Source organism: Silene latifolia, chromosome Y (assembly GCF_048544455.1).
Source record: "Silene latifolia isolate original U9 population chromosome Y, ASM4854445v1, whole genome shotgun sequence".
Classification (NCBI taxonomy): domain Eukaryota; kingdom Viridiplantae; phylum Streptophyta; class Magnoliopsida; order Caryophyllales; family Caryophyllaceae; genus Silene; species Silene latifolia.
In genome coordinates this window covers 233,606,447-233,667,081 of record NC_133538.1, presented here as the reverse complement: position 1 = coordinate 233,667,081, position 60,635 = coordinate 233,606,447, and the positions used below count along the sequence as shown (strand labels likewise).

Below are 60,635 nucleotides of genomic sequence, written 5' to 3'. Positions count from 1 at the left end.
ACCTATTTTAACTCCTTATAAATACCACCCCTTCACCATACATTCATTCCTCTAAGTTCTCCATACATCCAAGCATCACATACAAGCTTTAAACCTCAGAAACAAACCCTAAACATCCTTCAAAAACCCTAACCAAAACCGACGCATAAACTGAAACTGTTTGTGTGTCTCCTTCGAAAACCCTTTCGTTCCTCCATCAAAACTCCATAAAAATTCGAGTTTCTTGTTCCTAATTAACCACATAACATCCATCTACATATTAGACAAATAATTACGAGCCAAATTGCCCTTGAGAGTACACGAGATCCCTCGAAAAACAGAGTGAAATAACACTCTGTTTTCGCGGTTTACTCTTGTCTGTCCAGTTCTGTTTGTGCTCGTTTTTCGTGCCTAATAATCCAAAACGAGCCGGGGTTGCTTTAAGATCCTTGTTCTCCTCTCTTTCTAGTTTCCAAAACATCTTTCGGATCGAATTTTCGTCGTGAAACGAGGGAGATATCACTGTTTTAAAATCGCTGTCCAGAAACTTTCCAAAACCCGTGTTTGCTTTGTTCTTCGTCGACGACGGCCTCTCGAGATAAAATCTACCATCGATTACGACCCAAGACGGTGTCAACGATACATGTAGGTTGAGGGTGCATCAAATCCCCTTCTCTTTTCTCTTTTTATTTCGTTTTTTTATGCTTTTTTTATAGTTTGTTTTTTGTTTGTTTTCGTTTTGTTTATCGTTTGTTTTAATTAACTATGAAACTAGTTAGTCCGAGTATGAGTTAAAGTACCACCATGAACACCCGCGTTGACTTGAGATGGGAAAAGAAACCGCTACATCTGTCGGTCGTACACCCCAGTCTCATTTACATATCCTCGTGTTCAAAGTAGGGCATAAATAAAACAATTATCTAACTTTCATCGCTTTCGACCCCTTTATTGTTTCGCCAAATCGATATACCCTAGGACCCGTTGCATGTTAGTTTAACCTCTGGTTGTTAACCTATGACGTATTTAGATGACTTTAATTTAATTTAATAACCTAATTAGACACGATAGGTGGCTTCGACGTAAGTTATAAAATCAATCGACGATTCTCTAAATAATTGAATGCATCTCCCTCTTTCACCTAATTTCTCGCTAGTATAAGAGTGCGTGATTAGCACCTTCTTATTGACACTCGATGAGTTAAATTAATTAGCGAATTTGACCTAATTAGACCCTTTAGGCCGTGTAGAATGCACCCTTGCGCGACAATCAATCGACATCGTTTTTAACTCGTTTTCTAACTTGTTTCCTATCCCTTTTCGCAATCATTCGATCTAACCAATGAATCTAACTTAGGAACTAGGTTGGCCTTGTCTTGGCCGTGAGGTTGCCGTGGGTTTGGGCCGTGAGTTGGCCGTGGGTTTTGTCTTTCCTATTTCGTTTCTCTTTCCTTGTTTGTCATTCGTTCTTTGTTTATTTTGTAGCCTGTAATTTATCGTTGTTTATTGAGTTGTAATTTTCGAGTTTGTTTTACTTCTTTTGAGTCAAAACCTCTTCAAAAACCTTGGTCTTGTTTGGTTAGACGGTTGTTCCCCAATGCTTGTAGGAGCGTAGTAAACCGCATGTTGTTTAAAGCAACATGGCCCGGTTTATGCTAATGCATGCTTTGGTGCGTAGCCTTATGTCTAATTCGATGAGATTAAGCGCGAGCACGCATTACGAGGAGTGACCCAAGGACCGTGGGTCATGTGAGCCGTGGGCCCCCCTCATGTGCACGGTTTTCTAGGCCAAACGACCGTGTGTGTTGTCGTGTATTGCGTCGTATGTAGCAATTGTATTTAGATCGAGTTGTAACTTTAATTTGTTGTTGTGTCGGCATGAAATGCCTGGTTTGTAATAGGTAGATCCCAATGGCTCCCCCATTCCCCCATCAAGCCTTGTTTGTTTCGTTTGAATGTTGTTAGATTAATCAACCCGCATGCTAAATTACAACTTTGACAAAGTTAGTTTAGTTGCATCTAAATCGACATAGAAACTTCACATGATAGGGTTAAAACAACGTTTGCATATCATACATCGTAGTAGCTATGACCTTGTTTGAACTCCGACACTTGACTTAGTAGAGGCCGTTATTGACGGGCGGGGTTGGGTGTCCTTATGGGCTTCCCAACACGTACCCTCACCCCTTACTCAAGATCTATGGTTTGTGGATCCGTCTAAATACCATTGGATTACGAGAGTCATTCAAATCGAGTGATATAGGGTACAAGTCTTTATCTTTAATCACTCGTAGTCGATGGGCTTTATGCTTTTCGATGAAAGGTGTAAAGTTGACTTGAACGGTTCCAAGTTCCCAAAAAAACTTGGTGGCGACTCTAATATGTCTTAATTCGATTCGAAAGAACCTCGAGTCGATTATGCCTGGTGTGGATCCCGCGGACGCAGTTCCCGAGGGCCTTGTCCACACTGTAACACCCCCTTTTTACCCGACCAAGGTAATTGGGAGATGTTACCTTCTCGGTTTCCCGAGGCGGTAAATCAGATATATAATAAAGAAACATTTATTATAAATGACAAGTTTAGTGATTACAAGCCATTAACTAATGAATAAATACAACTCATGACCATTATACTCATCAAAACAACTATACTCGTCTCGTGACTCATCAAGCTCGTCCCATCTCCCGTGTGCTATCCAAACAACCTGTATTTAACCTGCTCCCCATATGATCGGAAAAATATCATATGGATCGACACAGACCACCCCGGAAATAGGTGACAATTACACAGATACAACAAACGCCAGCTTCAATAAACAAATAAAGTGTGACACGACTAAAGTGTGTGAACATGCAACATGACTACTAGTATGAATGAATCACTATCAAACCACTATCACCACGGTATCGGGACACGCCCAGACATACCGACAACTACACTGGTACCGGTACACGCCCAGACATACCGATAGCCACAAACAGGTACCGGGACACACCCAGATGTACCGGGTCCGGAAGCCAACCGGATCTCCTGCCAGACGTCGTGTCTCAACCACACAAGTCCCTCCGTAACTCAAGCCATTACTGTGCACATCCCTCTTGGAGTGAGAAGTTCCAAGAGGCGACTTAAGCGTAAGACGTTCTCCCAACCGTCTTACGTCTCCAAAACAACAACAACAACAACAATTCCTGCAACATATATGATAGTAACCAATACATGAACCACACCCAACATATTATAATCATCCTTTTAATGATGTAATTACCACTAAACATGTTATAATGCAAATACCCTAATTATGTAAGACTATCTACAACATCAACATAAACAACATCACATTATTGAAACTGAGTAGGATTAACCAACCTTTTAGCAATCTCCTCAAGCTATTCGAATCCGGACTGCAACCGTCTCAAGGAACCGTCTCATCCTATATATATATAAATCATATAATAACTATCACAATGCATCCTATAGTTGTTTATACTACAAAACCCCTTATCATTACACCTTAATTACCCATATTACCCATGCTAATTACTAATTAATTATCCATAACGAATTCCCCCAAAAGTTAGGGTTTAAAAGACTAGAAAAGGGTAGATCTTTACTTACTAGGTGAAGGAGATGAAGAGAAAGGTGGGAAATCTTCTAATCCAAACTTGAATCCCAAGTGGTAGGTGTTTGTGAGGGTTTAGAGAGAAGGGAGAGATAAGGAGAGATAAGGAGAAAGGTAGAAATGATTTTAGGGTTAGGAGAGGAAAGGGTTTAATCCCGTGTTCTGAAACAGCGTCACTCGACCGAGTGCCGAGTCCACTCGGTCGAGTGGACTCACTCGGCCGAGTAGTACTCTACTTGGTCGAGTGGACTCACTCGGTCGAGTATACTCTTCACTCGACCAAGTGGACCCACTCGATCCGCTGCAACTCTACTTGGGCTAGTCTAGGTCTAGTGTAAGGATATCCTTCCCTCCCGAGTGATCTCTTATCGGGTCTAATGGTCCTCTTACATGTATCAAGGTCTAAGTACGGGTCCCACAAAGGCCGGGTATTACAATCTTCCCTCCTTAAAAATGAAATTCGTCCTCGAAGTTTACCTCACCCTCACTTTTCCTTAACACTATCTTACGTCTCAGTCGTCTCATGTCTACTTTTAAGTCTCTTACTCACGCATTCACTCGTCTCTCTTGCTAGTACTCACGCATAGTTCTTTACTGTACATGCTCTTATATCCTTTCTTATTCTCAAATGTTACATTCACTCCCCCTAAAAGAGAACTTTGTCCCGAAGTTCACCACTCGATCTCTCGCGAGAAGGATTCTTATATTCACTCGGTTTAGGCTTATGGGTCCGAGTAAAAGTCAAGCTCAACATTTATTCCCATTATCATGGTTACGGTCTGGTCGTATTGTAACACCCCGTAAATTTGGAGACCTTTATTATATTTTAAAAGTAATATTTTAATCTATTTTAATTTAATATTAATTTATTTGAAATAAAATCTATTTGATAAAATATAATCTTATTTTATTTTGAAGAAATGTAATTATTTTTGATAGTTTAGAAATGTTTAAAAGTGATTTAAACTATATTTAAACCTTTTCCTTTGATAAAATAGATTTCGGATAAAAGTCGTAAAATCAGGATTTTTCCATTTCTTACGGTCGTTGGGTAAACAAGTTTGGATATTGGGCATATGAGTACTTAATCTTTTAGTAAAATCGTGTTTAAGAACTTTAATTTTCTCGGAAATCGCGTTCGACGAATATTTCTAATTTTCGTCGAAACGAACCAAAACGTAAACAAATGACCCATCTCCCATGCCTTTGGCTGGCCACCTACCCTCCATTTTTCTCCTCTTCCAATTTTCATTTCCTCCATAACTCAATCTATCTCCTTCTTCTCTCAAACATCAAAAACCCACTAAAAATCCTCCTTACAATCCCTAAATCCACATAACTTCTTCATTTCTCCACCAAAACGCATAAAAATTATATATTCGGAATCCTCTCTTCAATCCTCATCTACTAGTAAGCTTTATTTTCATTTCCCCCAAATTTTGTTTAAGACACTTTTTTTTTGGGTTTCGAATTTAAGCTTAATAATTCTGTTTTTGTTGTTCTTATAGGTGAAGAATTTGAAGATGAGTTAGGTGACTCATATGTTGTTGAAGATGAAGAGTAATTTTGGGTTTTTGAAACTTTCTCAAGTTATTACTTGTCTCTTTGCTAGCTTAAGGTAACTATTCCGAGTTACTCGACGAATTAATGTCACATTAGTAGTTGTATTCGTTGTTTGTTGTTTGTTGTTGTTTGTTGTTGTTGTTGTTGTTGTTTGTTGTTGTTTGAGACGATCTTGTTGATAAATGAATGAATGGAGTAAGATGAGTATGCTTATGTTTAATTTATGTTAACCATTTGTATATTATTGTTTAGAACAAATTTGGATGAGGAATTATGTGTTGTGGCAAATCCGCGTGTTGGCTGGAATGCGTCAGTACCAGACCGAGACGTTTTCCAATGTTTCCAAAAATATGACAGATTGAACGGCATCGAAAAATTAGGTGGTTTAGCCACTTGAATCACTCAATTCGGAGTCCGTATGAGTAAATGGCGTCGTTTTATCGATAAAATTTATAGAAAAGTTTACCCTTGTGTGAGACGGTTATTTATGCTGTTTTATTATGCGAGAATTTTGGGGAATTATTTATTTTGTAAGTTAGAATGTTTTTCTTTATGTTGATAGTGTTCACATGATAGAAATTGGAAATAGCATAAGAATGATATTGTGATTAATTTTGTGATTGGGGCCAAAGTAGGCCAAGACTCTGAGCTGGGCCAGATTGACCGAACGAGTTTGGTCAAACTAGGTTTAAACCGGTCAGCCTCGATTTGACCAATGACCCATCGCGGGACTAGGGTCGAGGGTTTGTCTTTGAGGTTAGTTTGGTTGTTATAGGATGTTTTATGTTTATGCCTTGATATTTGTAATTATCATTTCACATGTTGGTTGTTGGATGCTTTGGATGCCTTATGCTTGAGTCTTATTGCCTCTTTGCCATTTTAGCTTGTTCTCATGGATTATGGTACTGTTGGTTAGTTGGAATTTGGATTAATATTGATATTGGAGATATTGTTGGATTGTCAGCTAAATATGCTCTTGCGTAGCCTTTCATATGCTAGGGTGTGTATGGTCATTTGTGTGTGCAAGTTTGGACTCTTTGCCCCTCTTATGGTTAATTGGGTGTCCTACTTGTCTTGTGTGGAGTGGGCTAAAGTATTCAAGCTGGGACTAGGTCATAGGTGAGTATTTCGGCCTTCGTCATAGATAGGCCCTTATAGTCTCTGACGAGTATATGTTCACCGCTTAATAGCCTTTGGGGCTTAGCTTGGTAGGCTTATATCCAAGTTAGGGCATGACCTCCTGACGTACTCTTAGAAGTATGTGGTCAGCTTAAGTACTAGCCAACCCTTTGGTGGACTCCTTAGGGGTACTCATGTGTGTAATCATGGGTCTTGGATGCGGTATTTTCCGCATGTCGCTAGGTCTGCGCAGGTTTAGGACTAGGGTGTTTACCTTACCTCGTGGTATAGACTCGAGTTCTGAGTGACTATTGATTTGTCCTAAGAAATTATGCCTGTCTCTAGATATATTGTCCTTTCTTGTTTGATGATTCTATGAATCATAGAAGGTGAGATGCAAGCCGGCTATGGTTGATAGAGTTTGGATTCCCGGATGTTATGTGATTCACATGATAGTGTAGTATGAGTCGGTCTAGTATTCACATGCTAGGACTATGTGTTGTTATATTGTTGTTCACATGATAAGCACGATTGTCTAGCATCTATATGCTAAGGCTATGTGTGATTCGTATTCATATTCTTATATTTACATGTTATATTAATTATGACATTTCATGGCTGGGAGAACTCGGAGTTACTCCCCACTGACTGTGGCTTTCGTATTTGTATAAAATGCGATTGACAGGTAGGTGATGCATATATGGGGTACATGGACGAGCTAACGAGCAAAGTAACCTTGGGACCTAGATTGGCTTTATATTATTGTGACCCTTAAACACTTTTATGTCATATACTTTTTAGGGACATATGTCTCCCTTTTTCATATTTGGGTTGTATAACTTTGTTTCGCGACTTTAGCGATGTTTTATGTATGAGATTTATTTTGGACCTTGCATGTTTGACACCTTCCCATTTGGATATTTTTATAACAGGTTTAGGTTTTAAAAATTACAGGTTTTTACCCAAATGAACCTATTACAAACATATCCATGCAGTTTTTATCTAGAATTATGTGTTTACTTTTCCGCAATGATCGAGGGTGTCACAGTTGGTATCAGAGCCTATTTGCTCCCGACGCACGTTTGTGCACCCCAATATAAATAACTTGACCTTAAAATAATAAACTCGAGAGATGGGTAGGATGGGTAGACTTAGGACCTTATGTTGTAGTCTCTTTGTGATTGCTATTTGTTAGGATCTAACTTGTTTGTTAATTGTCATTTAATAGTTGTTATGCCCCTGGATCAATGACTGTAAACTTACTAATGTGGTGATCAAGATTTGGTGCCTATTGCTGAGAATTGAAGATTTGTTCAACCTTGAAGAATGCTTCTACTTCCTCGAAGATGTTTCTCATTCTTTACGTACCTTACCTTATTCTTTATCTCTTGGCGCTTATCCTCCTTCTAAACTCTCTTCTCTTTCCTTGAAAGTTACTCTTGTACCCTCCTAACGTGTCCGTTGTTCCATGCTTATCCTCTCTTAATGCCTTTTGATAGTACTCTTTCTTTTGAGGAACGTTGACCTTGGTTTGGAAAATTCGACTTTTGAGGAGATTGTTTGTGGTTAACCCATAACCCTGGTTTTAAGAGGTTGTGATGTTGGGAAGACTTAGGTGGAATTGAGTGGTGGAATCGAAAGTGTAATATTGAGAGAGTAAGTAAGTTAAATTTACGATTGGCTTTCGTAATCGCTTTGGATATGAGGGTTTTATAAGGTATATGTTACCATATGAGAAATACTAATTTTGCGATTATTAGTTGGTCTAAGTGAGTGATCTTAATTACTACTTGAAGTATGGAATGAGAGTGAGACTAAGCTACATTGTTAGGAAACCTTAGCACTTGTTTTAGTAACTAGAAAGGATAATGGTTTGGTTGACGCCAATTGTTAAGTTGAAGGACATAATTTTAATTTATGGTGTTAGAATGTGGGAATTTAGAGATTGGAATTAGGACCCTTGATTGAAGATTTTATCATTTTGAGAAACCCATGGTTGACACTAGTTGGATATGGGTATAGCTTTGTTGGAAACCCTGGCCTTGATCTTGTGGAAGTTGTTTGTGGATGTTTGAGGATTTGAAGTGATGAGATCACACTTATAGTGGAGTACCTTGTTTCACGGAATAGGTTAGGATGAAGTAACATGAGCGTTTTGAGGAAATCCTTGGGAGTGATGTGGTTATAAGTTTTGTTGCTAGGAAGTTTTCGAAACCGCTTAGGTTGATGTTGTTGTTTGAGATTTGAGTACCTGGCGTTTCCTTGTTGTCTAATTTCCTTTCTTCTTTGACCATAAGCGTTACCGTTCATACCTCCTTTCCTCGCTTCATCTTGCTCATGATCTTGAATTAGCCGCCGTGGTACATGCCTTGAAGACATGGAGGCATTACCTTATTGGAGTTCATTGCCGCATTTACACCGATCATAAGAGTTTGAGGTGTATCTTTACCCAGAAAGAATTGAATATGAGGCAAAGAAGATGGCTAGAGTTGGTGAATGATTATGATGCCGAGTTGATTTATCATGAAGGAAAAGCAAATGTGGTGGCCGATGCTTTGAGTAGGAAGACTAGCCACTCTTTGAGCACTATCCATGTGTTACCTGATGAACTTACCATGGAATTTCAAAAGTTAGGGATAAGCCTTGTTGGGAAGGGTTTTGACTATCTTAGTGCCTTGAGTGCAGAACCCGACTTTTACCGTGAGATCCGTACTTGCCTACCAGAGGATGCTATTTTCAAGTCCATTCAAACAAAAATCCAACTTGGGCAAGCTAAGGATTGTGTGGTGGATAGTGATGGATACCTTCGTTACCAAGGTAGGATGTATGTTCCGAGAATAGCCGAGTTGAGGAAGAAGATCCTTGATGAAGCTCACCTTTCTCCTTACTCTATTCATCCTGGTGGTGACAAGATGTATAAAGACTTGAGATTACAGTTTTGGTGGCCTAGGATGAAGATTGATGTCCTAGAGTATGTTAGCAAGTGTCTTACCTGTCAGAAAGTGAAGATTGAGCATCAGAAACCCGGGGGTTTACTACAACCTTTGGATGTTCCCCTTTGGAAATGGGAGTCCATTTCCATGGATTTTTTGATGGCTTTACCTAAGACTGCGAGTGGAAAAGATGTTGTTTGGGTGATTGTAGATCGATTGACCAAGTGTGCTAGATTTATACCTATCAAGGAGACATGGAACTTAGTTGTCCTAACTGGTGCCTACGTGAAGGAGATAGTATGCTACCATGGAGTGCCTAAGGATATAGTTTCAGATCGTGACCCTAGATTCTGTTCCCGTTTCTGGACTGCTTTGCAAGAAGCCATGGGTAGTAAGCTACTGATGAGTACCGCTTTTCATGCCGCTACAGATGGGCAGACTGAGAGGACTATCCAGACTTTAGAGGACCTCCTCCGTGCTTGTGCTTTAGACTTCCACACTTCTTGGGAGAAATGTTTACCTCTTGTCGAATTCTCCTACGACAATAGCTATCATTCCTCTATCAAGATGTCACCTTATGAAGCTTTGTACGGTAGGAAGTGCCGTAGTCCTGTTTGTTGGGATCAAGTCCAAGATGCTCATGTGTTGGGACCCGATTTGGTGACTGAGACCATCAATCGGGTTGGATCATTCGAGAGCGTATGAAAACCGCTCAAGACCGATGAGAAATCTTATGCCGATGTCCGTCGTCGACCACTTGCCTTTGAGGTTGATGATCGAGTATTCCTTAAGGTATCACCTATGAAAGGGGTGAAACGTTTTGGTGTGAAAGGAAAGCTGAGTCCCAAATACATTGGACCTTTCCGTGTACTTGAGAAGATTGGTCCCGTTGCTTACCGTTTGGAGTTGCCCCCGAATTTGAGCAAGGTTCATAATGTCTTCCATGTATCCCAGTTGAGGAAGTACATTAGTGATCCGAGCCATGTTATTCAAGAAGAAATCCCATATTTGGAACCCAACTTGGCTTTGGAAGAAAGGCCAATCCGAATCCTCGAAAGAGCAAACAAACAACTTAGAAACAAAGTTGTGCCCCTAGTTCGTATCCTTTGGCGTTGTGGAAATGTCGAAGAAGAAACTTGGGAGCCTGAATCCTCTATGTTAGCTAAATATCCCGAACTTTTCTCGTGAGGTAATCCTCTTTCCTTTATCTAATTCTTGTGAGTTTTAGCTATCCTTTCGAGTGTTCCTCTCCTTCTCTTAAATACTCTCCGCGTTAGTAGTCCTTACCTAGTTGTTTAAAAGTCGTAGTTAGAGTTTGGTCATAGCTAGTGGAGTTATTATCCTTATTATAGAGTTTCGAACTAAAGACTTTTGGAAATGTTTTAATGTTTTCCACTGGTTTTAACGTCAATGAGTGGTAAAGCTCGTTATTGGAGACGTCCGATAATTGGCTTTCTCATTTGTTGGTGTAACAATACATATTTTTATGTCTTCGATTTGGAATGTTGATGTTCTTGGACGGCCGACGAGGATTTTCCGTTACATTGAAAAGACACTTATATTTCATACGTTCATATTTTGAAGATTTTGTTAACTTGATTTTAATAAGATAGACCTAAATATATACAATGTTCCTTCTTCTAAGTTTCGGGGACGAAACTTCTTAAAAGGAGGGATGATTGTAACACCCCGTAAATTTGGAGACCTTTATTATATTTTAAAAGTAATATTTTAATCTATTTTAATTTAATATTAATTTATTTGAAATAAAATCTATTTGATAAAATATAATCTTATTTTATTTTGAAGAAATGTAATTATTTTTGATAGTTTAGAAATGTTTAAAAGTGATTTAAACTATATTTAAACCTTTTCCTTTGATAAAATAGATTTCGGATAAAAGTCGTAAAATCGGGATTTTTCCATTTCTTACGGTCGTTGGGTAAACGAGTTTGGATATTGGGCATATGAGTACTTAATCTTTTAGTAAAATCGTGTTTAAGAACTTTAATTTTCTCGGAAATCGCGTTCGACGAATATTTCTAATTTTCGTCGAAACGAACCAAAACGTAAACAAATGACCCATCTCCCATGCCTTTGGCTGGCCACCTACCCTCCATTTTTCTCCTCTTCCAATTTTCATTTCCTCCATAACTCAATCTATCTACTTCTTCTCTCAAACATCAAAAACCCACTAAAAATCCCCCTTACAATCCCTAAATTCACCATAACTTCTTCATTTCTCCACCAAATCGCATAAAAATTATATATTCGGAATCCTCTCTTCAATCCTCATCTACTAGTAAGCTTTATTTTCATTTCCCCCAAATTTTTTTTAAGACACTTTTTTTTTGGGTTTTGGAATTTAAGCTTAATAATTCTGTTTTTGTTGTTCTTATAGGTGAAGAATTTGAAGATAAGTTAGGTGACTCATATGTTGTTGAAGATGAAGAGTAATTTTGGGTTTTAGAAGCTTTCTCAAGTTATTACTTGTCTCTTTGCTAGCTTAAGGTAACTATTCCGAGTTACTCGACGAATTAATGTCACATTAGTAGTTGTATTCGTTGTTTGTTGTTTGTTGTTGTTTGTTGTTGTTGTTGTTGTTGTTGTTTGTTGTTGTTTGAGACGATCTTGTTGATAAATGAATGAATGGAGTAAGATGAGTATGCTTATGTTTAATTTATGTTAACCATTTGTATATTATTGTTTAGAACAAATTTGGATGAGGAATTATGTGTTGTGAATCATCCGCGTATTGGCTGGAATGCGTCAGTACCAGACCGAGACGTTTTCCAATATTTCCAAAAATATGACAGATTGAACGGCATCGAAAAATTAGGTGGTTTAGCCACTTGAATCACTCAATTCGGAGTCCGTATGAGTAAATGGCGTCCTTTTATCGATAAAATTTATAGAAAAGTTTACCCTTGTGTGAGACGGTTATTTATGCTGTTTTATTATGCGAGAATTTTGGGGAATTAGTTATTTTGTAAGTTAGAATGTTTTTCTTTATGTTGATAGTGTTCACATGATAGAAATTGGAAATAGCATAAGAATGATATTGTGATGAATTTTGTGATTGGGGCCAAAGTAGGCCAAGACTCTGAGCTGGGCCAGATTGACCGAACGAGTTTGGTCAAACTAGGTTTAAACCGGTCAGCCTCGATTTGACCAATGACCCATCGCGGGACTAGGGTCGAGGGTTTGTCTTTGAGGTTAGTTTGGTTGTTATTGGATGTTTTATGTTTATGCCTTGATATTTGTAATTATCATTTCACATGTTGGTTGTTGGATGCTTTGGATGCCTTATGCTTGAGTCTTATTGCCTCTTTGCCATTTTAGCTTGTTCTCATGGATTATGGTACTGTTGTTTAGTTGGAATTTGGATTAATATTGATATTGGAGATATTGTTGGATTGTCAGCTAAATATGCTCTTGCGTAGCCTTTCATATGCTAGGGTGTGTATGGTCATTTGTGTGTGCAAGTTTGGACTCTTTGCCCCTCTTATGGTTAATTGGGTGTCCTACTTGTCTTGTGTGGAGTGGGCTAAAGTATTCAAGCTGGGACTAGGTCCTAGGTGAGTATTTCGGCCTTCGTCATAGATAGGCCCTTATAGTCTCTGACGAGTATATGTTCACCGCTTAATAGCCTTTGGGGCTTAGCTTGGTAGGCTTATATCCAAGTTAGGGCATGACCTCCTGACGTACTCTTAAAAGTATGTGGTCAGCTTAAGTACTAGCCAACCCTTTGGTGGACTCCTTAGGGGTACTCATGTGTGTAATCATGGGTCTAGGATGCGGTATTTTCCGCATGTCGCTAGGTCTGCGCAGGTTTAGGACTAGGGTGTTTACCTTACCTCGTGGTATAGACTCGAGTTACAGAGTGACTATTGACTGTCCTAAGAAATTATGCCTGTCTCTAGATATATTGTCCTTTCTTGTTTGATGATTCTATGAATCATAGAAGGTGAGATGCAAGCCGGATATGGTTGATAGAGTTTGGATTCCCGGATGTTATGTGATTCACATGATAGTGTCGTATGAGTCGGTCTAGTATTCACATGCTAGGACTATGTGTTGTTATATTGTTGTTCACATGATAAGCACGATTGTCTAGCATCTATATGTTAAGGCTATGTGTGATTCGTATTCATATTCTTATATTTACATGTTATATTAATTATGACATTTCATGGCTGGGAGAACTCGGAGTTACTCCCCACTGACTGTGGCTTTCGTATTTGTATAAAATGCGATTGACAGGTAGGTGATGCATATATGGGGTACATGGACGAGCTAGCGAGCAAAGTAACCTTGGGACCTAGATTGGCTTTATATTATTGTGACCCTTAAACACTTTTATGTCATATACTTTTTAGGGACATATGTCTCCCTTTTTCATATTTGGGTTGTATAACTTTGTTTCGCGACTTTAGCGATGTTTTATGTATGAGATTTATTTTGGACCTTGCATATTTGACACCTTCCCATTTGTATATTTTTATAACAGGTTCAGGTTTTAAAAATTACAGGTTTTTACCCAAATGAACCTATTACAAACATATCCATGCAGTTTTTATCTAGAATTATGTGTTTACTTTTCCGCAATGATCGAGGGTGTCACACGTATCGTGCATAACTCGTGACTCTAGATATACATGTATAACTCATGACTCCGTACATGGTAATTGTAACACGGTCAAATACCTCATCTGAGGTGACTCAATTCCTTCCATATTTCTTATTCCCGACTAAATCATGTTACGCATAAACCACCTGATCACACATGTGTTCTTATCCGTCGTCGTATCATATCATCCCACTTTAGTCGTCACAAGACTCGATCATGCATAAGACTCGTAGAATTCTTACATACATTCATCAATTACCGCATCATTATTAATCTTACTAAACACGTTAGATCTCATCCATTAACTAAACATATTTCGTACCACAATGTACAAAGTGTCACATACCCACGTAAACAACTCATTCCAATTTATTCATTTATGATTTCTACGCTTACACAACTATTAGGAGACCGGTAGGGTCATAAAGTGAAGGTACTCTATCCATGTCGGGTCACAATCGTCAAAACAAGTTCAAAACAGTCCCCTCGGTCGAGTGAAAACTTACTCGATCAAGTGGAGGCGTCACTCGGTCGAGTGAGGGCGTCACTCGGCCGAGTACAGGTCTTTACAGAAAGTTTCCAGGGTCTTTTTTAGACTCACTCGATCGATCGAAATGGGCACTCGGTCAAGTGGAGCACAACTCGGTCGAGTGAAAACGGCACTCGGCCGAGTGTCACCTGGTAGTCAACAATCCGACCATTTATGGTCTTTAAGCTTACCTATGGTAGAGTATACTTGCAAAAGGGGTCTCAATGGTAATCATAGCATCATCCTACCACATAACATCTACAAGGTTTTGGCCCTATGGCCGAGTTTACAACACGAGAAAAGTATATTATTCGAGACTCAACCTCCACAAGGTCAAACAAGTTTCCATATAAGTAAACAAAACTAAGAAGAGGATTTCTTCCTCTTGCCAAGCCTCTTCACCCACCGAACCAAGGCTCCTTGGTTGTTTACCGGTGACTCCTTCCTCCGCGTGCTAAGCTCTTAACTCATTGAATCGCCCGAGGTGTCCATCGTTGCGTTTTCTAATATTGCGTTGACATAGTAGCCATGATACTCCATAAGTCCCGGGGCCCAACTAGATGCTCCTTCTCCACTCCCGCTTCCATAGAAAAAATTGTCCCCACCCTCGTGAGAGACACCTCCCACCTCTTCTTGGTACGCACTATCCACATTACCTTGGTAATCACCACCCACATTCTCTTGGTAGCCTCCACCTTGATGCGCATTATTAAAGAAACTCCCGGTGGCATAGTGCGGTCCCGCCCAAGGGCCAAGCAAGTGTACGTCACCGTGAGAAATCCTATGACCCCAATTCGAGGGTTGAATACCATAGGCCTTGAATACCCCGGAAGTGTTCCCATCCCTGGACCAAAAGTTAGGGCGTTCGATCGGCCTTATCCCTTGGTTATAGGTGAACTCATGTATGTCCCTTAGGACCAAGGAGATGTTCACTCTCTCGATTAGGTCCGCCATGGGATATTGGTAAACATAAGCCGGCGGTGGTTGGTTATATCTTTCGGTGAAAGACGTTATGTGCATGAAGTGTCGGGGAGGGTCATGGTGTGGCGAAGGTTCGTGCATGAAAGAAGAGGACAGGGCGTAGGTGGAGTGTCTAAGGCAATCAATGGGCGGCGAGGGCATGGGCACATCGGAGGACGATGGAGCATGTGGAGAAGTCCTAGGAGGGTCGGAAAGGAGTTGCGGGATTGGTTCCCCTTGTACCGCTTCACCATGAAGGGTGTAAGTAAGATTTTCGGGAATGAGGTAGGATTGGGCCGGAGGGCGGGGTGGAGCCAGTTCGGGTAAGTGGGAGGTTTCGTTTAATATCCCGTGTTTGCGGGAAGCTTTATGTATAAGTCCGTGGTCACTCTCCAAGAGTATCCCTTTTTGTCTTTCCTATCCACAACCCAAAACATCCCCCTCATGTAGGCAATGTCAAAGTATAGTACCTCTGTACTCATAGGTCAATCAATAGCCTCCGGTTCATAACCCAAGAGGTTCTTGGCTAGTTTAGTCACTAGGGGGCCACAATCAAAGGAGCATTTGTCAGACTTGGTCATCCTCGCAAATGCTAAGCATACCATAAACACGGCCACACGGGACTAAAGTAAAAACGTCTCTCATAGTACAGAATGAGGTAAGAGCTTAGGAGTAGTACTTCCGAAGAGTTGAGTTTACTAGGGTCCCTTATTCCGTAAAGGAGGTTGGTCATCAGGCGAAGGAAAATTTTCAAAACGGGGTGCTCCACATCATTTATTTTCATGGCACCAATATCGGTGCGTCGGTTACCCGTATAAAGGTCGATGTATTTTGTGGCTTTCATTTCTTTCCCCCGCCTTGTCAAGAGTAAGGGTGGTCCTTTTTCCTACACCTAACTGTCCGCAAAGACATCACTAGATAGGTGAAAGGAGGCGTTCTTGAGTCGGAAGCTCACGGTGTGGTCTTTTGGATTGTAGAGGAAAGAGCTCAAAAATTCTAGGGTAAGGTTGCAGTAGCTTATTTCCGCTAAGTTATTCAACCCCTCCATGCCAAGCACGCTAAAAATATCATGCACTTGCACCTCTATCCCCAAAGCTTCCAAGGCATTCTCCGATACACACCTAGTGGCGTTCATACGTCTCTCGGTGAGGGCTAAGAAGGTATTCTTATGAGGTTCGCTTTCAATTTCTAACCCCGGGTATCCCGGATGGGTAATGGCGGGTGGTGTCGCGGGTTCGGGTTGAGGTTGGCGGTTGTTTCTCCCACGGTTGTTCCTCGAGTTCCTTGACATGTTACTAGAGGAATCACACAACAAGACATAGAAGGGAAAAAAAAAATGAGACTTGGAACTAACTTTGAAGATGGGTGAAATTTTCTCCCAATTCCTCAATTTAATAGTTAACCTCTTAGGAAGTTCTCATATATTCTTCTTATGTTTTAACCCATATTAAAATCTTTCATATTATCGACATCATGAGACTCCAAACATGACCTTTAAACATGAGCATCATTCTTATTCATAACCAAATCCCAATGTGACGGTCGTTAATTTTGAAAATCTTAAAATTTTAAGACTTGAGGCTCTAATAGGAAAAGTTTTATGTTATTATACATCAATATAAATTATCAAAGAGAAAAATTAGGACACGAGTTGTTTTGATAAAATCAAAATTTCGGGTAATTATAGTGCTTATTTTCAATACTTTCAAGGTCCTCAAGGCAGAAAAATTATCAAGGTAGGGCTTTCTAAGACATTAAAACTCGAGAATTAGGATAACCATGGATAAGTTATAACCATATAGTGAGCAACAAATGAAGCCTTTGACATGGTTAGCGTCAAATTTTGAGAAATTAGTCACAAGATGAAAATTTCTTGGTTTACCTCCTAGTGTAATAATAACCATCAAATTCCTAACTTATCAACACTTCTCAAACCATTTTTTGTAAGACAAAATCAAAGTTGTTCATGGCTACTTAGGAATTTTTCAAGAGTTTCACACAAATTTCAAGATGGAGAATTTTCGTTTTGATGCCACATACCGTATTACCAATTAAGGTTGTAGTCTTATAAAGCAATTAAACCAAGCTTTACTCATGAAAATCAAAATTCGGGCATTATTTGTCTAAAATTTGAAATTTTAAGACGAAATTTTCACATACGAGACAAGATTCATCCATAACAACAAAGGTTCAGCCTTTGTTGTCCAATAAGGCACAACAACAAACACCAAAATCCACATATAAGTTCCTTATCAACTAATTTCGTGTTCTTCGATGATGACCAAAATTTTGACATGAAAATTTGATTTTTAGCAACAATTATGATGTAGAGAGCTATTTACTACTATAAATTAAGTAACAACATGAAATTAATTGACAAGTCTTGAGCACATTAGTACAGATCTTAACAATTTAAGATGGAAGAACAAGAGAGAGAATGGACTACTTACATTTCTAATTAGGAGAGATTTGAGACGGAAAAATCCGAGTGAAAAGCTTAGTCCAAGCAACAAATCACAAAAATGGAGTTTTGGAATTATTTTTGGAGGAATTTTGGTGTTGTTTGAATGAGGTGAAAATGAGATATGGAGAAGATAAGGAATGAAGGAAAGGGGATTAAACCTGTGTAAATCCCATCCCAGCTCTACTCGGTCGAGTGACGAGTTCACTTAGTCGAGTTAATTTTCACTCGGTCGAGTGCCCTATTTTCCAGGATGTTCCCATCTTCTGAAAAATGGTCCACTCGGTCGAGTGCGAAGTTACTCGGTCGGGTGTGAACTCGTACTCGGTAGAGTGGTTGCCTATGGTTTGAAATCTCGAGTTGAATTAGAACGATGAAATCCCTGCAACACAAAGAGAAGGTTCGGGAGTCCACCGGCTTTCGGTGACTCATCCGAGTTAGTTCATACGTCATCCTATTTTACCGTCTTTGGTACATTATCGTAGTACTAATAAATACTCTAACAACATAATTCACCAATCATATACAACATATACACTAACATGCATTCAATTAACACAAGCTACAAAATTTAAATAGCATTGTCATCATTCGCATACCAACATATACCAACTATTTCTAAGTATACTACTCCTAACAACCTAGCATTCAACTTTCACACACCTTCATGCATCATGGAAAGTGCTATATCATACAAGGACATAATGTAAATCACATATTCATGCAATCATACCACTATACAACTTTCCACATAGCGTTCACCCATACTCTTAACCACCCACGTAGTGACCAACCGAGAAAATAGACACTTGTTTTGATATAAGGGCGCCCACTCATCCAAAACCGATCTTCTATTGTACTCAAGTCGGGTTCATTTTATTAGGGACAACTAGGTTCATTTTGGTTCATTGGTTTAGGTTCCAAAATCGTCGCTCTGATACCACTTTGTAACACCCCCTTCTTACCCAGCCAAGGTAATTGGGAGATGTTACCTTCTCGGTTTCCCGAGGTGGTAAATCGGAGATACAATAAAGAAACATTTATTATAAATGACAAGTTTAGTGATTACAAGCCATTAACTAATGAATAAATACAACTCATGACCACTATACTCATCAAACCAACTATACTCGTCTCATGACTCCTCAAGCTCGTCCCAGCTCCTGTGTGCTATTCGAACAACCTCTATTTAACCTGCTCCCCATATGATCGGAAATACCATATGGATCGACACAGGTCACCCCGGAAATAGGTGACAATTACACAGACACAACAAACGTCAGTTTCAATAAACAGATAAAGTGTGACACGACTCAAGTGTGTGAACAAGCAACATGACTACTAATATGAATGAACCACTATCATCACGGTACCGGGACATGCCCAGACATACCGACAACCACACTGGTACTGGGACATGCCCAGATATACCAATAGCCACAAACAGGTACCGGGACACGCCCAGACGTACCAGGTCTGGAAGCCAACCGGATCCCCTGCCAGACGTCGTGTCTCAACCACACGAGTCCCTCCATAACTCAAGCCATTAATGTGCACATCCCTCTCGGAGTGGGAAGCTCCAAGAGGCAACTTAAGCATAAGATGGTCTCCAAACCGTCTTACGTCTCCAAAACAACAACAACAATTCCTGCAACATATATGATAATAACCAATACATTAACCACACCCAACATATCATAATCATCCTCTTAATGTTGTAATTATCACTAAACATGTTATAATGCCAATACCCTAATTATGTAAGACTATCAACAACATCAACATAAACAACATCAAATTATTGAAACCGAGTAGGATTAACCTACCTTTTAGCAATCTTCTCAAGCTACTCGAAGCCGGACCGCAACCGTCTCAAAGAACCGTCTCATCGTATATAAATCACATAATAACTATCACAATGCATCCTATACTAGTTTATACTATAAAACCCCTTATCATTACCCTCTTAATTACCCCTATTACCCATGCTAATTACTAATTAATTACCCATAACGAATTCCCAAAAATGTTAGGGTTTAAAAGACTAGAAAAGGGTAGATCTTTACTTACTAGGTGAAGGAGATGAAGAGGAAGGTGGGAAATCTTCTAATCCAAGCTTGAATCCCAAGTGGTAGGTGTTTGTGAGGGTTTAGAGAGAGGGGAGAGAGTTTGGAGAGATAAGAAGATAGGTAGAAATGATTTTAGGGTTAGGGAAGGAAAGGGTTTAATCCCGTGTTCTGAAACAGCGTCACTCGACCGAGTGCGAGTCCACTCGGTCGAGTAATACTCTACTCGGTCGAGTATACTCTTCACTCGACCGAGTGGACCCACACGATCCACTGCAACTCTACTTGGTCTAGTCCAGGTCTAGTGTAAGGCTATCCTTCCCTCCCGAGTGATCTCTTATCTGGTCTAATGGTCCTCTCACGCGTATCAAGGTTTAAGTACGGGTCCCACAAAGGCCGGTATTACAACAACTATAAAGTACAACGTAACGATAGGTACACTTGCATGCAAATCACGTCCTAATAATCCATTAGAGAAAGCTATCACCTAGTTACCTCCCTGAAAATTTCAGAAACTGTTCAAGTCCAGCAAACTCTTAGAAAATACTTGCGCATGAAGTAACAAAAAATAAGAAAAATACCATTATAGGAGAAAATAATGTTACCTAAAAATGAGAAATAGAGAACAACAGAAGAAAATAAGAAATGAAGAGATCACAGCCACGGAGCTCCAAAATCTTCAACCGCCCAAACGGGAGTAAAGACACAAGAGTCGTATATCGTTCAAGTGTAGGCAAAATCGACACACGATTTTAAGCATAGTAAGATGGCAAAGAATCCTCCTAAGCTGCTCAACTGCCCCGTGATCACCAAGATCGGAGACGTAAGCGCGAAGATAGTCGACTGGAGCACCTGCTAACAAACTTTCAAGCTCGTGCAATGCTTTTAGCCTTGATTGTATATAGTATAATCCAACCGCGTTGAGTTTCAGTGTAATTGTTCCTTCGATTAATCCGCTATTGTTCTTTTCCACAAATTTCATCAGAAATTCCAGGTATCTGTCGGCATTTACGATCTCCATTTTTTGGGTCAATTACCAAAGAATGAGAAATAAAATATATATATACAGGGGTGTCTAAGGCCACGGTCAACCACGGGCGTGGGAACCGGACCACCGCTTTTGGTCACTGGATTACAAGTTTTTATCAATGAAATTCAATATAAACATTGAAATATAATGTAGTTATATTTGGGGCCTCATTTTCCTGTGTCGCACTTTGGACCTCCATTTATTTTAAGACGCTATATATATATATATATATATATATATATATATATATATATATATATATATATATATATATATATATATATATATATATATATATATATATATATATATATATATATATATAGAGAGAGAGAGAGAGAGAGAGAGAGAGAGAGAGGTAGGATCCGGTGAGAACGAACACTCGGTGAGAACGGTGAGAACGACCTTTATAGCCAAAATACACGCGCGTCATTATTTCTCACATCTAAACTTCATCTCTCCCAATCATATCCCTCCTCAAACCCAACCACCCCTCAAATTCCTCCATCACCACCTACCAGCCTGTCGTCGTCACCTACCACCTGTAATCATCGCCGTCGTCGATCACCAACAACTCTGGTGAACTGCCACGAGCTTCCCTGATACCATTTCACGCAGCAAATTACGACAGCTCACTCCATGAATTAACACCGCCTACCACCATTACCATATCTAGTTGTCGTTGGCAACCACCACGACCAACGCCGGTGACATCATCATCCACTCCATGAATCATAGGCGACTTTGGATAGCTCAAACCACCACTGAGGAGTCGTTGTCCCCAACACCAACACCACCACGCTGAACCATGGTGAAGAAATCAGATTGTTCTTGCCAAAACCATTAATTATTTGACAAAAAAGGGAAGAAAACAGGTATCAAAGAGTCGTAAGTAACTCAGTTTTGTTGAAAATTTTGTTCTAGATCTGAAATGGAGGAATTTTTAATAGAGTCAAAAAATAGTCGACGGCATCTGACTTGCTCACCTGACGTCGTGCACCACCAGCACCTCAACCAACAATTTGTGGTACACGATGACGACCAGCATCGCCGACGAACTATAATCTGACATCCCCGATGCCGGTGCAACTCCGGCAATATCATCGAACACCATCAATCCCTTGATTCGCGACCCCAGAAATCGATTCCCCTTCCTCCAATTTCGAGTTCCACCTCCTCAACCACTGACAAGTTGCAAAAATGTCGGCACACCACCAAAGACCTACACAATCGAGGACGCATCTCCGATGAACAACCTGACATTGTCGGGGATCTCTCCACGAAAGGTGTTAAGTCACTCCCCTCCCCACAATAGCTACTACTCTTAGATCTAATTGGCTATTACAGGCGACAAATTAATGTGTTGGTGGTCATGGTTGTGGGCTGAGTTGCAATTGTTGTTGGTGTGGTGGCATGGTTGGTACGTGAGTCAGGTGAAAGATGGGATAAAAGAGGTGGAAATGGAAAAAAGTGTACCTAGTATAAAAAAATGTATCTACATTATTAAAAAGCGTATATAGAATTCTGGAAAAAAACGTATCTACGATAGTCAAAAGTGTATCTGAGATTTGATAAAAAAAAATATCTACATTATTAAAACGTGTATATAGAATTCTGGTAAAATGTGTACTTACGATAGTCAAAAGTGTATCTGAGATTAAAAAAAAACAAGAAAAAAAGTGTATCTATATTATTAAAAAGTGTATATAGAATTTTGGAAAAAAAGTGTACCTACGATAGTCAAAAGTGTATCTGAGATTTGGTAGTAAAAAAAAAAAAGTGTACCTTGTATATATATATATATATATATATATATATATATATATATATATATATATATATATATATATATATATATATATATATGTAAGTCCCCTACCTAAGTGTGAGTCCATGAGTCTTCCTTAGGGCCATTGGATGAGAGGATTGAAGGGCTAAGATTGAAAGCAAAAAAAAGCAATTAATGTCTAATTAAACACTTCCCCTCTCTACTTTACTAATCCACCTTAATCAAATATTAATACACTATATAACAATTTTTTTCACAAACACTTCTCACTCATCCCTCACAATTTCATTATATTTTACTCTCAAAATACCCTCATAATCTTATTCCTCTTTCCTCTCAAAGAAACCAAAAAAAAACCCCAAAAAACAAAAAACCCATCCACCACCACCGTCCACCGTGCCACCCCACCACCACCACACCACGCACCTCCCCCACCCCGACGTCTGCCACCAACCTCCTCCTCTTTCCCGCCACCCCATCTGCCCCGACCTCCCTCTCCTCCTCCCGACATCCACCACCTCTCCTCTCTCCCGACCCCCAGCACATTCCCCTGCCCTCACCCGACATACAACCCACCAGGCCACCACCTGTCCAGCCGCCACAACCCAACACACCCTCCTCACCTCCACTCCAACCGCCACAATGCGACACGCCCGCCACAATGCAGATCTGGCCTCCTTCCTCGATTTCTCCTCTGCCGCGACTTTTTTTTTTCTTTTTTTTTTCTGAATTTTTCAGATCTGGGTGTTTTCTGATTTTTTTTTGATTTTTTTCCCCTTAAATCTCATATAGTTTTATCTTATTTTTTATATTTTCAGATTTTGTTTATGTATTTGTTTAAATTTTTTTCTCAGATTTTATTTATGTTTGTGTATCAGTGTATATGTAGTCTTCTAATTTTTTTAAAAAATTTTTTAAGATCTCCTTATTCGAAGGATTTTGAGATCCAGTTTTTTTTTTTTTCTCTGATTTGGTAGTCATGTATGTTTTTTATTTTTTATTTTTTATATGTTTTTTGTTTTCTCTGATTTGATCGCCTGCCCTCTCTTCATCCCTTTCTCTTTTAGATCTCGTTTTTTTTTGAAATATTTATTTTTTTTTCAGATTTGGGGTTAGTGTTGAACGAGGTGTTGGTGGTTGGTCTTGAACGACCCTTTCATGTTTCATATTTCGTTGTAAAAACGTTTCGAATAAGATTAGATCTCTTTTTTTTAAAAAAAAAAAGATCTAAGTTTTTTTGTATATTTTTTTGTTTTTCAGTTTTGGTGGTGTTATTATAAATTATATTTTGATTTTAATATTAAATCTACTAAATATGAAATATTTTATTTATATTTTTTTTCTTAGTTCTTATTTTTATTTTATGAGATATTATTATTTTAGTTTTAGATCTACTAAATAGATCTAAAATTATTTGTTGATTTTAATTTTAGATATATTTAAAATATAGTCTTTTTTTTAAGGTATTACACTTTTTCCATTAAAATTACACTTTTTTTTTATTAAAATTACACTTTTTCCTATTAAAGTTACACTCTTTCTATTAAAGTTACATTTTTCTCTATTATTAAAGTTACACTTTTCTTTATTAAAATTACACTTTTTTCTATTAAAATTACACTTTTTTCTGTTAAAATTACACTTTCTTCTGTTAAAATTACACTTTTCTCCATTAAAATTACACATTTTTCTGTTAAAATTACACTTTTCTCCATTAAAATTGCACTTTTTCCTGTTAAAATTACACTTTTTTTTGTTGTTAGAATTACACTTTTTTCTGTTAAAATTACACTTTTCTTCATTAAAATTACACTTTTTTCGGTTACACTTTTCTCCATTAAAATTACACTTTTTTCTGTTAAAATTATACTTTTTTCTGCTAGGATAACACTTTTTTTGGCTAAAATTACACTTTTTCTGCTAAAATTACACTTTTTTTGTTGTTAGAATTACACTTTTTTCTATTAAAATTACACTTTTTCCCGCTAAAATTACACTTTTTTCTGTTAAAATTACACTTTTTTCTGTTAAAATTACACTTTTTTCTGTTAAAATTACACTTTTTTCTGCTAGAATAACACTTTTTTCGCTAAAATTACACTTACTTCTATTGGACTAATGTTACACTCTCAATGGACTTGGTCATATTCTCATATTCTCATTGGACTAATGTTATACTCTCAATGGACTAAAATTACATTCTCGGTAATTTGAAATTATACTTTCTCGGACTAAAATTACACTTTTCGGACTAAAATTACATTCTCCTTGACTAAAAATAACAATTACATTGGACTGAAATTACACTTACCTGGACTAAAATAACACTTTTTGTCATTAAAATAACACTCGTAAAATGCTAAATTACAATAACTTGTGATAAAATTACAAAAATTCAAAATATTATTCGTTAAAATCACTTGGAAAAGATTGAAGTTAAACTTGTAAAACGCAAAATTCTCGAAAATATTCCTTAAAATTACACTTTTTACTGTTAGAATTACACTCGTAATCCTAAAATGTCGAAAACTTATCTCGAAAAAAAAATCAAAAAACCGAAACAGGAAAAATGTTAACAAAATTTTCACAAACTTTGAAGTATAAGACAAAAGGTGGTGTTAATTGTGTATGATAATGAATTAGTGAATATATTACTAAAACTAGAGAGAGAAGTAAATTAATTAGTGTTAAGTGTGTTTCTTACTTTCAATCTCAACCTTCCACCATACATGATCCAATGGTTGTGAGAGGGACTTATGGACTCAAAAGATATAAGGGACTCATTTGAACTTTACTCATATATATATATATATATAGGAATGAGATCATGTGAGTATTAGTTATATATTTGAGGATTGAGGATTAATACTATGATAGGTATTTAGGGTTGAAACAAGGAAGGGCAAATTTGTAATTTAACAGCTACCTATATAAACTATGTTTTACATGAATACCGTTATTTCCTCCTTTCAAATTCTCTCTCTACTCGTAGTTTGCTTCCCCCTTCAATTTTCTCTCTCTTGTAGCTTCTTCCTCCATTGTTGAGCTCGAAAACCCTAGAATTTAGGCGTCATCTCCGTTTTTCGTCGTCATTATTCACAATTATCATATTATTCCAATTAGTTCGTTTGTTCAGGTACGTAATTGGCGTATTTCGTCCCTAAATTTCGAATTCGTCCTACCATTACTCTGTTTGTTCTTCTTTCCTTTTTATAATTTGAATTTCATCTTGCTTTTGTTTGTTATTTTCAATTTAATTTTGTGTTTCCCCAAATTCGGTACGTTTTTTGTTTTATTTCCAGGTTTTGCTGCTCATTCTTCACAATTATCATATTATTTCAATTATTTCCTTTGCTCAGGTACGTCATTGCCGTTTTTCGTTCTTATGTTTCGCCTTCGTTCTTATGTTAGTCTGTTTGTTCTTATTTATTTGTTATTTTCAATTTAATTTTGTGCTTCTTTAAAATTCGGCTCGTTTTTGTTTGATTTCCAGGTTTTCGTGCTCAAATCTCTGCGTCTTCAATCTTCATTGTGATGTCTGGTATGTTATTCTTCTTAATTTTGTACTTTCAGCGTATTCTGAAATCTCTGCGTATTCTCTCTTTATTTTGTACTTTCAGCTTTCACTCACATGTTCGTCATACTTTTGGTACATATTTTTTGTTCATTGACGTTCTTATTTTTCTCAATATGTGATATTGTTTTCTACACCTGGTAATATTGTTTATGTTGATATGTACCATTGTATATTCACGTTTGTGATATTGTTTTTCAACTTCATGTGTGATATTTGTTCCAGAGTACGTGATATTGTTTTCCTGAATATGTGATATTGTCCAGGCACTGTGTGATATTGTTCTGCAACATTCTTTGTGATATCGTTTTCCATCTTCATATGTGATATTTTCCCAGACAACGTGATATTGTTTTCCTAGATATGTGATATTGTTCAGCCACTTGTGTGATTTTGTTTTCGTCCATATCTTTTACACTTTTTCTTGTTATCTTACCTTTCACTTTTCTTGCCAGATCCTACAAGTAATGTAACCTCTTCTTCCTGTAATGATCTTCATGTCTCTGCCATTACCTCTAAAGATAGTAATGATATTGTTGAGTCTTCACTTACTTCTACTCTTCTGATTGAACCACCTGATGCATCTAGTTCTACTCCACATGTTGAACAACATTCTGTTCCTTCTCGTGTGCATCAACTACTTTTGGACTCCACACCTGGTGGTAGTGAATTGTGGACAAGGAATGTTGCACCTGAATTTAAACCTTATATTGGCCAGTTGTTTGGGACGTTGGAAGAAGCTATTAGTTTTTATGATGTGTATGCAGAAGCATGTGGTTTTGAACCTAGGAAGTCTTCTCAAAAAGGTCTATTTCTGGTGATGTGAAGTATAAATTTGTAGTTTGCAACCGTGAAGGTTTTAGAGATCGTAAGAGGAAGGCTACTGTTTTAGATAGTGGAAAGGAGCAGGCAACTCCCAGGCCTTTTGATATCAGGAACACTAAATTAACTAGGATTGGTTGTACTGCTATGATTGAGTTTTGCTATAATGGGGATGGTTATGTTGTTTTTCAGTTTCGTGAGTGGAATAATCACCGTCTTTGTTCACTTAGAAATCAGCAGTTTCAAAAAAAACACAGGCACCTCCATCTTTACCATAAAAAGACAATTATTGATCATTCAAGGGTTAATCAAGGGCCAACAAGGGCATTTAGAAATGTCAAGGAATATGTAGATGACTATGAGAATGTTGGAGCTCAACTTGTTGATTTTAAGAATTTTGGAAGGGATATCAAATGTTTCATAGGAGACCGGGATGCTCAACTGTTTGTTAACTATTTTGAGGATAAACGTGATACCACTGAAGGTTTTTACTTTGCTTATGAGGTGGATTCTGGTAAATGCTTGGTTCGTGCGTTTTGGTGTGATGCAGAGTCTCGTAGAAACTATGCTTTGTTTGGTGATTATATCACTTATGATCCAACTTACAAGTCACGAATAAGTATTGTATGCTTTTCACTCCTTTTCTTGGCGTAGACCACCACAAAAGGTCGGTTACTTTTGCTTCTGCGTTGCTATTTCATGAGGATGAAGATTCTTTCACATGGGTCTTTCAAAAGTTCCTTGATGCTATGGGACAATGAGAGCCACCTTTGTATAATAAATCGATCGGTGTCTTTGGAATAAAGCTGGGTTTTGCGTCTTTGTCTTCAAACATGCTAAGCGCAGATATTGCATGTGGCATATCATGCAAAAGGTTACTGATAAGGTTGGGCCTGCAATTTCGAGAGAGACCGATTTTGTCGGCCGTTTGAATGCTATTGTTTGGGATCTTTGAGTTAGAACCTCTTGAATTTGAAGAAAAGTGGTGTCAGTTGGTCAATGAGCATAATCTTGAGGGTAATTCCTGGTTGTCAACCATGTTTAGAAAAAGGAGGAAATGGATCCGACTTATTTTCGTGATGTTCCTATGGGTTGTCTATTACGAACAACTCAACGTTCTGAGAGTCAGAATAATTTTTTCAAGCGTTTTGAAAATGCACATGGTACACTTGTTGAATTCTTGATGCGGTTTCAAAGTGCCATTGATGTACAACGCCATACTCAAAAACAACTTGATAGAGACGATGATTGTACTCTTCCACAATTAGCGACTTCTCTTAAGTTGGAAGCTCATGCTTCCAAGGTTTATACAAATCCTGCTTTCTCAGATTTTCAAGTAGAAGCTTCTGCTTCTATTTGTTCCCTTAGTGTTGGTGGCTTCACACCACCTGCAAACGGTGTAGAATTAATTGGTATTGCTGATGCCAAAACACAGAAGACCTACCAAGTCGTCTACAATTCTCTAACGAATGACGCTGAATGTTCTTGCAAGTTGTTCAACGGGAAGGGTATTATTTCTAGACACATTATCTGGGTTTACTCTAGAAAACAAGTCCACACTTTGCCCGATAAATACATTCTTATGCGGTGGACCAAGAATGCACATAAGATCCCTCTTTATGGTCCACATGGTGAGTTAATCGAGGATTTTGATGCCAGCGATTTACGAAAGATGGAAATGTGCAAGTTATGGTCGATTTCTACGCGACCATCGGTGTGCTCAAGAATGTGCCTACGAAGGAGATCACGATCTTGTTGACACCCTTAAACAATTCGGGGTGAAACTCAATCCGCAATCGAGTCAATGACCAAAGAGCGGGAGTTGGAGATGCTTCTCGGGTGCGGTTCCTCAAGGCGAGGTGAGGATTTTACCACCTCGTCGGGCAAAGAACAAGGGTAGCGGGAAGAGAATGATCTCCAAAAAGCAACAATGCATAGCTAAAGCGGAGAAGCCTAAAAGGCTTTGTCGTAATTGCAAACAAATGGCTCACCATGATAAACGAATCTTTGTCCTAATGCTTTTTTACCCGATGCCGACAATAAGGTATGTTCACCATGACAGTCTATGTATGAAACTTTTTATCTATCTTTGTATGGTCACGAGTCGAAACAATACCATATGTTATTTAAAATAATATCACATCTTATGCTAAACAGTATCACTATTTGACGATACCAGAATGTGATATTATTTGAGGATAATGAGAATGTGTCAACACATCTGTCTTAACTTTCTTTTATATTTTCCTGGTAATTTAAGAAACAATACCACATCTTGTTAGAAATAATATCACACTTTTGTAGTACACAGTATCACCGCTTGAGGGTAATGAGAATGTGATATTGTTTGTAATTGTTCGAGATAGAAACAATATCACACTTCATTTGAAATAATATCACTCCTTATATAAAATAATATCACTGTTTCACCTTTTTGTGTTTTCAGGGTAGTTCAGATGAGGATGATGCTGATGATGGTTGATCGGTCGAAGGAGTTTTTGTTGATGGCGCTCATTAATTATAGCTGCAAATAGACGACATTCTATATGACTAGTATATTAATATAGCCTACAACATTCATTAAAGTATAGATTATACTTTATTTTTAATAGAAAGTACTCGTACTCGGATAGTATTTGATTATTTTATTTGTCTCGGTTGTCTTGTTTTTGTATTTTGTGATCTTTGAGAAACAATATCACACCTTACATTTATATATTTCACATCTTACTCTAAACAGTATCACTACATCAGGAGTACTATATATGCCTTTTGCTTTAAGATTTTCACATCTTGTGTTTTGTGTGTTGTCAAAATATGGCAGTTCATAATATGGCAGTTTTCTAACACAATATCAACTTGTGTACACAACAATATCACAACATAGTGAAAACAATATCAACGTAAGACTTAAACTAACATATTCATATTGTGATATTGTTTATACATTCAAGTGATATTGTTTAACATACTGTGCGATAATGAGAAGCAATATCAACTTTGTGTACACAACAATATCACAACATTCTAAAAACAATATCAACGTGAGATTTAACAATCCATATCCATAGTGATATTTAAAAGTAAACAGTGTGGTATTGTTTTTTAGCCTGTGTGATATTGAGAAGCAATATCAAAGCTATTACACAATATCACACCAAACGTGAAATAATATCACACTTTAGCATCAGTTAGATGACATCCAAAATAAGCATCAATACTTTACCATTATAAAAAGTTACCATTAAATTCGTTTTTAGTTTAATTAGCATCAGTTTTGTACTACCATTACATAGCCTTTACTTTAATTACAACTTCGTTCTAACAAATATAGTAGTCCTAATTCCTTCCTCTTCCTCTCCCGCGGTTCTTCGGATTTGCAACGGTCTTAATCCTACCACGTTTGTATGTTACTGCGGGCTCGTTCCTACGATCTTCAGCATCTTTTCCGGAATCAGCTCCTCTGTAAAGCATATCCATACCAACAGTCATTTATTATTTCTGGACACCTTTGTCATAATTACTACCTATCTTTTTGTATATACAACTGTAAATTGTTTTTACCTTTTCCTAGGAGATTGCCGAAGAATTGGCAATTCTGTGTTAATAATCGGTTTCTTAGTACAATCCTCCTTTCTTTGTTTTAGGAACATCTTCTTTATTTGCCTCCTCCACAACAACATCAGCATTCTCTTTTGTTTGAACTTACGCCATTGGTACTTCCTCTTTCGCTTCCCTTTCGCCTTTTCGTTGTTCTTCCTCTGTTGCTTCAATGTCTTCCATATTTCATCCTTCCCATCTGAAAATTCTTTTACTTTTTCGATCAAAGGTGTTCTATTCTCATTTATGTCAGCTAAAAGCAATGCTGCTGCCATTTCTAGCCAGTAGTATCGCCTATACACTTTTTGGTTTAGGTCGGCTTCAAACATTACACCCTCATATCGAATCATGTGCATCATTAAGAAGTTCCCAGACTCAGTATTGTTCATCTCTGTCTTTTGCCAAGGGAAGTTGATGTTGACAACATCAAACGTTATTATATCATCTGCTCTTTCCACTTTCTTCTTTGCTAAGTAGTCACTCATGTGCTCCGCCTACAATATTACGGTTCACCATTAGTAATAATTTCACAAACACAGAAAATCCATTATTTCAATGTTACTATACAACAATACTTTAAAGAACTATCAATTAATCATACCACCAAATCTGCAACTTTGTGTATTTGTGTTTGCTCCCAGTCGGGGTACTCTGTGTTGTCCAGCACTTCCACTGTCTCGGTTTTGAAATTTATACAAACACAGAAATAATGCTCTTTCCATACCATTGGAATAAAAACCAGATCTTCTTGCAGTTACGAGGAACTGTGTTTCTTCTAATGAATTCGTCCCATTCTTCAAACATCTTTTCTTTAATCAATTCCCTGTCTCCAGCTCCTTCGGTTTTAATTTCCTGTTTTGAATATATATGTTACAAGTCCTATTTTTGTTTTAAAGAGTGATTATATTTAAACAAACTAAATGGACAGCTTACCATGTGTCGAATCCCAAAAAACATCACACTTGTTTCACATTTTTCTGTGTGCTCAATATGGTTCAGAATGAGGGACCAACATTCAATCACATTGCTACTGACATGCTCATTTGGAAGCAACGACAATATATCGTTTCTGACAAGATATTGATCATTACTGAATTTGGCAACCACCTCCTTTGCTCCAAACATTAACACAAACCAAATTAAAATAGTGCACACAATATCACACTTCTCTAAAAACAATATCACATCCCTTAAGAAACAGTATCACAAAAATAGCAGTTATGATAAAATAAAAGTACCATCAAATTTAAATAGTGCAAACAATATCACACTACTCTGAAAACAATATCACACTCTTCAAGAAACAGTATCACAGAAACATACTCTAATGGGAAACTGTGGTCGTCCAATAGGCAGTAGTCAAGCACTTGTTTCCTCATGGTCAACATCTTTGCACACAGTGATTTGTTAGCCTTCATAAACCTTGAGACGACTTCCACGTTAGAATCGCCACACCACGGTTGTATGTGCTCCCAAGGCCATCTCGATTTCCCCCTCCTCTCTGCTTCCCACCACCTTTGGCGAACCATCTTCTACCACACCTACAAAAATATTTATTTTTGTTATTTGAATATATAATGCTTATATATAATTAAAATAAGTCAGTGTTGAAGAAAATAACCTGTTTTTTTTTTGTACAGGAGTTTGAACATTCTTTTTCCCACCTTTCCCTCTCTTTCTTTTGCTTCTTCGCTTTCCTCTTTGCTACTAATTTAGGCAACAGTGTCCCTTTGATTGCATTAAGGTTTGTAACCTTCCTCAGGACCTGACTCCTACATTTATTTAAATCGCTCAACACAAGCGTTGCTGCAATCTCACCCCTGTACAACTACCTCTTCTTTTCATCGTTCAGTTCACATTTAAAATCTTCACCCACAAAAAACATCATGTGGAACATCATGAATAATCCACAATCCAGGTTCAACTCTTTTGTTTGCCAATCAAAGGCGACATTTGTCAGCACATAGTCCTGTACTTTCGCCCCACTTGCATAACCTTTACTGTTGAGGTAGTGCCCGTAAAATGACTCCCTGTTTATGTTTATAAAAATACCTATCAAATTTCATTCTTTAGCTAACAAAAGCATTATATCCTTAGTTCTTATTTTTAAATATAGTACTTAAAGTTAAATGAGCAAGGTGTACATGCTCCTCGTCCTCAAAATGATCATAATCTCGGTTGTCCAAGTAGAACATTTTTTTCCCTTTTGCTGTCAATACAGACGCAAATGTAGTGGTCTTGATATAGCAAAGGTATGAACACCTATAGAAATATTTTATAGAAAATAACACTGTCATTCTGAGACCATAGCATACAATATCACAAGTCTTTGTGTAACAATATTACTGAGAATATATAATACAATATCACAACTAAAATAGCTACCGATTTAAGAAACAATTTCAATACTTACTTCGACAATATCGGATAATTAACTTAACAAGTATTAGATAATTAACTTAAAAGATCGAACTAAAAGTACTTTTAAATTCTTACCATATCCGAATTTAAATTCGGTGGTGTTTATATTGATTTGACCACGTATCCCATGTCCTCCATACGTCTTCCTTCAGTCTTGTCGGTTCATCAACATTTTCTTCATCTACCAATAAGATTTTCTCCATACCACCCTGTTTGTTTATAACAGAATTGATTAGTCGTGTTGTGATTTTTCCACGTAATTTAAAACACAAGGAACACATGAGGTTTATGTTTCCCATACCGAGTGGGCAAGGCCATAGAAAATCCTTGTGGGTCATTTTTGTCTTTTGGCGCCATTTCAAACTCATTGAGCAATATTGCCCATGCCTCAATAACCACTGCTTCTATTTTAGTGTCGTGCAACAAAGACTCAATATCGCTCTTTGGTATGTTATGGTAAATACCAAAGTCACGGACAATCTCCTGTACCATTTTCCAAAAAAATTAGCATATTAGTTTTAAAATTATTTTTATGTAATAGATTAATTAATTTCTTATATTCAAAAAATAAACTTACGTCTTCTTAATCGCATGATCTGTAAGGAAGCAATAATCCATTACTTCCTTCCGACGCTTCAAGACAGTCTCAAATAATTGGTCCTGTCTGAACATGAAATCTGAGACAAGTGCAGCATCCCTGTCTGGTAAACCACAGTCCATAGTACACCCCAAATTATGAGGTACCATATCTGCCGATTCTGTATTTTGTTCATCTTTGTCTGCGTGCAACAAATAGTCATTGATGCTCCACGTTCTCTGTTTCCAATGAACATTTGGAAGAACCTCCTTCTTATGAGACCCCACACTTTTATCATCATTTTTTCTCCCCGACCTCTTTTCCGGACTCCACGTTCTTATTATTCGGGTCCTCAACATCTTTTCCAAATCCCTCCTTAACATTTGTTACGTCCTCAACATTTGTTGTCTTCCCATCCCTTTTTACGGCCTCCTCATTCATTTCCTGAACCTTCTCAACAGTCTTGGTCCCTCCTAAACCAACATTGATTACACCTTCATCAAGCTGTGTCAACACATCTGTCTCCTCATTTATTTTTCCACACTGTTTTTCACCGTCTTCTTCATTTAGTGTATCACGATTCAACTCTTCAACGGGACTTCCTACTCCTACACCAATACTGGATATAACATCATTCAATTTTGAATTCATGTCATTATCCAATCCATCATCTTCGTCTTCATCATCACCACTATCCAAGTTAGTAACATCATTAATATCATCATCCTGTTGTTTGTCATCACATTCCAAGTCATCATCACATTACGTCAGATCTTTATACGTACATCCACCGTATTTTGTGTTCAATTCCTTGTCTTGCACTTTCAACATTTCAGTCCAAACATCAAATGCTGGCATCCCTTCTTCTGCTTTCTTCATTTCATATGACCTCGCTATCAACATGTCCACCAAGTTATGATACCCAACATCTTTCATGAAAGGCAGCGTTTGAGTCTCTGTTGTACTCTTTTCAGGATTCCCAATTTCTTCTTCGAAGAACATGTTCTTTAGGATCAACATCTTCCGCACCATCTACCTTCGCACCAGATTGTGTAGATGTACTTGCTTCACCCATTGAACTCTTTGCTTTCATAGTGATCAGTTTTCTCATGTTACGTACATACCTACCTATGAACAATTCATTGTCCCTCTTCATACGTAGATAAATTTCATGAGCACGCTGCCAAATTACAAAATAAATATATTAAACACTAAAATACACTCTTTGATAATAAAAAGAAATGACACAATAATAAGGTTATTTAATATCAACTTTCATAACAATATCATGACCTATTACAAATAATATCACACTAGTGCAAAAACAATATCATAACAATTTATAAATCAATATCACAACAATCTGTTATTCAATATCATTTGCTTTTCTAAACAATATCACAATTATCAATTAAGAATATCACAATATCATACAATATATCAAACAATATCATATCTAAAATAATTATCAGAGCAAATGCTTTTATTCAATATCAATATCATAATAATATCACAATGAGACTCAAAACAATATCACACTAGTTCAAAAACAATATCACAATAATATTTTAATATCATAGCTAAAATAATTATCAGTCATTAGTGCTTACATCCATTACCCTTGCTCTGATTTGTTCATCAGTTTCAACACCACTAGGCAACTTCACCATCATATACCCCTCTTTTGTTTCCACTTCAGCTTCATGATCAGACGTCCGAGTCAAGTAATATCTCTGGAGCTGCTGAAGAATATGGTGTCTTTTTAGGGACTTCTTGTTTGACGGATGGGGTCTTGAATCTTTGATATTGGAGCATTCCCTAAAGATCCTGTTTTTTTCTCATCATCCACTCTCTTTGACAATTTTTTATCATCCCAGTGTTGGATGAGTGGTAAAGTGTGTTCCAAAACATCACCCTTGAAATCAAACCTATGCATATATGCTAGCATAATAACTATTACGCATCCACTAACAGTTGACTTTCCCCCTTCTTTGAACACCCTAACACTTCTAACCATTTCCTCAAATACGTATTCACACCAATCAAATTGGCTTATCCTTGTCACATGCTCAACAGCCTTTACCAGTTTCAAATCCAGAGATTTATTTGAAGACGGTGCTAGGAAAATAGACATGCTGTAAATTACAAACATTCTTTTAAATTCATCCCCAAAGCATCATTACATTCCATCAGTCTTTCATGCACATCTTTGACCATAATTGAGTGAAGTACTCTCAATCCAAACTTTGCCCTCCATGCATTTTTCGGCTTTGTGTCTGTCACAGCGGTGGTGTTTCCCATGTGAGCGACGTCCACTTTCCGACCTTGTCGAGGAAGTTGAAATATGTCATGCACATCGTCTTTCGTCAACAGGAAATCAAATTTCTTTGTTTTGAACATGTTGCTTGTGTGATCAAATGCCTTCAAGACATTTTTAATTCCATGTGGAATTTTTGTTAGTTTCAACTCTAACAATCCACCAAAGCCAACATCAAAATGACCTTCCTTTGTTCTTCATTTAAGTTGGCAATCAACTCAACCAATTTCAATGGCCTACATTTAGTTTGAAACGGTTGCACCTTCTTCTTTTGATCTCAGGTGCTCTACCTCGCATCTGTACCACCAATTCGGCATCTTTGTTTCTATCGGTCTTTGATTTCTTTTTTGATGGTTGGCCCTTTTTTTTTTGTTGACGGCGGGATGCTCTTCAATTTCATCCCGTAACACCATTTCGTCACTTTACTTTTATTTTCATTACCATTTTTTGACCTCTTGCTTGGTTGTTCAACCTCATCATTTTTTGATCTCCTCTTTCTTGTGTATGTTTTTTAATTTGTTTTGAAGTCGTCAAGTCCATTCTATTTGAATCAATATCACACTTCATTAGACATAATTTCACACCTTATTCAAAACAACATCACTATTGTATGTCACTGGTAATAAGTATTTTAAAAGGAGTATACAGTTTTGTATTTTTGTAAACACTATCAATAATAGAACTACACAAAATTCATGAAGATTCAGTACCACTAATATTGATTCAATATCGGACCATACAAGTAATGAGATTACAAGTTTGTCTTCCTCATTGCCAACACATATATCAACGTTATTCATTGTAATCAATGTAAACTCTCAATTCATGGACCTCATTGTCAAACAAATTCAATTCAGTGTTATGAAATTGTACTCGTTCACATTTAACCAAACGTTTAACCCTAATTTTCGCGATTCAAACAATTTGCAACCGTTTTTTTGACAAATTCACAATTTTGAACTTTCAATTTCACAATCGAACAGTGTTCAAACGAATAATTAAACGGTTTATTATGTTAAACAGTTTTTTAACCGATTTTAACCCTAATTTTTCACAATTAAACAATGTCGAACTTTGAATATCACAAATAAACAATGGAACAGTGTTTAAACATAAATTTCTTCATTGAATATGTTAAAACCTATTCTTAATTGATAAAAACAAGATCGAAATACTTATTTTGCATTTGAACAATTTCGAACCCTAATTTTTCGCGATCGCACAATATTCAACGCTAATTTAGCAGATTTAAAGAGGAAAATATGCAATTTCAACAGTAATGAGAAAAACATTCAATTAACAACTACGAAGTTGTACAATTATATGAAAATTATTGGAAATTAACGAAGTTTATCAATAATTTTGATACTTAAACTAACAAATACTCGATTTTAACAAGATTTCACTAAAATTGAAGTCCTCGAGAGAATTAAGATTAAATTGTACGATTTTGGTGAAAATGCAATTGAATTGAACAATGATTAGTATTTTCCCGTAAATTGTTGTTGATTCGCGTTAATAATCGGGAATTTTAGTGGTTTTTTGAGTTTTTAGAGAGAGAAAGTGAGAAGTTGAAAAAACATTTGCTGCTTGTGTTATGAATTTCAAAAGGCGTGCGTGTCGTTTTGTTACCTTTTTTTTACGTGATATTGTTTAGTTTAATGCGCGATATTGTATCCGTTACTCAATCCTCAAATATTTAGGGGTTCTCAGCGGATCCCGACTCTATATGTAGTCGGGATCCGGTGAGAACTCTTAAATATTTGAGGATTGAGGATTAGTGAATACAATATCACATGTTTTTCAATACAATATCACGAAAAATTTGACCTTTGCCAAAAAAATTTTTTTTTTTTGAAATTTTTTTTTTTTTGCACAGGTGTTTTTTTGTGTGTGATATTGTATTGAATAACTTGTGATATCAGACAACAACTTTGTGATATCAGAACGAAATCCTCAATCCTCAAAAAGATAGTGATCCTCACATGATCCCATTCCTATATATATATATATATATATATATATATATATATATATATATATATATATAGAGAGAGAGAGAGAGTTAGGATCTTGAGAGTCTATCTTTTTAGGGTGAGTCTGTCCTACCAATTTGGACCGTCAGATTATAATAGATCAACGACTCAGATCAATCGTCAGCTTTAAGGGTAAAATTGTAACTTGACAACATGATATAAATTTCTATGCTCCTCGTCATTTTGTCTTCCCTCTTTTCATTTTTTCCTCTCCCTCCCTTTCTCTCTCTGCATCTCCTTCTCTCTCCTGCTGGAAACATCCTTCGTCACTTTCTACGGTGCATTTCTCCGTGTTAATTGTCGTGTAATTATCTCAAATATTCAATTTTTTATCTAGATTTACGTAAGCGTACTATCTTTTATCGTCATTATTGAAAGAGCAATTTTATTATTTCTTCTGTTGAAGTGTTAGTTTAGTTGATGTTTTCAGATCCTGACTTACTCTAAGAGATCTCTATATCGCTCTTCATCATAACAATCGTTCGTAATATAGTGCGAAATTGGAAGGAAGCGAACGACAATCTGGTAAAAGTCGTTCGACATTAATTGAATAAGGTAATCTTTTGCTATTGTACTGGAATTTACCGTATAATTTTCCTTTATTTCTATAGTTTGTGTAATTTTGTATTACTTTTAAATCAATTGAGTCAATTTGCTTAATTTCTGGAATTTTAGGTTTAGGTTGATTAGTTTTGTGTAATCTTATTCTAATCTGTCTTATTTCATTTAATTAGCTTATAGTTGTTTTTGAACATGCTGCATGTAATTTTGTCATATATTGATTGATATCATTTTGTTGATTGTTGCTAAAGTGACAAAACTATATTTATCTTTTAATTTCTTAATGTGTGATCTCAATTGATTTGCTTTCATATAGAGTATTTGAAACGAACTGAACAATTTTCAATTTGTTTTATTGTTGTTGAGGATATTAATAGCTGCTAATTTGAATAATGTGATAGACCTTGATCTATGCTTCCAGATTGCGGTTTACACTGATTATAATTAGTCCAATAAAAACTTCAAAATAGCTACTATCAATATCTTCTTTTAGTATCATTGAGAATGTTAATTTAATTTAATTTGACTTTTTATGTTTTGCATCTCGCTGGAATGCTCATTGATTCAGTGTATGATCTGATTCTTTATTGTGGATATATATTGAGGTGTTCAAGTTTTGGTCTTATCAAGTTAATGATTTTAAACGCAGTGAAAGGATGAGCGGTGTTTTACTGGAATTAGGCGAAGTTTTTGTGTTGAACCATATTTTAACCGGTTACGATAATAGTTTAACTATGTTACAATAATGCTTTTGTTGTGTTATAGTAATGATTTTTACGTGTAAAGTAAATGCTAATATTTTTATGGTTCAACTATTGTTACAATAATGGTTGATTATGTTGCTATGATTGTCCAAGTGTGTTACAATGACGATGTTATTCTGTTATAACAATGGATATCAGTTTACTCAACTATGTTACAATAATGCTTTCGTTGTGTTACGATAACTGTGTGAATTTTTGATGAAATTTAAGGTAGTGTGAGCATATAGATTGCATAATATGGATGCGTTTAACGCACCTAATAAGCCAAACTATTATGATTTATACCTTATGATCTTATTACTATTGCAACTTTTCATCTTTGTTTAGCATATTTTGAAGATTATTAGCTCAAATGTGCGAGTGGTATGCATAACTTTGCGCGGAAGTATAGGTTCGAATTTCATATAACCTTGTTAGTTTGTGAAATCAGTGACTTGTTGTGAGATGATTAATGTAGTAGCATCAAGTTACGTAATATATTAAAGGCTTAATTTTGGTGAATCGTGATCGTTCATCTTTGTAGATCTGACGGTCTTAGTTAGTAGGACGGACTCATTTAAAACCCTGGACTCACCGGATCTCCACTGTATATATATATATATAGATTCGAGATCTAGTGAGAACCACCTACATAGTGAGAACCGTGAAAACTCCACCTTACGGATTTTTTTTCTAAAAAATAATGACATATTTGGATTCGGCATAGAATTTTATGCCTAGATAACATATTTCTTGGTCCAAAAAGTATAAATTATTGACGAAAATCGAGACGAGAATCATTTTATTAATTTTCATGCACCTACTACTCATTTTTCATGTATCTAACAATTTTCATGCACCTAGACCTCTTTTTCGTGCACCTAAAGCCTGATATTTTCATACACGTAGTAATCATTTTCATGCATATAACAATTTTCATGCACCTAGTATTCGTTTTCATGAATCTATAGTCATTTTATTATACCTAATTGTATTTTTGTACATTAAGTTTATAATTTGTTAATAAAATCAATAAATTTTGTTTAGATATACTAAAAATGTGGTTGAGTAAACTAAACAAAGGGTAAATAATCCATCAAAACTTTCGAAACTAGATTTAATGATGATTTAGTAAGGGTTCTAATGGTTCTCATTATTTTAGTGGTTCTCACCGGATCCTGACCACTACATCTAATAAGTCCTAAATCCTTATAAGGACCTTAGGATGGAAGGGATGGAGGGATGAGATTTCATCTTGATGGAGGGCCACAAATCTCCCTCACTAATCTCCCTCACTAATCTTGTACAACTCCATCCTAATTTTTATAACTCCTTCCTCATTCTAATTCTCCCAACTCACTCCCTCATTATTCATTCTCTCACATTTCTCTCATCCTTCTTTCTCTCTCATTTTCCTCTCAAAACAAAAAAACCCAAATAAAAACAAACTAAAAAAAACAAAAAAAACCAAACATATTCAAACAACAAAAATACCGCCACCCACAACAAACACCTCCCTCCCTCCCTCCCTCCCTCCACCGGACCCACAACAAACACCACCCTCGCATCTCACCACCTCAAACCGTCCTCCTCTACCTCACCGCCCATCACCATCACCGTCTCACCTCAACAACCGTCACACAACCCACAACCACCCCCACGCTGACCCGCCACCATCCACCACGCCAACAACAAACCGCGACAACCATCACCCCAGAACCGGCCTACTACCTTTCTTGCAGCTCCGTCCTCCCTCCACCACCGCAACAACAACAACAACAACACACCACCACACGCATCTCCCTCCCTACCACACGCACGCATCACGAGTCCCGCCACCACCTCTTCAGATCTGCCACCACTGACCCTTTACTCCGGCGACCTCCGACCACCTCGACGCTGTCACACCACACTCTGGCCTACCACCTTTCTTTTTCTTATTTTCTTTGATCTCCTTTCTTCTTTTCTTTTTCTTCTCTTTTTTGTTCGTTCTCATGCCATGGACGACCATTGCCTGCTGCCGTCTTTTTGTTGTCGGGTTGTTGTTTGCATTGAGGGGTCTTTTTTTTGTTTGTTAGATTTACTTTGGTTTTTTTATTTGGTTTTTTCCTTTCTCCCTCCTGCTCTTCCTTTCTCCTTTTTTTCGCTTTTTTTTCATTTTTCATTTTTTTTTTTAATTTTCGTTTGGTTTTATGTTATTTTTCTGTGGGTGTTGTTTTTTTATTGTTATTTGGTTTTTTGTTTTGTTATTGTTATTATTGTTATTGTTATTTGGTTTTTTTTGTTATTGTTATTTGGTTTTTAAATTTTTGTTGGTTATTAATTTTTTGTTGGTTTTTTGTTTGGTTGGGTTATACAAATTTGGACTAAAGTTATACAAAAAACGACTGAAGTTATACTCTTATGGAATAAAGTTATACAATTTTGGACTAAAATTACACAAATTTGGACTGAAGTTATACAAATAAGGACTAAAGTTATATAAATAAGGACTAAAGTTATACAATTTTGGACTAAAGTTATACAAATTTGGACTACAATTATACAAAAAATGATTGAAGTTATACAAATAAGGACAAAAGTTATTCAAATAAGGACTAAAGTTATACAAAAATGGACTAAAGTTATACAAAAAAGGACTGAAGTTATACAAAAATAGACCAAAGTTATACAAAAAAAGACTAAAGTTATACAAAAATTGGACTAAAGTCATACAACAATGGACTAAAGTTATACAAAAATGAACCAAAGTTATACAAAAATGGACTAAAGTTATACAAAAAATTGGACTAAAGTTATACAAAAATGAACCAAAGTTATACAAAAATGTACCAAAGTTATACAAAAATAGACCAGAGTTATACAAAAAATTGACTAAAGTTATACAAAAAATTGGACTAAAGTTATACAAAAATTGGACTAATGTTATACAAAAATGAACCAAAGTTATACAAAAATGAACCAAAGTTATACAAAAATGGACTAAAGTTAGTCCATATTTGTATAACTTTAATCCATATTTGTATAACTTTAGTCCATTTTTGTATAACTTTGGTTCATTTTTGTATAACTTTGGTTCATTTTTGTATAACTTTAGTCCAATTTTTTGTATAACTTTAGTCTTTTTTTGTATAACTTTGGTCTATTTTTGTATAACTTTGGTTCATGTTTGTATAACTTTAGTCCATTTTTGTATAACTTTGGTTCATTTTTGTATAACTTTGGTCCATTTTTGTATAACTTTAGTCCTTATTTGTATAACTTTAGCCCATATTTGTATAACTTTAATCCATATTTGTATAACTTTGGTCCATTTCTGTATAACTTTGGTTCATTTTTGTATAACTTTGGTTCATTTTTGTATAACTTTGGTTCATTTTTGTAAAACTTTAGTCCTTATTTGTATAACTTTAGCCCATATTTGTATAACTTTAGTCCATATTTGTATAACTTTAGTCCATTTTTGTATAACTTTGGTCCATTTTTGTATAACTTTGGTTCATTTTTGTATAACTTTAGTCCAATTTTTTGTATAACTTTGGTCTATTTTTGTATAACTTTGGTTCATTTTTGTATAACTTTAGTCCATTTTTGTCTTAGATGAAAAAAAAGTATCTCACAAAAAAAACGAGATTTAAAACACGAAATCTTAAAAAAAACGTATAACAAGAAGAGATTTAAGAAAATGAATAAAAAATGAGAACTAACAAAATAAAAGACAACTAAAATAAAATAAAAGACAAAAAAATAATGAATGGAAAAAACAACTCAAAACATACAAATTAACACAAAACGAAAAAAAAAAACCGAGTTGAAAAAAAAAAAGAAAAAAAAAAGTTTCAGCGGCGGTGGGGGTGGTGGGTGGTTAGTTGGTGTCGGGTGGGGTGGTGGTGGGTGGTGGTGAATGAGGAAGAGAGGAATGAATGATTTATTTGAGTTTTTTGATTTATTTGGATTTTTTGGGTTTTTTATTTATTTGGATTTTTGGGTTTTTTTTATTTATTTGGTTTTTTTTTTTAGAGTTTGAGAGAAGAGAGAAATGAAATGTGTAAGATGAAAGAGAAATGGATGAGTGGAAAACAAATATATAGTAAATTAGTGATTAATTAGAGTGGATTAGTGAAGGAGGAGAGAGATGGTGAGATTAGCTTATAAACACACTTTTTTGGGGATGATTTTATCCCTCCATCTCCCTCCATCCAATGGCTCATAATAGAACTTATGGACTCAATATATATGTTGGTCTTAGTTGATCTCTTCTCTCACTATATATATATATATATATATATATATATATATATATATATATATATATATATATATATATATATATATATAGAGAGAGAGAGAGAGAGAGAGAGAGAGAGAGAGAGAAGGGTTCTAGTAAGTCCATGATATATATTGAGTCCCTAAGTCCTCATAAGAGCCTTTGGATGAGGGAAATGGAGGGATGAGATTACATCTCATTTAAGGGCCACAAATCTCCCTCCCTAATTATGTATAACTCCTTCTAATTATGTACAACTTCTTCCACATTCTAATCTCCCTACTCACTTCCTCATTATTCTTCTCTCTCACTTCTCTCATTCCCTCATTATCTCTCTTTTTTTCCTCTCACAAAACAAAACAAAACAAAATTAAACCAAAAAAACCAAAAAAAAACCCATCAAAAACCAAAACAAAAATTGTAAAACTGCTTCCCTTACCACCACCACACCCGACCACACCTGTACGAACCACAACCGCCACACCTGCCAACCTCCACCCCTTCACGCCGTCACCTACGGACCCACCAACGCCCGCAGCAGACCACCAGCTCCCGAGCCCACTACTCCTCCACTACCCGCAGCAGACCGCCAGTTCCCGCCCTACTCCCCCGTCCTTATTCCCTCATTATTCCGCCACCACCACTGCCGCCTACCTCCACCGCATCAATGCCTTCCTTCTCTGCCAGATCTACACCACCCCAACACACCACCACCATCCCACGACAAAAACCCACGACAAAAACCCCACCACCACATTCCCGCCGCCACCATTCACGCCTCACCTCCGTCCCAGATTCACTTTGTTCTTCATTTTTTTTCTTCATTTTTTGTTCTTCATTCCCGCCTCACCTCCGTCCCAGATTCACCATTCACGCCTCACCACATTCCCGCCACAAATGCGTTTTTGTTCTTCATTTTTTCAGATTCACTTTTTCTTTGTTTGTTTTTGTTATTTGTTATTTTTTTATTTGGTTATTTTTGTTATTTTGGTTTTTGTTGTTTTTGTTTTTGTTTTTAGATTCAGATCTTTGTTTTTGTTATATTTTTTTATTTTGTTATTTGGTTGTTATTGTTATTTGATTTTTTTTTCAGATTTACCTTTTTTATTTATGTATATTATTTGTTATTGTCATGGGTCATTCATACTATTAACCTCTAAAATTATACATTGTATAAATTGGAGTTACACAAATTTTGGACTAAAGTTATACATATTGTGTATTAAAGTTATACACTGCGTGCATTAAAGTTATACACACGTTATATAAATTTTTCATTGTTAATTTTTTTTTATGAATCATGATTTTGTTATTTGTTTTTTTTGTTATTGTTATTTGGTTTTTTTTTTTTATATTTGGTATTTTTGTTAGATTTACGAGTTTTTTTATTAGATTAACGGGTTTTTTGTTATTATGGGTTTCTTTGGTTTTTGTTATTATGGTTATTTTTTTGTTATTGTTATTTGGTTATTTTTTTATTATTAGTTTTCAGATCTAGTTTTCTTCTTCTCAACTTTCATCACTTTTTTTATTTTGAATTTTCAAAACTATATGTAAATACAACTAAAGTTATACTAACTGCTAATAAAGTTACACTACTTACGACTAAAGTTATACACTTCAAACATTAAAGTTACGCGAACTTGGACTACATGACTAGTTACACTACTTGTGATGAAAGTTGCACTAATTATAACTAAAGTTATATTGTGTTGGTTTTAAATCTGAATTTATATTCCTAAAGTTATACAAATTTGGACTACAGTTTTACAAAAAATGACTGAAGTTATACTATGCAACTTCACTGACTAATTTGAGTAAGTTATATAATTTTGGACTAAAGTTATTCAAATTTGTACTAAAGTTATACATAAAATGACTGAAGTTATACTATTATTGACTAAACTTATACAAATTTGTACTAAAGTTATACTTAAAATGACTGAAGTTATACTATTATGAACTAAAGTTATACAATTTTTTACTAAAGTTGCACCCTTTAAATATTAAAGTTACAATATTTAGGATGAAAGTTATATCATTATGGGTTAAAGTTATACAAATATGGACTAAATGTAATATAACTTTTGTCCAAATGTATAACTTTAGTCCATTTTTGTATAACTTTAGTCCTTATTTGTACAAATATGGACAAAATGTAATATAACTTTTGTCCAAATGTATAACTTTAGTCCATTTTTGTATAACTTTAGTCCATTTTTGTATTACTTTAGTCCTTATTTGTATAACTTACTTTAGTCCTTATTTGTATAACTTTAGTCCTTATTTGTATAACTTTAGTCCATTTTTGTATAACTTTAGTCCTTACTTGTATAACTTTAGTCCTTATTTGTATAACTTTAGTCCGTTTTTGTATAACTTTAGTCTTTATTTGTATAACTTTAATCCTTATTTGTATTTTAGTCCATTTTTGTATAACTTTAGTCCTTATTTGTATAACTTTAGTCCGTTTTTGTATAACTTTAGTTCTTATTTGTATAAATTTAGGCCATTTTTGTATAACTTTAGTCCATTTTGTATAACTTTAGTGTTTCTTTAGTCCTTATTTGTATAACTTTAGTCCATATTTGTATAACTTTGATCAATTCTTGTATAACTTTAGTCCATATTTGTATAAATTTAGTCAATTTTGTATAATTTTAGTCTTTATTTGTATAACTTTTGTCCATAACTGTGCATACTTTAGTCATTATATCATTTTTATATAAAAATGTGAAATATAAGATTAAAAATCAACAAATTATAAGAATTTTTATATAGTAAAGATTAAAATAACAAATTTTATAAAAAATATTTTAGTAGATCTTAGATGAAAAAAAGTATATCACCAAAATCTGAAAAAAAAAAAAAAAAAAAAGTGACAAAAAAAACCGAGACGCAAAATCTGGCAAAAAAAAAAATGAGTTTATAGAATTTACCGACGGCGGTGGTGGAGGTTGGTGGTGGGTGGCGGTGGAGGTGGGCGGTGGGTGGTGGGTGCTGTCGGGTGGGATAGTGGTGGGTGGTGGTGAATGAGGAAGAGATGAATAAATGATTTATTTGGGTTTTTTGATTTATTTGGATTTTTTGGGTTTTTTGATTTATTTGGATTTTTTGGGTTTTATTTATTTATTTGGATTTTTGGGTTTTTTATTTATTTGGATTTTTGGGTTTTTTTATTTATTTGGGTTTTTTTTTAGAGTTTGAGAGAAGAGAGAAATGAAATGTGTAAGATGAGAGAAAAATGGATGAGTGGAAAATAAATATATAGTAAATTAGTGATTAATTAGAGTGGATTAGTGAAGGATGAAAGAGATGGTGAGATTAGCTATTAAACACACTTTTTTTGGGTTGATCTTGACCATCCATTTTCACCATCCAATGGCCCTTAATAGAACTTATGGACTCAATACATATACATGACCTTAGTTGATCTCTTCTATATATATATATATATATATATATATATATATATATATATATATATATAGAGAGAGAGAGAGAGAGAGAGAGAGAGAGAGAGAGAGAGAGGAGATCTAGTGAGTCCACCTTTTTTCATTGAGTCCATAAGTCCTCTTTAGGACCATTAAAAAGATGGGATGAAGGGTTGAGATTGAAAGGAAAAAAGAGGGAATTAATGCTAAAATGAGGGATTAATGCTAATTTAAGACTCACTCTCTCTCTACCTCACTAATCCACCTAATTAAAAACTAATTCACTATATATGAATTATTTTCACATCCACTTCTCTCTCATCTCACAAATTTCATTACTCTCATCTCTCTAAAAACCCAAATAATTCAAAACCCAAAAAATTAAAAAATCTCACCCAAATAATTTAAAACCCAACTAATTCAAAACTCAATTATATCCCCCCCACCGGCCGCTACCGACCACCACGGCCACCACACAACCACCACAACACCACCAGCCACACCACGACCTCCCTCAACTTGCCGCACCTCTCCTGTCCGTCACCACCACCACAGCCCATGACCCACCACACACGACCTCAACCCGACAACCACCCGCTGCCGCCACTTCTTCCAGATTTGACCACAACCCGCCTCCTTTCTTCTTCTTCTTTAATTTCTTTTTTATTTTGCAAATTTCGATTGTTTTATTTTTTAATTGATGGTGTGGCTATTGTTGTCGTTGCTGTTGATGAGATGCCAAAACTCCATCATTTTTTTTTATTAATGGTGTGTATAAATGGATCAAGCTGTTCAACTTATTGTAGTTTACTTTTTTCTTTTTTTTCTTTTTTTTTTGAAGGTGTGTGGCTATTGTTGTCGTTGCTGTTGATAGATGCCAAGAGTCCATCATTTTATTGTTTTTTTATTAATAGTGTGTCTAAGTGGATCAAGCTGTTCAATTTATTTTCGTTTACTTTTTTTTTTTTTTTTAAAAAAAGTGGTGTTTTAATGATAAAGAAAGGTGGGTTTTGTTTTGTTGTGGGTGTTTGTTTTATAATTTTTCAAATTGATCGTCTTATAAAAATCGTCTTGTTATATATTTTTTTTTTCAGATCTGATTTTGTTGGGTTTCTTTTTCATTTTTCAGATCTCGTCTTTCTTTAAATTTACACTCACTCATATTTATTTAAATTTACACTCGTATTTCTTTACATTTACACTCGTATTACTTTACATTTACACTCACATTTGTTTAAATTTACACTCCTATTTCTTTACACTCGTATTTGTTTACATTTACACTCGTATTTGTTTACATTTACACTCATATTTCTTTACATTTACACTTGTATATCTTTACCACCCTTTTTAATTTCGTTTTCTAATCATTTTTCCATTGTTTGTTGGGTAGATCTAATAAATATATAGTAGATTTTTGAAAAAAAAATCGTATTATCATGATTTTTATTCTTAGATCTAATAAATATATTTATTATACTCATATTTTTTTACATTTACACTCGTATTTCTTTACATTTACACTCGTATTTCTTTACATTTACACTCATATTCTTTACATTTACACTTGTATTTGTTTACATTTACACTCACATTTCTTTACATTTACACTTGTATATCTGTACATTTACACTCGTTAAAATTATATAGATTTGCACTCATATTTTGTGTGGATATGAGTTGGTGGTGGAGGACGACGGCGGTGGTGTTTTTTGGTAGTTGGACTAAAGTTTTACTCTTAAAGGACAAAAGTTACACTTATAAAGGACCAAAGGCACACTCAAAGGACTAAAGTTACACTCTAAAACTTTCAAATTTACACTTAAAATACTACATTTACACTCTAAAAATGTTACATTTACACTCGTAAAACTTCACATTTACACTTGTAAAATGTTAAAATTATACAAATTCAAAATTTCCGTCACAAAAAAATCAAATTTACACTCTAAAAATGTTACATTTACACTCGTAAAACTTCACATTTACACTTGTAAAATGTTAAAATTATATAAATTCAAAATTTCCGTCACAAAAAATCAAATTTACACTCTTAAAAATGTTACATTTACACTCGTAAAACTTCACATTTACACTTGTAAAATGTTAAAATTATATAAATTCAAAATTTCCGTCACAAAAAATCAAATTTACACTCTTAAAAATGTTACATTTACACTCGTAAAACTTCACATTTACACTTGTAAAATGTTAAAATTATATAAATTCAAAATTTCCGTCACAAAAAATCAAATTTACACTCTTAAAAATGTTACATTTACACTCGTAAAACTTCACATTTACACTTGTAAAATGTTAAAATTATATAAATTCAAAATTTCCGTCACAAAAAATCAAATGTACACTCTTAAAATGTTACATTTAAACTCGTAAAACATCACATTTACACTTGTAAAACTCATACACTCGTAAAACATCACATTTACACTTGTAAAACTCATACAACATTACATTTACACTTCTGAAATCTTAAACTCAAAACTGATTAATTAGGGCTAGAGAGAGAAAGAAAAAATAATTAATGTATAAAAATTTGATTAGTGGTAATTTTTTTTAGTAATTTTCAATCTAAACCACCCATCTCAATCCAACCATCCACATTTTTTTTCCTTTTCTTTTTAATAGCCCTTAATCAAATGCATCTCAACCATTCATTGAGTCCATCCAATGGCCCTTAGAGAGACTTATGGACTCAATTTGAGAGGAGGACTCATTAGATCTTACCTCTCTCTCTCTCTCTCTCTATATATATATATATATATATATATATATATATATATATATATATATATATATATACACACCAAAGGTAACACTTACTATAAACGGATGTACCACACCAAAGGTAACATTCCTTATTTGGCCCACAACATTACCAAGTTATCCTTATAACCATTTGATATTTACACAAAATGTCATTACATACCTCACCTACCAATCCATAATTAAACACCCAATTACATACCCCACCTATTTATTCCCTCTTTACCCTTACTTTTTCTTAAATATTCCAGTTTTCCCTACGTCACATTTGGTGTGGTACGAAGGAGTATATATATATATATATATATATATATATATATATATATATATATATATATATATATATATATATATATATATATATATATATATATATATATATATATATATATATATATATATATATATATATATATATATATATATATATATATATATATATATATATATATATATATATATATATATATATATAGGTAGGATCCGGTGAGTCCACCTAAATATTTGAGTCCATGAGTCCATAAAACAATATCACGCACTATACAAAACAATATCATGAAATTTTTTTTTCGAAAAATTATTTTTTTCGAAAATTATTTTTTTCAAATTTTTTTTTCAAATTTTTTTTTTCGAATTTTTTTTTCCCGGAATTTTTGTTTTCGTGTTAGCTGTGATATTGTTTAGTATAACGTGTGATATTGTTTAGCATAACTTGTGATATTGTATTACAAAACAATATCACGAATTTTTTTTTCAATTTTTTTTTTCCAAATTTTTGTTAACAATTTTTTTTCGTGAAAGCTGTGATATTGTTTAGTATAATGTGTGATATTGTTTAGCATAACGTGTGATATTGTATTACAAAACAATATGAGGATATTTTTTTTCAATTTTTTTTTCAAAAAGTTTTTTTTTCCAAATTTGTGATATTGTTTAGTATAACGTGTGATATCGTAAATTTGTGATATTATTTAATATGACGTGTGATATTATATCATGGACTCACGGACTCAAAAAGATAGGGTGGACTCATATGATCCTAATTCTATATATATATATATATATATATATATATATATATATATATATATATATATATATATATATATATATATATATATATATAGAGAGAGAGAGAGAGAGAGAGATAAGATCTAATGAGTCCCTTACCTCATTTAAGTCCTTAAGTCCCTCTAAGGGCCATTGGATGGACTAAATGGAAGGTTGAGATGAATTTGATTAAAGGCCATTAAAAAGAAAAGGAAAAAAATGTGGATGGTTGGATTGAGATGGATGGTTGAGATTGAAAATTACCAAAAAAAAATTACCACTAATTAAATTTCTACACACTAATTAATTTTTCTTTCTCTCTCTAGCCCCTAATTAATCAGTTTTGAGTTTTAGATTTCAGAAGTGTAAATGTAATGTTGTATGAGTTTTACAAGTGTAAATGTGACGGAAATATAATTTTAACATTTTACAAGTGTAAATGTGAGGTTTTACGAGTGTAAATGTAACATTTTAAAAGTTTTATGAGTGTAAATGTAACATTTTTAAAAGTGTAAATTTGATTTTTTGTGACGGAAATTTTGAATTTATATAATTTTAACATTTTACAAGTGTAAATGTGAGGTTTTACGAGTGTAAATGTAACATTTTAAGAGTGTAAATTTGATTTTTTTTGTGACGGAAATTTTGAATTTATATAATTTTAACATTTTACAAGTGTAAATGTGATGTTTTACGAGTGTAAATGTAACATTTTAAGAGTGTAAATTTGATTTTTTTTGTGACGGAAATTTTGAATTTATATAATTTTAACATTTTACAAGTGTAAATGTGAGGTTTTACGAGTGTAAATGTAACATTTTAAGAGTGTAAAATTTATTTTTTGTGACGGAAATTTTGAATTTATATAATTTTAACATTTTACAAGTGTAAATGTGATGTTTTACGAGTGTAAATGTAACATTTTAAGAGTGTAAATTTGATTTTTTGTGACGCAAATTTTGAATTTATATAATTTTAACATTTTACAAGTGTAAATTTGATGTTTTAAGAGTGTAAATATAACATTTTAAGAGTGTAAATTTATTTTTTTAGTTAATTTGAAGGTTTTAGAGTGTAAATTTTGTCCTTTGAGTGTGAATTTGGTCCTTTATAAGTGTAACTTTGTCCTTTACGAGTAAAACTTTAGTCCGACTACCAAAAAACGCCACCATCATCGTCCTTCCCCACCAACTCATATCCACAAAAAATAGAGTGCAAATTTATATAATTTTAACGAGTGTAAATGTAAAGAAATACGAGTGTAAATGTTAAGAAATATGAGTGTAAATTTAAAGAAATACGAGTGTAAATGTGAGGAGATACAAGTGTAAATTTAAGAGAAATACGAGTGTAAATGTGAGGAGATACAAGTGTAAATTTAAATAAAAACGAGTGTAAATGTGAGGAAATACAAGTGTAAATGTAAAGAAATACGAGTGTAATTGTAAAGACATATGAGTGTAAATGTAAAGAAATATGAGTGTAAATGTAAAAAAATATAAGTATAATAAATATAATTATTAGATCTAGAATAAAAATCATGATAAACAACATCAACAACACTAGATCTAATAAAGAGAGATTGAAAAAAAAACATCTAACAAAAATATAATATTAAATCTAATAATAATAACAATAATAATAATAAAAATAACACTTTATTGTTGAAAAAAAAAAACAAAAAGAACGACAACAAACAACGACAACAAATATGAGTGTAAATGTACAGGTATACGAGTGTAAATGTAAAGAAATATGAGTGTAAATCTGAAAAATGCGTGTAAATGTAAAGAAATATGAGTGTAAATGTACAGAGATACGAGTGTAAATGTAAAAAAATATGAGTATAATAAATATATTTATTAGATCTGGGTTTGAATATTAACAAAACCGACTTAAATATAAATAAACACAAACAATAAACAAACTTGGTTTAAAAAAAATAAAAGGAAATAAAAAGAAAATACAAGACTCAAAAACAAACTAAAACCAACGACTTGACAGACAAACAAACCAAAGAAAAAAGAAAATACAAGACTAAAAAACAATCCAAAACCAACGACATGACACACAAACAAACCAAAGAAAAAAACAAAAACAACAAAGAAAAAGCATAACACCGACGAGACAACCCAATAAACAAAAATAAGAAAAAGCATAGATCTGAAAGACAACCCAATAAAAAAGACAACAGCATAACCATCAACGACAACACAAACACCATCAACGACAACACAAACACCATCAACCATAACCGTGTTATTAACATTAGATCTGAGTTTTTTTTTTTTAGTGTAGGGTCGTGTGTCGTGGTGGTAGTGGAGGGCGGCAGCAGCACCGTCGCCGTTCTGAGTTTTCCTTTTTTTTTTTTTTGTGGTTGTAGATCCGGTGTTGGTTTGTGGTGGTTGGTTATTTGCGTGGTGGTTGTAGGAGACGGACATCGGAAAGGAAGAGAAGGTGTCGTTGGTATATGGTGGTGAGCAAGGTGGCGGAAAGAGGAGGTCGACGCAGTGGTGTTGTGGGGTGGTTGTCAAGGCTGGTTGTCGGATCTGGAAAAGGGGGGATGCGGGATTTTTTGGGTGGTTGGTGCGGTTGCGTGAGGAGGGAATTTTTGGGGTTTTTGAATTTGGTGGTGGTGGTGGTAGGCGGCATGTGTCGGGGTAGTAGGGTGGGTGTGGTCGATGGTGGTGAGGATGAGATGAGGGAGTTTTTTTTTTGGTTTTTTGAATTTTTTGGTTTTTTGGTTTTTTGGTTTTTAGAGAGATTGAGGGATGATATTTGTGTGATAGGAGAGAGAAGTGAGTGGAAAAATAAGGGTTATATAGTGAAATTAGGGGGTTGATTAGTGATGGTAGTGAGGGAAAGTGATTAATTAGGATTGATCCCCTAATTTTAGCACTAATCCCTCCCTTTTCCCTTTCAATCTCAGCCCCTCATCCCTTCTTTTGAAGGGTCCTAAAGAGGACTTATGGACTCAATGGATTTTGGTGGACTCACTTGATCCTTCCTCTATATATATATATATATATATATATATATATATATATATATATATATATATATATATATATATATATATATAACGTGTGATATCTTGTAAATTTGTGATATTATTTAATATAACGTGTGATCTTATATCCTACTTCTACAATTGGTAGGTCACCGGGTTATTCAAATAAGTCGTGTTTTCTGTAGTTTTCCCATGTTACAACTTTTGTACCAATTCGGCCAATCCGGAATGGATCGGTTAACATTCTATTAGGGAGCCTGGTCTTGACTCTTCTGTGTGGTATTCATTCTTGTTTGGCTCTTGGAATCACATCCAGCAGTGGTTGGAACAGCTCGCAAAATTTAACCACTTCACCTACTTCATTGCCCTCAACCGTTTCTCGTACCTCTATTGAAACAGAATGGTTTCATGTTCTTTCATCGATTGGTTATTTTTCTTCGTTCGTGTATATATATATATATATATATATATATATATATATATATATATATATATATATATATATATAGAATTAGGATCACATGAGTCCACCCTATCTTTTTGAGTCCGTGAGTCCATGATATAATATCACACGTTATATTAAATAATATCACAGCTTACAGTATCATACGTTATACTAAACAATATCACAGCTGTAAAAAAGAAACTTTTTGAAAAAAAAAAAATTGAAAAAAAAAATCGTCATATTGTTTTGTAATACAATATCACACGTCATGCTAAACAATATCACACATTATACTAAACAATATCACAAATTTTCACGAAAAAAATTGTTAAAAAAAAATTTTGAAAAAAAAAATTTTGAAAAAAAAATTCGTGATATTGTTTTGTAATACAATATCACAAGTTATGCTAAACAATATCACACGTTATACTAAACAATATCACAGCTAACACGAAAAAAAAAGTTTCGAAAAAAAAAATTTTTAAAAAAAACATTTGAAAAAAAAAAATTTTCGAAAAAAAAAAATTTCGTGATATTGTTTTGTATAGTGCGTGATATTGTTTTATGGACTCATGGACTCAAATATTTAGGTGAACTCACGGATCCTACTTTCTATATATATATATATATATATATATATATATATATATATATATATATATATATATATATATATATATATATAGAAATAGGATCATATGAGTTGGGTTTTTTTGGTGAGTTACCCCTCTTAATCTGAACCACTAATGTAATCTAAGATGGATGGCTGAGATTAAATCTTTTATCTTTTATTTAAACCTTATATTTTATGCTCTACACTTTTTTTTTCATTTCTTCAGTTTCTTTCTTTCTCTCTCTCTCTTCATATTCCCCTCTATTATTCATCTCCTACTGCGATATTCACTTTCTTCAAGCTTTTTCTTCGTGCTCCTTCTTTATGCTCGCTCACTAATTCGACTTCATCTTCATCTTCAATTATGTGTAATCAGGTAATGATTTTTTTCGTTTTCTACTATTTTTTTGGTTGAATGTATTCAATTCACATTTCATCTTCTTGTTCTTTGTTCGAATTTAATGTTTTTTGTGTGTGTAATCTTCAATTTATTCAGTTTCCTTCATTATATTGTTCAATTTTTTGTGTTTGTGTTGTTAAATGACATTTGTTTCGTTTTCACATAATTCTAGGGTTTTGTAATTATATTTTGCGTTTTTGCACTTGATTTTTGAATTGGATGTTTTTCTTTCTGGTTGTTCAATCAAACTATTATGAATGTAGATAGATGACAGAAAAATGAGGTTGTTTAGAGTATCTTATGTTGCTAAGAATGGTGCGTCTTAATGCAGTTGATTTTTTTTGGTACATTATTATTTCTCTGAAATACTCAGTTATTGTATTGTGTTGTTTCGATTATTTCAATGCATTAGTGGGATTATTGTATTTCATTTTGCTTAGTTACTCCATTATGACAAAGTATGCTTTTATTTATCTAAACTAACAAGTTATTTTATAGTATTTTATGGTTATTTCAATACTTATGGGTGGTTATTGTATTTCAGTTGCATAATTATTTCAACTTACGCTCTTCGTTGTTTTTATTTCTTTCAGGGAGCTTTCGCTTTTAACAGGTTTAACCCTCATTAATAGGCTAGACATGGTTCTCGTTGGGAAGAATGATGAAACACCAGCAAGACAACTTCTTGTTAATGTTTAATTCCAAGGATAAAGTATGAGACAAAGTACACAATAGTTTAATCATGGTTATTGTAAAGTTCAATCACGGTTATTGTAAAGTTCAATCATCGTTATTGTATAGTTCAATCACGATTATTGTAATCATTATTATAGTACACCATAGTTGACGCATGGTTATTGTAAAGTTCAATCACGGTTATTGTAATAATTTAAGTCAATTATTATACAACTCTGATGTAATTACTCTATTTTTATGTTCTAAACAAGGGTTGCTTATGTCAAATTTAGATTCCAATTCATCTTCATCCTCTTTTTATCATCCAGTTTCTTATATATTCATCTTCCTCGCCTTCTTCTTCTAAAGCACGCTCGACAAATCGGGAAGGGCTTTATTAGCTTGGTTATTGCATTAACCAATATCAATCATTTCATTGAAGAAAATCAATTATTCAATTGAAAATAATGGCCATTATTGAATTAAACAAGATGAAAACAAACAACAGATAGATTGTTGACTATATTTGAGTTTCATCTCAATACAATAATACGTTTTATTCATTACAATAACTGAGTTTCTACATTACAATAACTACAAATAGCAGTTTTTCTACATTAAAATAACTGAGTTTCTACATTACAATAACTACAAATAGTAGAGTTTATACATTACAATAACTGAGTTTCAACATTACAATAATTGTATTTCAATAACTGAGTTTCTACATTACAATAACTACAAATATCAGTTTTTCTACATTAAAATAACTGAGTTTCTACATTACAATAACTACAAATAGTAGAGTTTATACATTACAATAACTGAGTTTCAACATTACAATAATTGTAAATACGGAAAACATTATTCTCATTAAACAACTGAGTTAACTATAAAATAACTACATTTCTTCATTAAAATGACCAAGTATATACATCAAATTTTCCGTTGAACGTCAATTATCCGCGTCTTTCGTGATTCGACCTGCAAATCACCAAAAAGCAGAATATTACTTACCAAAACATCCAAGAAGTAACTACAAGATACAATACCTGAGTTTTAGTAATACAATAACAGGGTTCAAGTAATACAATAATCGAGATTTAATGTTACAACAACTAATGGGTAAACAAGAAATTTAAATATATTTGAGTTTCATCACAATACAATAACACAATTTATTCATTATAATAACTCAGTTTCTACATTACAATAACTACAAATACCAGAGTTTTTACATTACAATAATCGAGTTTCTTATCGATGTACATTACAATAATCGAGTTTCTTCATTACAATAATTGAGTTTTTGCAATTGAATAACTATTAAATAATCACAATTTTTCATTACGATAACTGAGTTTGTGCATTTAGTTAGACATTTTAACAAACAATTGGTGTGCTAATCCAGATTACCAACAATTTTCCAAGATTATGATAATAAATCATCAATAAAATGTCAACGATATGATAAACAAACATACTAACGGAGTAGCAAATTGAAATAACTCGCAAAACAACATACAAAAATCGGATTAGTATTTGTTTTTTGATTCCAATAGCTACGAAAATCACTGAAGTTATTCGATTATTAGCTACGAAATCGTAAGATATTCATACCTTCGTTTTGATTTGATACTTTAGGGTTTTCCGAAATTTCATCATTAATTGAAGAAAAATATGATCGTTTTAATTAAAATAATTGAAATTGTGAATGAATTTGGTGTAATTGATTGGAATCACAAAAAAATTTTGGGAAGAATTGATGAAATTGTTGATGATCTGGAAGATTTTGATTCAATTTTGTTGATGTTTTGTGTTTGTGAAGAGAGAGAAAGGAGAGAAAAGTAGAGACACAGTGCGATGAATTGTTTGTGTAAGCAATTATTTTTGTTTGATCAATTGTGTATATATATGCGGGGGTAACTCACGAAAAGTGGCAAACTCACCGGATCTTGCCTATATATATATATATATATATATATATATATATATATATATACATATATACATATATATATATAGGGCCGGGATCCGGTGAGAACCACTAGTATAATGAGAACCATGAGAACCACTATTGTATCTAATAATATACGAAGGACTTTGTACAGCGTTAAAAATAGAATTTGAGAAAATCAAACGTCCTTCCCCCAAAAGCTTCCAATCTCTGTCATTTTCATATTTTTCTTTCTCTCTCATCTTTCTTTCTCTCTCTCTTCGACTGTCAACATCTTCGACGATGCTAGATGTTTCTTTCTCTACGATCGATCGTCACATACTGAACCATCAATCTCTGAAACCATCTACCTATTCGACGCTGCTTTAATCAATGGAACCTGTTTATTCGAGGTAAAATTCCGAAATTGCTGATTATTTTTTGTTAAATTAGGGTTTATATTTTGATCTTTATGTAATTTTTTAATTCGTCGATTAAATTAGTTAAATTTAGGGTTTGATTATCGTGTTAGATTGTTCGTGAAATTAGGTTTTGATTAATTTTTTGATTCGTCGATTACCTTTAGAAATTGATGAATTATGCTTGTGAAGTTATGGTTTCGTGAATTACATTGGGGAAATTGAGAAATTAGGGTCGCAAAAATTCAGAAATTACCTAAAATCATTGAAAATTGATAGTCTTTATAATCGTCAAATCAATAGTTAGGTACATGTAATTTCTGTTTATGTGCATTAAAATTGTTGTTAAGCGCATCAAAATTTGGGTTTTATCTATGTAATAATTTTCTGATATGGTTTTATTGTTAGTTATTTAATTTTTGACGTTTTTTGTTGCAACAATGACATTGTTAGTTCAATGGTATCACATAGTTCTTCAAATGTCGTTTGATTTTTTCAAAAGTAAAGTCGTCCGTAAGCTCTTAGCCGCTAGGCAGTGTCTAAGGAAAACCCTGGAGAAGTCGAAGTCTCTGGCTGTTGAAATAGATGAAATTGGAAGCCGTTAATTAGGAAGGTTTCTGTTTCTGTTGCTATTCTAAGCCCTTACAGGTGTGTTCTTAAATTGTGTAGATACCCGTATCCGTCGATATTGGAATTTATAGAGAACCCGACAAACACCCGATGATGATAGGACACATGTATTTATTAGTTGGCATTGTCATTATTTGGGTTCGTTTTACGATGTAGAATGAGCGTTGTCGACGGAGTATTTTAATTTAAATGATATTTAAATTAACTTTTTTTTAGGTGATTTCATTTTATTTTTATTTTGAATTTATTTTCTCAAGTTTATTTTATTGAAAATAAAATAAATATTTGATTTGAAAAATCATTTTATGAGTGTATTTGATTTGAAAAATCATTTATTTTAATGTGTTAATCGATTTGAAAAATCGATTTAAAAATCGAAAAAAAACTCATTTTAAACACGCGTTTTGGAGCTCGATTATAGCTCGGTTTTTGAGCCCGTTTTCTTTACGAGTTGGCACGAATCTCGAGTACACTAACCAACCTAAGCCTCTACCCATCCGACCCCAGTTCGAACCCCCTTAACCACGGCCCAAATCCCATCCCAAACACTCCCCAACAGCCCGCATAAAACACGAGCAGCCCCCTGTTTTGCGTGCCAAATCCCGAGCCCAAAACCCGCTCCAAATACCACCAAAACCCGTGCCCATTAACCCTAACCCATACCCTAGTATCCTACCCATATTACCTTAGCTTAACCACCAAGAAAACCCCTCACAAAGCCTCTCAAACCCTCACAAAAGCTGCTGGACAGCAGCTATGTGGAAACCGAGCCCGTCTGCCTCTCCCCTCTAAAACCCTACCTTAACTCCATATAAATACCCCCCCTTCACCATACATTCATTCCTCTAAGTTCTCCATACATCCTACCGTCATTCAAAAGCTTTAAATTCCAGAAACAAACCCTAATTGCCTCTCAAAAACCCTCGACAAAACCGACTTACAAACTGAGAATCAGTTTGTGTGTCCTCTTTGAAACCGTTCGTTCAACCATCAAACCTCCATTAAAATTCGAGTTTCTTGTTCCAAATTAACCACACAACATCCATATACACATTAGACAAAGATTTACGAGCCAAATTGCCCTTGAGAGTACACGAATCCCCTCGAAAAACAGAGTGTTATACACTCTGTTTTCGCGGCTTTTCCTGTCTGTCCAGTTCTGTTTGTGCTCGTTTTTCGTGCCCAATAACTCAAAACGAGCAGGGATTGTTTTAAGATCTCTGTTCTCCTCTCTTTCTAGTTTTCAAAACATATTTTAAATCGAATTTTCACCTTGAAACGAGAGAGAAATCGCAGTTTGAAAGTTGCTGTCCAGATTTGCAAAAAACGTGTTGTTTGCTTTGTTCCTTCGTCGACGACGGCCTCTCGAGATAAAATCTACGATCGATTACGACCCAAGACGGTGTCAACGATACATGTAGGTTGAGGGTGCATCAAATCCTCCTCTTCTCCCTTTTATTTCGTTATTTATGTTTGTTTTTTTATAGTTTGTTTTTATTTTGTTTATCGTTTGTTTATCGTTTGTATTCGTTAACTATGAAACTAGTTTAGTCCGAGTATGAGTTAAAGTACCACCATGAACACCCGCGTTGACTTGAGATGGGAAAGAAATCCGCTACATCTGTCGGTCGTATCCCCCGTCTCAT

General features: G+C 34.7%; 1 protein-coding gene across 1 annotated transcript; it reads left to right on the top strand.

Annotated features, from left to right (window-relative positions):
* Window positions 1-25,545: 25,545 nt before the first annotated feature.
* On the top strand, window positions 25,546-29,553 carry LOC141630252 (protein FAR1-RELATED SEQUENCE 5-like). Its single transcript, XM_074443099.1, has 7 exons — window positions 25,546-25,552; window positions 25,978-26,034; window positions 26,169-26,216; window positions 26,705-27,055; window positions 27,106-27,695; window positions 28,117-28,785; window positions 29,518-29,553. The coding sequence occupies exons 1-7, from the start codon at window positions 25,546-25,548 to the stop codon at window positions 29,551-29,553; spliced, it is 1,758 nt and encodes a 585-aa protein (XP_074299200.1).
* The last annotated feature ends 31,082 nt before the right edge of the window (window positions 29,554-60,635 follow it).

Excerpts from the sequence above, each read along its gene's own strand:
- LOC141630252 (XM_074443099.1), top strand. Across the intron at positions 26,035-26,168 it reads CAATTATTTCCTTTGCTCAG|GTTTTCGTGCTCAAATCTCT; the intron begins GTACGTCATTGC and ends TTTGATTTCCAG. Across the intron at positions 26,217-26,704 it reads AATCTTCATTGTGATGTCTG|ATCCTACAAGTAATGTAACC; the intron begins GTATGTTATTCT and ends TTTTCTTGCCAG.